This window comes from Vombatus ursinus, unplaced genomic scaffold, assembly GCF_900497805.2.
Source record: "Vombatus ursinus unplaced genomic scaffold, bare-nosed wombat genome assembly UNPS02014778.1, whole genome shotgun sequence".
NCBI classification, from domain to species: Eukaryota; Metazoa; Chordata; class Mammalia; order Diprotodontia; family Vombatidae; genus Vombatus; species Vombatus ursinus.
Window position 1 is genome coordinate 20,002,395 of NW_020954556.1, and position 72,089 is coordinate 20,074,483.

At 39.0% G+C, this 72,089-nt stretch overlaps 1 protein-coding gene across 5 annotated transcripts; it reads right to left on the reverse strand.

The window, feature by feature from the left end:
* Positions 1-8,503: 8,503 nt before the first annotated feature.
* On the reverse strand, positions 8,504-57,452 carry NFU1 (NFU1 iron-sulfur cluster scaffold). 5 transcript variants are annotated; one of them, XM_027865613.1, is made up of 9 exons: positions 51,185-51,360; positions 49,032-49,135; positions 47,944-48,039; positions 45,108-45,243; positions 33,566-33,632; positions 27,010-27,124; positions 23,919-23,979; positions 13,325-13,499; positions 8,504-8,659 (listed from the first exon to the last, which is right to left on the reverse strand). In XM_027865613.1, the coding sequence occupies exons 4-9, from the start codon at positions 45,233-45,235 to the stop codon at positions 8,615-8,617; spliced, it is 591 nt and encodes a 196-aa protein (XP_027721414.1). In that variant the 5' UTR covers positions 45,236-45,243; positions 47,944-48,039; positions 49,032-49,135; positions 51,185-51,360; the 3' UTR covers positions 8,504-8,614. The 5 variants fall into 5 exon arrangements, with proteins under 5 accessions (XP_027721414.1, XP_027721412.1, XP_027721413.1 ...); XM_027865611.1 differs by lacking the exons at positions 47,944-48,039; positions 51,185-51,360 and adding an exon at positions 57,348-57,452; XM_027865612.1 differs by lacking the exon at positions 47,944-48,039 and having other exon boundaries at positions 51,185-51,345.
* Between the last annotated feature and the right edge of the window lie 14,637 nt (positions 57,453-72,089).

The following is a 72,089-nucleotide window of genomic DNA, read 5'->3' on the forward strand; positions in this document are numbered from 1 at the left end:
CTCAGATTGCCATGCATTTGTCAGTGAGTCATCAAGCATTTATTAAACACCAGGCACCATGTCAACTCTGGGGATACAAAGAAGTGCCTGCTCTCAAGAAGTTTATACTTTAATGGGAGAGACAACATGCAAACAGCTATGCGTATATAAGATACAGAGAATGTAAATGGGAGCTAAGCCCAGGGGAAAGGCAGAAGGGAGCAGAGGGAGGATCTTAGGAAAGGCCTCTCAAAGAAGGTGGGATTTGAATGGAATCTTGAAGCAAGCCAGAGAAGCTTGAATGGAGGAGAGAAGAGAGAACATTCCAGGCATGGAGGACAGCCACTGAAAATATGTAGTCAGGAGAAGAAGAGTCATGTAGGAGGGACTATATGAAGGACAGGAATGCAGAGGACATGAAATAAAGCATAAGAACACTGGAAAGGTAAGGAGGGGTCAGGTTGTGAAGGGCTTTAAAAGCCAAACAGAATTTTGTATTTGCCCCTGGAGGTAATAAGGAAACATAGGAGTTCACTGAATTGGGGTCAGATCGGCTCTTTAGGAAGGCCACTTTGGCAGCTAAGTGGAGCCTGAACTGGAGTGGGCAGAGCTTTGAGGAAGGAGGACCAACCAGAAGGCTATTGCAACAGTCCAAGCACTAGGTGATGAGGGCCAGCATCAGGGTGGCAGCTGTATGAATAGAGAAGGGGACTTAAACCAGAGATGCTGGTGAAGGTATTGAGGGGGTATGGGCCCTGGAATGCCCCTCCCTCACCCCCAACTTTCCTTGAACTTTCCCATGTGGCCAAGTCTCTGGTGTTCACCTGAGGCTATCATCCGTTCAACTGGCCTTTCATTGTGGTCTACACCCTAACCTCCAATTCTGTTACCTCTAACCTAGCACAGTCCTTCTTTCATAGTCTGTATGGCCCTAGGTCACTTCTCACCCTTAATTCCTTCTAGACCCTGGTACCTCCCAGTCACCCCAACCTACTGTCCACTCCCATCCAGAGCTTCCCATAGTCTTTCTTTATATAAGTGTCCATCTTGCCCCATTAAATTGCTCAGATTCCTTAAGAGTCTGGCAGATAGCATGTATTCTTAAAATCTCACCCACTCCAAATGGTGTTCTAATAAACCTTGTCTTTGGCTGAAAGAAGGCTTGTGTCGAATTCATTTGAGACAAGACCTGTGTCACTATTTTGGGGTCCCAGTACCCCTAAACCTTAACAGTATTATAATAGGTTTTAGATATGTGGGGTGAGTAGTGAGGAATTTCGGATGACCCCAACCCAGGGTGCCCAGGAGGATAGTGGTACTTGCAACAGTAACCTGGAAGTTTGGAAGAGGGGAGGATTTGGGAAACTTCCAATCTATTTTATTTATTTATTTATTTTTTTGCTTTTTTGGTGAGGCAATCAGGGTTAAGTGACTTACCTAGAGTCACACAGCTAGGAAACTCCCAATTTCTAATAGAAGTATATTACTTACCTCTCAGCCACACCCCCACACCCCTAAAACCCTATAGTCTTTTAATGTCAGACTTTTCTAGATTTTTTTTTTTTGAGTATTGGCTGTAGACAAAGGGGCAGAAGGGGAGGGAGCAAATAAACCCTAACAGAGATGATTTTCTTTCTTTGTCAAAAAATTACAGAAGCCAAACAGAGTGTAGTGTACCTGGATATAGACATAGAAATGCAGGAAGCACTGCAACAAATGCCTTTTCTGAGGATGATGAGGCTCTGGGAAGTTACTTCTTTTTATATAAAGCAGCTGTGGAGAGGTTACAAGGTGCACCTGTGGAGGCAGTCCCACGCAGCCGGGAGGCACTGTAGACAGAAGTGTAAAGATGGAGGAGGTGTGTTGCAGGGGTGGGTGGGGTGGCAAACACAGCCCTAGGTACACAAATTTTCTGGGGAGTGTCTACTCTCTTACTAATTATGTGGGAACTATAGGAGATAGAAGCTGAGGATAAGGGAGTAGGGAGGGATGGGATGGGATGATTCTTTGTTATTTCCCTTCAATTAAATGTCTTTTGCTCTGATTTCAAGGCCATCTGGCTCAGTATAGCCAAGAGTCTTTGAGTGGGGGCTCAAAGATGTGGATTTGAATAGATGCTAACTCCAAACTGTATATTAGACTTAGGAGGTAGTCAGGAGTCAGAATCCTTTGGGGATCTTTAGGAGGACCTTCTTATAATAGCATGTACTTCTCTAAAGGGTATATTTTTAGATAAATACTGAAAGAAAAATCTAACAAAAACACGTTTTGCCCTAAAAGAAAATCTGAATGCTGTATAATCCCCTATTCACTTCTCTGTTTAACTTCAGTAGTTTTATCTTATTGGTCTGGTGGTGACTGATTCCATGAATATACTAGGAACTGGTAAAGGATGTTAACCATGGGGAAAGTGTGCACTCAGCAAAACTGTTTCTAACAGGAAATACCATATTGCTATTTACCTGCACTATCTAGGCATGATCTGAAAATATTTAAGATAGTGAGAAGTGTTTTTTATTTTTCCTGGTTTATTTTTTCTTCCTTAAGGCTGTCATTTTAACACAAGCAGCTGTATTTAAACCAATCTTGAAATGTTCATCACCAGGAACTAAAAACACAGTAGGACCTTCCCTCCGCCCAATCTAGATCAACGATTTCATCTATGTAGGAAACTCCCTAGTGAGAAAACTCCCTCTACCGAAGCAGCTATAACACTGTTCTGCTGCTTACAATCTCACAGAGGTGCCTGGGGCACTGGAAGGTTAATTGAATTGGTGAGTGTCACAAAGCCTGTAGTTATAGAGGACAGACTTGAACTCAGGCTTTTAATGACTGGTTCACTTTCCATTATATTATACTACCTCTCAATAATAATAATAACTTCACATTTATTTATTTTTTATTTTTGCGAGGCAATCGGGGTTAAGTGACTTGCCCAGGGTCACACAGCTAGAGGGCCACCTAGCTGCCCCAGCTCTTCATATTTATAATGGGCTTTATTGTTGTTTTGTTTTTGTTTTTTTTTTCCCAAGGCAATGGGGTTAAGTGACTTCTAGGGTCACACAGCTAGTAAATATCAAGTGTCTGAGGTTGGATTTGAACTCAGGTCCTCCCGACTCCAGGGCCTGTGCTTTGGATAAATCAGTAGCACATCTTCTCCAGTTGATTTCAAAGAGTAATCAATATATTAAATATGATACAGGTTGTAGTGTAGATACTAGGCTGTGGTGATTGAGACTTTGCCCCAAGACAATGAAATTGAAAGCATGCTTAAGTACTTATATACCCTTTCGTCTGCTTTGGGGCAGCTAGATGGCTCTATGGATAGGCCACTGGGCCTGGAGTCAGAAAGATGTAATTTCAAGTCCAATTTCAGACACTTCCTAGTCATGTGACCCTGGGCAAATCATTTAACCTCTGTTTGCCTCAGTTTTCCCAACTGTAAAATAAAAGCATTTCCTCCCATAGTTGTTGTAAGGATCAAATATTTATAAAAGGCTTAGCACAGTGCCTGGCACTATATAAATGCTTATTTCCTTCCTTCCTCCTCTTCATCAGTTAGAAACAAATGAACTTAGCACTTAGCTGTCTAGTAAGAATTGATTAAAAGAGAAAGGCCACCAGAAGCTTTCTACCTTCAGTCCCTCCCAACCAACAACCTCATAGTGTCCCTTAGTCTCTACTCACCTGGTACTTCTAGGGCAGTGTCCCCAGGATCTCTTTTTCCATGGTGTCTTACATCCCAGGGTCTCCCCTACAACTTCAAATGAATCTGCTGTAAAAAGTTGATATAAGAATACATTTCTTGCTGCTTGCCTGAGGAGCCAACATTATTGGTTTTGGTTCTGGTGGTGTAGATGGATCATTTTATCAACCAATTAATCAAATAAATAAAACATTTATTAAACACCTATTATGTGCCAGGCACAGTATTGAAGTGCTAGGGAGACAAAAACAAAATGCAAAATGGTCCCTGCCCTCAGGGAACATACATTCTAAGAAGGGATGTCAACTCTAAAAATAAATGACCAAAGAGTCACAGAGGTTATGCAACCACTGTTAACTCTGAAAATACTAAAGAGCTCACACAGGTCATCACAACCATAGTTAACTCTCAGAAATAAAATACCAAAGAGCTAACGGTAGTCATAAGCAAGAAGCTTTCTTTATTCCAATGCAGGAGGGAAACTACACATGTACTGGAGCCTTCTCCAGGAGGAGACCCATTTTAGTGAGGCCAAACCTTGAGATATACATATATATATATATATATAGATATAGATATAGATATAGATATAGATATAGAGATATATATAGTAGTGGCTATGCAGTGAGTTGTAGCCATGACAACGAGGGATAGCACAACAGTGAGACAAGTCTGATCCATAGCAGGGCTATATGACAGGAACGTGGTTCCAATAGGTGTTTGCCCAAGCTCAGGGACCATGTGGGGCTGGTGCAAAACAATTCTGGACTTTGCTGTGGCTGAGTTCCCCCAAAGGGTGAATGCAAAGGATTGTTGTTCTGCCAAACTCAGGGCACAGCTTGCTTGCTAAACAGGGTGTCTCCTAATAGTAAAAAGAGATGGGTGGTCTTGACATGGGGGATGGGGGATCCTGACAGGGAGACAACATGTATATATACACACATACATACATACAGATATATGCAAATGTAAGGGTGGAATTGATTCATAGTTAATCAAGTCATCTCACCTTGTGATAAGTGATAAGATGTTCACTTAATCTATCATATGTTTTAGACCAAATGCCAAAAAGCCCTTTGAACTGTAGCGAAGTTGTAAAAGGAGAGTGTTTGAATAGCTGAAGAAATATGGACTTCCAAGGAGTTGTCTCTAAATTATTCAGCTGGAGAACTAGACTGATTCTAAAGGTCAGAGCAAGCCTGACTTTCTAGTACTTCCTTAAGGAGTAACTGTTTAGGGAGAAAAGAAAGGCCTCAGTTTTGGCCTTGACCAAGTCTCCTACCCCCTCACTCTTTGCCTGGAGGAGTAACTTAAGAGCTGCAAAGGATCCAGAAGACATTGGGCTCCTATCCTCTCACTATTATTCTCACAGTATTCCCAGATAAGCTGATGGTAATATATGGATCAGAAGTCAAGGATGGTCTGGACCCAAGGCTCTACAAGGACTTACTGAAGAAACTACAGCTGCCTAATGAGAGCTCTGTGAGCACCCCATGAAAGGCAGAAAGGGACTTTCACAGCCAGCTGTGAACTATTCCCTTTGCCACGTGTACTCTCCAAAGCCTGAGACCACCTTCCCCTGGACTCTGTATTTGTGGGAGAGTGTATCATATTTGTTTAGAGAAATATTTCATACCGCTTTTGTTGTACCACCTTGGTAAATACCCCCCTTTTAAAAGCTGCTTAAGGCTGGTTGACTAAATTGGTTCTGAATCCATAATCTCAAGAGGAAGTACATTAGCTGGGGCTCAGACTGATGGCATTGGACAATCACCCCAGACTTTTGGGAGTCATCCGAATTAGGATGATAATTGAACCAATGGGAACTGATGATGCCACCAAGTGACAGGAGGTAGAGACAGAAAAGGACCCAAAACAAGGTCTTAGAGTACAGCCACAGTTAAGGGTATGAGACAAATGAGGAGCTAGCAAGGGAGATCAAGCAGCAGTAAGATAAAGACAAAGATAAAGGAAACCAAGGAGAAGGCAGTAAAACAAGAGAAGAGAGGCTGTCTAGGGGGAGATGAGGGCCAAGGGTTGTTAAATGCTATAGAGGTCTAGAAGGATGAGCATTCAGAAAAAACCATTTAATTTGATGATCTAGGTCAACAACCTGAGCGACATTCATCAATTTTTGAGATTCATTCAAATTCTGAAAAACAGCATGGGGAACAGAAAGCTGACCTTGTAGGCAGGCAGGAGGATCCTGTTCAAGCCCAGGATCATGCCATGTATTGGCCGTATGATTGGGCAAAGCTTTCATCCTAATGGCTTAAACTCTCAATGCCTCGGGAAATTTTCTAAGTTGCCATTGGTAGATGGGAGTTTCCTTCCTGGCAGCTTCTCAATCAGTGAAATCATGGGTCTTTCTAGACAGTTACTTACCTGAAATGATGGAGGAATTAATGGTACAGTTAACTTAGTATGGATCTCCCAAACTTCCTTCCTTTAAGGGGCAGCTAGGTGGGTAGAGCAGCAGCCTTTAAGTCAGGAGGACCTGAGTTCAAATCCGGCCTCAGACCAAACACTTGACACGTACTAGCTGTGTGACCTTGGGCAAGTCACTTAACCCTGATTGCCTCACCAAAAAAACAAAACAAAACCCAACTTCTTTCCTTCAACAGTTCCTTGATGTTTACTGGGAGAGAGGTGTTTAGGCAAGGTTTTTTTGTGTATTGTTTTGAAAGATTTGCAGAAGATAGTTTTTAAGTAATTCAAAGAGAGATTTTACATTTTTCACTTCCTTCAAAGATTCAGGCTTGGACTTGGGCACAAATTGGTTCATGTTAGGGGAAAAAGTAGCAGGTATAGAATCTCAGACTTAAAGGGGCCTTTAGAGTCTAACCTATACTTGAAAACAAATTCCTTCCACTGGTTCGTGTGTTGCAAAGTCTCTGGTCTTCTCACTATCTGAGAGTCAATCACCCTTCAGTTTGTCTATGCCTAACCTAAAGCGTAATGAACACAGTTCTCTAGATGGGGTTGGACCAGGACAGGACACAGTGGGACTGTTACCTCCCTCCCTCTTTCTGGACATGATGCTTCTAAACACCCTAAGCTTCTTTGGCTGCTTATTCATTTTGAGCTTGCAGTCAGGGGTAGAGAACCTGTGGCCTGGTCTTGAGGCTGAGGCCCTAGGTCTTATACATGAAAAACATTGTCCAGCCACCCTTTCACCATCCTCTTCTAGTGATGCTGATTCTTTTTAATTTTTGAGAAGGAAGTTCTCAAAACTTGCAGTACAGTAAGTACAGAAGTACAGTAGAATGAGTGCTAGATTTAGAATCGGGGGACCTGGGTTCAAATTCCAGCTCTGCTATCTTGGTTAACCTCGCTAGCACATCAACATCCTCCAACTTCACATTTTTCGTTATGAAATTCAGCCCAACATTCTGTTATAGCTTGACTCTCATCCAATATGTATGTGAGCTAGCATTATGCTAGCTTGACGTTGATGTGCTGCAAGTCATGTCATCAACTCCCTGATGTCATGGTCCTCTTTGAAAACGAAGGACAAACACAAACTGTGAGTAGTCCAAGCTGCCTGAATGGGGACCCAGTTGGCCAGTTCCAGTTGGGTAACTCAGTTCTTTCCTTCCTCTCCTCTCTCTCCTCTTACCTAAGGGGGTTCTGTCCAAAGGAAGGTAAATTTTGATGGTCAAAAGCTGCCTACCTAACTTGGGATTTACTGGTTAGATTTTTCTCAAAGACCAAGCCAGAAACCAATTCACTCTGGAGCTCACATATTGGACAAAAATAGATCCCTGCCCAAGCACCATTAGATGGTTATTTTGTGGGCCCTCTTGGCTCAGGGTGAATGCAAATAGTAACTGTTTCTCTTTTGGCCAGCAACCCTGAGGGTCTCCCCTCCCAGTGTGATTTTTTTTTTAATTAAAGGAGTCATCCCTTGACTTACTTCTTAAAAAGGCCTAAGAGTGTTACCTCAATCAAAGTGAAAATCTGAAAAGACCTTAACTTAAAAGGGCCAGGGTCTCCCACTGCATCCTGAGCTATCTCCAGTCCTCCTGATGAATATCTGGCCACTGGACCCAGATGGCTCTGGAGGAGAAAGTGAGGCTGGTGACCTTGTACAGCCCACCCTCACTCAAAACAAAGTTAATTGCAAGTCTTGTCATCATCTCCCTCATGTCATGGTCTCTTTAAAAACGAATGACAAACACAACCAGATGTGATAAACATAAAATAGCATCCAAATCACTGATAAAAAGGTTTAACAGAAGACAGCTGAGACTAGATCCTTGGAGTACTCTACTAGACCCCTCCTTCCAAGTTCGAAGGTCACTACAAGTGAGCGAGGTGAGAATGGGAGTGTCCTATGCCATAAACTCTCAACAAAAGGTAGGTTGGAGGGAGACAAGTAACCAGAGTGGCAGTTAGAAATAGGAGGTATGAATTTAGACAAACTCTTCCCTCTGTGGCCTGAAGAAAGCAGTTGGCTTCTTTAATTTAATTCCTCTTTCATTTTCAAGAACCTTTATCTGATTATAAATACTTCTCTCAGCACTGTTTCAAAATAGAATACAACCCTAGGAATATGTGTAAAGAGAGGTTTTTTGGGCAAAGAGTTTGCTCTTATTTTATTCACAAGATGTGAAAATAATTTTCTCTTAGTTCATTTTTTGTACTTAGAGATAAACAAAATAGATGAGGAAAAATAATTTTAAGCCTCTCCATACTTTCCACCAAAGAAGAATTGTACTGAAATAAAAAAAAAGAAAATATCTATTTGGAAACAAGTCACATTTATAGATTATTGACCAGACTGAAATAAATTACTTAGCAAATAATACAAAGAAAAATAATTGCCACATTTAATTATAGTTCTTTGAAGAAAATGATATCTTTTATTAATCCTCAATAAATTTCTTCAGAAGTCCATGCTATTCACCTCAGGGAAATTACAGGGTTTCAGGGTGAGTTTGCATCTTTTTCTTCTAGTTCATCATCTACAACCTAAAGACAAAATAAAATGAATTAAAGATTTCAGATAAAAAGTTTCAAATTGGTATTATGCTGTTTTGAATATTATATATTCATTCAGGAGAAACTACTTTCCGGGTTATGGCTTTCCAAATAACCTTTTCTGAGAGAATATAATCTCCAGCAATGCATAAATGCAAGAAAATTCCAGTAAAATATTTAAGTAGCTTTTGATATATATCTGATTTCAGGTTCAAAATTAACATGTTATATACTGTTATCTATGAAGTTAAATCAAATATTTATATTTAAATACCAAATCAGAAGTTCAGTCAACCTACCTGGTTCAGAAAAGGTCTCTCTGGTATCAGTCACATAGGCATAAGATGACATGATTCCATTGGCCAGAAAAATGTTATGGGGCTTTTATTCCTACTGACCCCAGGCAGGCCCCTTTACTTCTTACTGTCTCAGCTCTCTCAACTATAAAGTAGGGATAAACCTGAAAGTGCCCCTATGTTATTGGTGGTGGTGGTGGAGGAGGTGATGGTGGTAATGGTGGTGATGGTGGTAGTAGTAGCTGTAATATTTACCATTTTTTTTAATTAAATTTTTTTTTTTTTGCGAAGCAATTGGGGTTAAGTGACTTGCCCAGAGTCACACAGCTAGTAAACTAGTATTATGTGTCTGAGGCAGGATTTGAACTCAGGTCCTCTTGATTCCAAGGCCAGAGCTCTGTGCCACCTAGCTGCCCCATTTACCATTTATTTTAAAAAGCATTTTAAACACATGATTGCAAGCCAAAACACTATGGAAATTTTGCTGTGGTGGCTGTATTGGATATTTTCTTAACTGTTTTTTTTTTGTCATAAGAGAAGGTTAATCTGGGGATGGAGGAGGAGGTTGTAAATATGGGGTAAAGACAAAAGGTATCACTAAGATATATTTATTGTAAAAACCCAAATCTCATTGCTCCCTCCTGAAGAGGGGACAGTGAAAGGGCCTAGACCTGTAATTTCACTGGTCCAAGCAATTCCCAGGGAAGGAAACTCCTTCTAACCAGTTCATGGAGAGACCTTATTCGCAACTTAAAAAATCTTACATTGTTATCTAAAGACACAGAGAGGTGAAGTTGAAGGGGTATGGGCTCTGGACCCTTCCCCCTATGAACTTTCCCATGAATTCCAGGAACCCAGCCCTGGAACTCAGCTCCCTAGTGTCTGAGGCACGGCCGAATAATTCTTTCAACTGTCCTTTCACTGTGGCTCTGATCTTCAGTTCTCTGTTACCTCTAACCTAGTTCAGCCTTCATTGATTGCACCTGGTCCCACCCTAGACCACCACTCCTTGATTTCATCTAGACCCACTTCTTGACCACTGTATATAAATGTCCATCTTGCCCCCATTAAATCTCTCAGATTCTTAAAATCTGGCCTATAGCAAAGACTCATTAGGAATCTTGCACACCCCAACTGATGTTTTAATAAACCTTGTCTCTGAGAAAGAAGGCTTGAGTCAAATTCTTTCAAAGCAGACTCGAATCTTTTACCCTTGAATTTCAGGGTTCCCATCACCCCTAGATTGCAACAAAATGACTTCCCCAAGGGTCACAAAGCCAGTATATCAGAGGCTGACCTGGAACCCAGATCTTCCCAGATGCTAGGTCAGCTCCCTATCTACTTTGCTACTTCTCTGTCCTATCATGAATTTAAGAAACCAAAACCAAAAATCCAAACAAATCCTGAATTCCCAAACCATAAGTACCAGCAATATACATAATTGTTGCTTTTTCTTCCAAAGAAAAAATTTCATTTTAAACATAAGAAAATGGCAAAAACTGTTTCCAAGAAAGTTAAGGAAAATAATTAGGAATTCTGACTGGGGGGAAAAGCAGCCCAGAGACAGTTACAAAGAACTTTGTTCCCAACAACCCTGAGACTTGGGTAGCTTTTTACTGACTCCATCTCATAGCTAAGTAAATTGTTGCCCCAAAAAGGTGACTTATCCAGAGCTAGCAAGTGGCAGAGCTGAGACCCAAGTCCAGGTCTAACTATTCCAAATCCAGGGCTCTTTCCATTACACCATACTGCCTTCCCTAAGAGGGAAAGGTCTTAGACGTGGCACAAGTTGATGAATAGTTCAGTAAACTATTTTCTTTGGAAAGGAAAAGAGGTCACATAAACAAGGAACTTCCTCCTTTTCACTAAGTCTATTGCAATTAAAGTGCCAATTCAAGTTTCTAACTTGAAATACTATGTAACAACCCCACCCAGGTCAGTGAATACAAATATTTCCTTGTTAATTCATCAAGTGGCTATTTATACTCTATATAAAATGATGACCAGACATTTGTGTGTGGTTTGTCCTTTGTTCTTGAAGAGGACTATGACCTCAGGGAGGTGATGACATGACTTGCAATTGACTTTGATTTGAGTGAGAGAGGGCTGTGCAAAGTCACCAGCCTCACTTTCTCCTCCAGAGCCACCTGCATGCAGTGGCCAGATATTGCTCAGGGAGACTAAAGATGGCCCAGGATGCAGTGGGAGACCTTGACCCTTTAAGCTAAGGTCTTTTCAGATTCTCACTTTGAGTAAGGCAAGGCCCATTCAGTGAATAGGCCTCTTTAAGAACTGAGTCAAGGGATGGCCCCTTTAACAACAATAATAATAATAATAATAACAACAACAACAACAATAACAATAATAATGATAATAAAAATCAAACTGGGAGGGGAAGACCCTCAGGGTTGCTAGCCAAAAGAAAAACAGTTACTATTTACATTTATTCAGAAACTGGAGGGCCCTAAAAATAACCATTAAGTGGAACAGGGACCTATTGTCTAATCCATGAGATCCAGACTGAATTGGGTTTCAGGCTTGGTCTTTGACAAAGAAATCTAGCCAGTAAACTCAAAGTTAAACAGGTAACTTTTGGCCATCAAAATTTACCTTCCTTTGGGCAGAAACACCCTCAGGAAAGGGGAGGGGAGGGGAGGAGAGGACAAGCTTGAGTTGTCCAACTGGAACTGGCCAGCTGGGTCCCCATTCAGGCAGCTCAGATGACTCACAGGTTGTGTTTGTCTTTCCTTCTTGAAGAGAACCAGGACATCAGGGAGATGATGTCATGAATTGCAAGTGACTTTGATTTGAGTAAGGGAGGGCTGTGCAAAATCATCAGCCTCACTTTCTCCTCCAGAGCCATCTGTATCCAGTGGATTGATTTTTCCAATGACATTTATAACTAGAAAAATCAAACCATTTGTAACTGATCAACTTTCTCGTTTTCCCCCTAAACCTTCCTTTTGGACATGCTCAAGAATTTTGGACCATGTACATTGATCCAGGCTGGAATTCCTCAAGCTACCTTTTTTTTTTTTTGCTTTTTGGTGAGGCAATTGGGGTTAAATGACTTGCCCAGGGTCATACAGCCAGTAAGTGTCAAGTATCTGAGGCTAGATTTGAACGCAGATCCTCCTGACTCCAAGGCTGGAGCTCTATCCACTGGGCCACCTAATTGCCCCCTCAGGCTACTTTTAAAACTCAGGAGACCATCTATTCCAGAAAAATAATTTATCCAAGATCCCGAGTAAATGGCTAGGTATTTTATTCCTAATAATTGCCAAAGAAGCAACTCAATTTTCCTCTCTAGTCTAGTGTGTTATGACCACAGGATTGATGGATGACCTTCCTTCTTTCAGCTTTAAAAAGAACAGGCTGTCTTTTAAATCATGTGCTTTAAAATGTTGAACTAAAAATAGACCACAGAATTAATAACTGGGAAGATTAAAGATATTCAAATGAACCATCATCAAGTTATTTTTTTTCCTAAAATATACATTACAATACAATAGGGGTTTGCTACTAATCTAAAATTTAGCTCATTAGCCTTTTTCTTTTTACAGATAACACTTCTCACTCTTTACATAGCCACCACCCAAGCTGAAGTTATCATCACCTTTCCCCTGAACTACTATAACAGCCTCCTACTTGGTTTCTCTAATTAAGTCTCCCCATTCCAATTTATCTTCCACACAGTTCCCAAAGAGATTTTCCTTAAGTCTGTTTCTGTCACTCCACTATTCCATACACTCCAGTGTTATTACCTTGTTATTACTTTCCTATTACCTTCAGGAAGAAATATAAACTCCTATTTATTATTTAAAGCTCCTACATAATTCTCCCCTGACCTACCTATCTTTCCAGTCTCATTTTACCCTTTCCCACAATTTAAGGATTAGCCACAATGGCCTTTAAATTGTTCTTCATAAATGACATTTAACCTCCCATCTCAGTGTCTTTTCATTTGATGTCCTCCATGCTCTCCTTCCTTTTCTCTGCCTTTTAGAATACCTTATTTCCTACAAGACTCAGTGGAAGTATTACCTTTTATGTAAAGCTTTCTTGATCCCCCAGCTGCTAGAGCTCCCTCTATATTTACCTGTATTTATTTTGCATGTATTCTATGAAAATACACACATGCATACACACATAAATATACATAGGTGTTTATATATGCATACCATATATGTGTGTTCATGTTGTCTCCTCAAATGACATGTAAACCCTCTGAGGATAGGGACTTTGATCTCTGTCTTTATGTCCTGCACCTATGCAAGCTGCCTGCTATGAGGCAAGCTCTTAACAAATGCTTCCTAATGAAATGGTAATACATCCAAGTGGCAAGATCGTCCCGGCCTACCTGCTCCACACCTTCCACTTCTGGAATATAGAACTGTAGCATGTTTTGGATTCCATTTTTCAGAGTGATGATAGAGCTAGGGCAGCTGGTACAGGAACCCTGCAGTTTCAGCTGCACAATGCCATCTTCAAACCCTTTGTAGATCACATCACCCCCATCCTCCTGCACAGTTGGCCTTTGGTCAGAGAATATTGAAAAGAAACATATTCAGAGAGAAAATGAAAAGATTCACTAAGATTTAGGTATATACTAGCTTTAAACCAGTAAAATAAAGAAAGCTAAAGCAACTCTTCAGCTGGAGGAGAATAAGTGATCAATTTTTTTTTCAAGTAAATGACATTAGTTTTTTGCCAGAAGTTACTTTATACCTCTAATTTTTACTTAACCAAATTTCCTTTTCAGCTTAAAAATGGTTCTAAAATACTTTGGACCTCACCATCTCATGAAATTGTACCAACTCAACCTTCAGAACCTTGGAATTCAACTCCCAGCACCATAGCTTCCTATTATATTACCTCATTCACTCCCTCATTCATACTTAACCCTAATTTTCATCCTCATTGTGACTTCTAGTCCTGTAACTCCTACCTCCTTATCCTCCCAAGCTTTCTTCCTGAATTTGATTTTACTTGTTTCCATACTTAGTTCTGTGGAACACAGATTACATTTATTTTAATTTGTTCCCAGAAGGCAAAAATAGGAGCAGAGGGTAGAAGTTAAAGAGCAACAGATTTTAGTTCTAAATTTTTTTTTGAGTTTTTTTTCAATTTTTATTCATTTATTTTAATTAATTAATTTATTTATTTTTAGTTTTCAACATTTACTTCCACAATATTTTGAGTTCCACATTTTCTCCTCATCTCTCCTCTCCCCCCACCCCAAGACCAGTGCATTCTGATCACTCCTTCCCCCAATCTGCCCTCCCTTCTATCACTCCCTGCCCCCTTCTCTTATCCCCTTCCACTTCTATTTTCCTATAGGGCAAGATAGATTTCTATACCCCACTGCCTGTATATCTTATTTTCCAGTTGCATGTAAAAACAATTTTTAACATTCATTTTTAAAAGTTTGAGTTCCAAATTCTCTCCCTTCCTCCCTCCCCACCCACCCTCATTGAGAAGGCAAGCAACTCGATATAGGTTATACATATGTGTAGTCATGCAAAACACTTCCCTAATAATCATGTTGTGAAAGACTAATTATATTACCCTCCATCCTATCCCACCCTCTGTTTATTCTATTCTCTTCTTTGACCCTGTCCTTACTCAAAAGTGTTTGCTTCTGATTATCCCCTCCCTCAATCTGCCCTCTCTTCTATCATCCCCACCTCTCTTATCCCCTTCCCCCTATCTTCCTGTAGGGTAAGATAGATTTCCATACCCAATTGAGTGTGTATGTTATTCTGTCTTTAAGCCAAATTCAATGAGAGTAAGATTCACTCATTCCCTCTCACCTCCTCCATCTTCCCCTCCACTGTAAAAACTTTTTCTTGCCTCTTTCATGTAAGATAATTTACCCCATTCTACCTCTCCCTTTCTCCTTCTCCCAGTACAATCCGCTCTCATCCCTTAGTTTTATTTTTTAGATATCATCCCTTCATACCTGTGCCCTCTGTCTATATTATTATTCCCTCCAACTACCCTAATATTGACAAAGGTCTCATGAGTTACACATATCATCTTTCCATGTAGGAATATAAACAGTTCAACTTTAATAAGTCCCTTATGATTTCTCTTTCCTGTTTATCTTTTCCTGCTTTTGAGTCTTGTATTTGAAAGTTAATTTTTCTATTCAGCTCTGGTCTTTTCATCAAGAATGCTTGAAAGTCCTCTATTTCATTGGCCCCTGAAGGATTATGCTCAGTTTTGCTGGGCAGGTGAGTCTTGGTTTTAATCCTAGCTCCTTTGACCTCTAGAATATCATATTCCAAGACCTCTGATCCCTTAATGTAGAAGCTGTTAAATCTTGTGTTATCCTGATTGTGTTTCCACAATACTTGAATTGTTTGTTTTTGGCTGCTTGCAATATTTTCTCCTTGACCTAGGAACTCTGGAATTTGGCTACAATAATCCTAGGAGTTTTCCTTTTGGGATCTTTCAGGAGGTGATGGGTGGATTCTTTCCATTTCTATTATACCTTCTGGTTCTAACATATCAGGGCAGCTTTCCTTGATAATTTCTTGAAAGATGATGTCTAGACTCAGCTTTCATACAGTCCAATAATTTTAAAATTATCTCTTCTGGATCTATTTTCCAAGTCAGTTGTTTTTCCAATATTTCACATTGTCTTCTATTCTTTTCATTCTTCTGGTTTTGTTTGATAATTTCTTGATTTCTCACAGAGTTATTAACTTCCATTTGCTTCATTCTAATTTTTAAGGACTTATTTTCTTCAGTGAGCTTTTGGACCTCCTTTTCCATTTGGCCAATTCTGCTTTTTAAGGCATTCTTCTCCTCACTGGCTTTTTGGACCTCTTTTGCCATTTGGTCTAGACTATTTTTTAAGATGTTATTTTCTTCAGTATTTTTTTGGGTCTCCTTTAGCAAGCTGTTGACTTGTTTTTCATGGTTTTCTTGCATCACTCTCATTTCTCTTCCCAATTTTTCCTGTACTTCTCTAACTTGGTTTTCAAAATCCTTTTTGAGCTTTTCCACGGCCTGAGACCAATTCATATTTTTCTTGGAGGCTTTGGATGTGGATGTTTTGACTTTGTTGTCTTCTTCTAGTTGTATGTTCTGATCTTCTTTGTCACCAAAGTAAGATTCTATAGTCTGAGTTTTTTCCACTGTTTGCTCATGTTCCCAGCCAATTACTTGACTTTTAAACTCTTTATTAAGGTAGGGCTTTGCTTCCAGTGTGGAGGGTGTACTGTCCCAAACTTCAGGGGTTTTGTGCAGCTGTTTTCAGAGATATTTCTAGGGACCTGTAAATTTTCAGTTCTTCCAAGGTAGTATGATCAAAGGAGAGGTGTTCATTCCTTTCCTGGCCTGTGCTCTGGTCTACGAGTGACCACAAGTACTCTTTTCTGCTTTGGAACTGTGAGGAGGATTCCCTCTCCACTGCTGCCACAAGCTCCACCACACCAGTGCTCCTCCTTGCCCCAGGACCACCACCCAGGACTGAGACTCAGATCTAAGCACGGGCAAAGCAAGAGAATCTTGCCTCAATGCCAGCAAAGAGATCCGTGCAATCCCCCTCTGATCAGCCACTCAATCCCCCCCGCTGTTTGTGGGCTGAGAGCTCCATAAGCAGCTGCCACCATCTCCCTGAGGCTGCACCAGGGCTGGGGCCCCACTCACCCAGGTCCAACAGACCTTTCTTACTGACTTTCTAAGTTGTCTTTGGTGTTTGTGGGTTGAGAAGTCTGGAAACCACCACAGCTTCCAGTGATTCAGTCCCCTGGGGCTTGCTCTGGATTTGCTGGGGCCAAATCTGTGCTGGCACATTTTGCACTGGACTGAGCTCCTCTGTTAGACTGGTGCAATAAACCTTTCCTATTGACCTTCCAGGTTGTCTTGGGCTGGAAATTTGTTTTACTCTGTCATTTTGTGGGTTCTGCTGCTCTAGAATTTGTTTAGAGTCATTTTATTTGAAGGGGTTTGGAGTAGTCCTAAATTTTCTATCTCGTCTTGCAAGTGACATAGTGCTCTGGATATAATTAGAGTTGCCCAAAGTGTTATGGGCTGTCCCAGTACTGTAGTGAGTTCTCCATCCTTAATTGTCTTTAAAAAGTGGCTAGATGACCATTTGCTGGGGAGCGTTTTATCAGGAATTCCTCTTTCAAGAACAGATTAAACTAGATGATCTAAACAAGTCCTTTACAACTGAAATTCTAAGATTGATCCCATGGTCGGTCATATTAATGATTTCTAAGCTACAACTTTTAAAATCTTTCATCTTTCATCTTCTAAATCTTTCATTGGTGCTGATCTGCTAATCCTTAACCCTGGCTAACCCACCACCATTCCATTTCTTTGCTCCTGACTTGAGCTTCCGAGAAAGAAAACAATATTGAGTTGATTTTACTCCCTATAAAAATTTATGATGTGTAACTTCAGCTGGGCCCTCATTGTTGCTAGTCATTCTATTTTACTTTTATTGGCTCCCTATTTCATTACCTATAGTAACTATTCTGAACCTTTTCCTCTCTCAAGACCATGACCACAACTCTATCTCTCATACTTACAGATTAATAATAACACTAATAATAACTGACAATTGCATAGTGCTTTAAGACCATAGATTTAAAGCTGGAAGGGACCTTAGAGGTCATCTCTAGTCCAACCTTTTCTTTATACAGATGAAGAAACTGAAACCCATAGAGACTGACTGACTTGCTAGGGATAATGTAGCTAATTAGTATCTCAAGTTGGATTTGAACCTGGGACTTTCTGATTCTACATCCAGTACTCTATCAGGCTGCCTCACAACTAATCTTCAATGAGAAGTTTGAGAGCACATGACTATGAGCCCTAATTCCTCTCTTTTACTCCTAAGTATCACCACTCATTTTCTCCTTTTTCAGAGGAAGAGGTCTCTTTAGTCACTCTTTGCTAAGGCTAATTCTACTCCCTGTGTTTTTGATCTCTTTCCCAAATGCTTCCTCTAGTAAGTCTTGTTCTGTCAATCATTTTCTTTTCATATATCTTCAACCTGATCCTCTGTGCTGGCTCCTTCCCTTTTACCTATAAACAAGGCTACCTATACTAAATTAAAAAAAAAAAAAGCCTTAACTTGTTTTTTCTATACCATCCTCTATTTCTCTTCTCCTCATAGTCAAATTTCTTGAAAATAAGATTGTACATACTAGCCACTCACTGCCCAGCTCCTAACCATTTGGGTTCTTTTTCAAAAAAATTAATTAATTAATTAATTCCTGCTTTTGATTAATTAATTTTTAGTTTTCAACATTCACTTCCACAAGATTTTGAGTTCCAAATTTTCTCCCTATCTTGTCCCTCCCCCACCCCAAAATGGCATGCATTCTGAATACCCCTAATCTGCCCTCCCTTCTATCTCTCCTCCCCCTTCTCTTATCCCCTTCCCCTTCAATTTTCCTATAGGGCAGGATAGATTTCTACACCTCATTTCCTGTATATCTTATTTCCCAGTTGCATGTGAAAACAAATTTTTTTTTTATCTTTTGTTTTTAAAATTTTGGGTTCCAAATTTTCTCCCTTCCTCCCTCCCCACCCACCCACCATCATTGAGAAGGCAAGCAACTCAATATAGGTTACACATGTAGAGTCATGCAAAAGCTTTCCATAGTGGTCATGTGAAAAACTAAGTATATTTCCCTTCATCCTATCCTGCCCCCCATTTATTCTATTCTTTCTTTTGACCCTGTACCATTTGGGTTCTTTCGCCACCACTCTGTTGAACCTGAAATTCTTCAAAATGTACCAATTGTCTCTTAAATCACTAAATCTAATGGACCTTATTCATTCTCACTGACCTCTCTACAGAAAACTGACATTTGAATTACCCCTCTCTTCTGGGCACTCTTTCCTCCCTTGGCTTCAGATACATCACATTTTCCTGGTTCTACACCAACTTTGCTAACTGTTCCTCTATCTCCTTCACAGGTTTCTTATGTTCCTACCAAACCTGTTAAGGTACAGTAGTTGGATATTCCAGAAGATGGCGTCACTGGCCATAATCTTTTCTCTCCCTACGCTATATTCTTTGGCAATTTAATTTATTCCTATGGTGTCAACTGTTCTCTCTATACAGAAGACTCTCAAATATGTATGGCTATCCTTCAGCTTTCTTCTTAGCTCTGGATCTGCATCTTCAAATGCCTTCAAACCATCTCCATCTGGACTTCTAAGCAGCACCTCAAACTCAACAAGTTCCAAACCAAGCTCATTATCTTTCCTAAAAAACATGATTTTTTTTTTGGACTCCCTATATAGATCTATGATGTCTCCTCCTCATTTTCCCTCTATTTTAAGAGAAATGAGTAGACTACAACACCCTTGCTGGAATGACTGGGAATTTATTTATAGACATAGCAATTTAACAATTGTTTCAGGATCTATTGGATGCTAAGTAGTGAGGATGATAAAAAAAAAAAAAGCTAAAAATGGCTCCTGCCTTTCAGGAATCTTCTAGCCAGGGCAATAAATCACATACACAATGACTATAGTGCAAAATAAATTAATAATTACCATAACAGAGGTACAAAAAAATGTCATGAGAATTTTTGTTGGAGAGATGACTTCCATGTTGAGGGATTCATGTTAAAGATTTAATGGAGAAGAATGACATTTGAGCATGTCTTTGAAAGATAGAAGAATTTTAATAGTTAGGGGCAGGCTTCATAGACTTTTGTCTCCCTGGGATAGAGACTAAGAATGAAAAAGGGAATATGCAAGGATAGGCTTAGAAAACAGTAAATATGTCTAGTTTGGATGAAGCACAGACTGTGTGAAGGGGAGAGGTGGGAGATAGTTGGAAAGGGTGATGGAAGGTCAATTACAGAAGGTCTTGAATGCAAAGCTTTAAAGAATGTAATCAGTACGCAGTGAAGAACCATGTTAAGTTTTGGAAAAGTAGAATGACATGATCACAGTTGGGCATCAGGACAGATTAGAGGGGGAAAGACTAGGTAGGGAGACAGAGTTAGCATATTGCTGTGGAAAAAGCAATAAATTCAGAATCAGAAGGCCTAGAGAACTGAATTGTCATTACCATTTAGTATTGTGCCCTTAGGTAGAGCACTTAACTCTCTGAGGTTCAGTTTACTTGTTTATAAAACACAGATATGGGGTAGCTAGGTGGTACTATGGATAGAAGGTACAGTGGATAGAGCATACTGGTCTGGAGTCAGGAAAACTCATCTTCCAGTTCAAATCTGGCTTCAGACACGAGCTGTGTGACCCTGGGCAAGCCACTTAACTCTGTTTGCCTCAGTTTCTTAGCTGTATCATAAGGCGGAGAAGGAAATGGCAAACCACTCCAGTATCTTTGCCAAGAAAACTCCAAATGGTGCCACAATGAGGTGGACAGAACTGAACAACAAAAATAGAGATCCTAATGACAGATAGCCTGCTACTCAAGGACAAGTGTAGAATGAACACAAGGTGATGAATTTTTGGTCTATAGTAATTAAAAAAACTAAGAAAAATACAGCCCAAATTCTGGGCATCCCCACTTTCCACTTCAGCAATGATGGTTGCAGGGTCAGGAAAGAGGGCTGTGGGTAATAAGTAAAATAGTTTTTAGAATTGTCTATACACATTAATTCAACTGTCAGTTCTCTAAATGTGAGATCTTTGTCCAGTGAACAATGAATAGATAAAGAAAGATGGCTCACAGGTTCTCTGATCAGAGGCAAATGAATGAATTAGTTTTATCTTGAATCCAAAATAAACAATAAATATCATTTTATGGGATATTTGGTCATCCTATACTGTAGTAGTTTCCTCATGAGGAACATAGGAAAAAATAAAAACAAAAAATCACCACAAAGATAACTGTACTTTATACACCAATATCTGATGAAAAGCTACAGAAACTCTACAAAGAATTTAACACTCTTCAAAACAAATAAATGTGGACACTGACTCCAAGTTGATTGTTCTTTCCCCAACACAATCTTCTCAATTATATGAAGCCAAGCAAAGAATGTACAAATACTTTCAGATTCACTTTCCTCAAAAAACTCAACCAAAAAATAAATCTCTTAAACATGCAAACACACAGTTTAAAACATAGTTTAAAACTTTTCATATACTGTGTATATTAAAAAGTTTTATACAAATCACAGAGTTTGAAGAGTGCTTTGAGACTATCGACAAATAATATAGAAGTAAAATGGAGCCTTCACTAATTCTCAATGGCTAGGAGGGACAACTTATTTCTGGAATACTCTCTCCCCCCAACTCTATCTTTTAAAATCCTGTCCAACTTTCAAGGCTAAATTCAAACACCACTTTTTCCTTAAAGCTTTCACTGACTCCTAATTGGAAATAATTTTCCCTTTCTCTAGTCACCCACACTGAAAAAGTGTTATATTTGGCTGTTTACTTTCTGTCACCTCCTACACTCAATCAGTTATCAAGACAGGTTGATTCTGCCTTTGCAACACTGCTCATATTCACCTCTCTTTCCCATTTCTACTGTCATCACCCTAGTTGAGGCCCTCCTAACCACTGACCTGAATAACAGATGGTATCCCAATAGGCCTTCTTTGCAACTCTACTCTCTCACCTCTTCCCAGCTAGCCTTCCCAAAGTGACAGACATATTCCTCATTAAAAAAAACTTGATCAAGTCACTCTTCTGCTCAAAACTCTTTAATCCTGTACTGACTGCCAAAAAAATCCAAGGTCCTTGGCTAATACTGAAAACACCACAATATAGCATCACCCTCCCTACCTTGGAATAATGGGAAAAGTGTTGAGCTTTTTAAGAGTCTGGCCGACCTGCGTTTCAGTGGGCCAATCACTTAATCTTTCTGAGTCTTAGTTTCCTCACTTGTAAAATGGAGATGATGCTGACAGTGACTGTCTCACAGGGTGTTAGCATTACCATTCCAGCATCATCTCATGTCATTTACTACATACTGTACTACCAGCCATTCCCCATACATGCCTCCATACCTTTGCTCACATTGTTCCCTATGCTCAGAAGGAAGTCCTAGTTTTCCTTTCATGATCCTCCTCTCTGGGCTCACTCCCCCAAACTTGTTCTTTTACTCACAGAATAAGGTCCTTGAGATGGGCAACTGCTTCCTTAGGTTCCAGAAGTGACTCTTGTAGGTACACTCCTAACACTGTAGTTGCTGAGCCCCCGCTGGTATACTTCCCATTAACAGTCTTCTAGTAGACCCAATTAATTTAATAAAAGTATTTATTTAAATGATACAGGAGAAGAATAATAACAAAACATTATTCCTATACACCCAGGGCTCACATTTCCACCAATATACACAGTGTCCATGAGAAGAGTGGGCTACATTGAAAATCTCATGAGGGCAGAGACCAATTATTTGCATATTTTTCCCAGTGTACCGGACAGCACTTTACCCAGAAAAGATACTTAAATGGTTGTTGAATAAGTGAATGAATGAATCTTCCATGGGATATGTGAAACAATGCCTACTTGAGTTTAGATGAAGTTTTGATGCAAATGTAGAATTCAGGCTTACTTCAAAGATCTGTGGGTAAAAGAATTCCCTCAACAGACTCAGATCACAGCTACACTACAACTTCACAGAACATCGTTAAGAGTGCCTCTGGTCTTCAAATACAAGACTCAAGTGAAACATGAAAGAGGTAAACAGGAAAGAGAAAACATAAGAGACTTATTAAGGTTGAACTGTTTACATTGCTGCAGGGAAAGATGATATTTTTAGCTCTTGAGTCCTTTGTCAGTATTAGGGCAGTGGGAGGGAAAAAAATTGTATGTATGTATAGATAGATAGATAGATAGATAGATAGAGGGCACATGGTGAGTTGAAGATGAAGAGGTGATATTTGGAAAATAAAATTAAGGGGTGAGAGAGGATTATACTGGGAGAAGGAGAAATGGGGCAAATTATTTCACGTGAAACAGACAAGAAAAGGCTTTTACATTTGAGGGGAAATGGGGGAAGGTGAGAGGGAATGAGTGAATCTTATTCTCATAGGATTTGGCTTAGGGAGGGAATAACATACACAATGAGGTATGGAAATCTATCTTACCCTACAGGAAAATAAGGGGGAGCAGGGGGATGACAAAGGGAAGGGCAGATTGGGGAAGGGGATGATCAAAAGCAAACACTTCTAATGAGGGACAGGGTCAAAAGAGAATAGAATAAATGAGAAGTAGGATAGGATGAAGGGAAATATACTTAGTTTTTCACAACAGGACTAATATGGAAGTGTTCTGCATGACTACACATCTATAACCTGTACTGAGATGCTTGCCTTTTCACCGAAGGTGGGTGGGGAGAGAAAATTTGTAACTCAAAGTTTTAAAAACACATGTTAAAAAAAAAAAAAGAGTGCCTCTGGTCAAAAGAACTCAAAGGTTTGTAGCCCCACCCACTTTCCCTTTCCTCAGCCGTTTGCAGGTCCCTAAGCTGGTGTCCAGACAAAAGATACAGTCTGTCCCTGGGAAGCCTTTCAAGTTGAATCTCCCAGAGCTTATACTCCAAGACGATGGGCTTCAAGAACTCAAAGCTACCCTCTGAAGCCTGAAGGGTGACCAAATAAGGACTGTAGGAGAGGCACTTATGGCTGTGTTTCTTTAGATATCTAGTATGTTCCCCACTTCCTGTCTCTTTGCTAAGTCTCCGTAAATCTCTAATAGTTTTCCCCAGCTTAACTCTAAAGGTTCTTCTTTCAAAACAGTATTGGACAAAGGACATAGAACCATGGCATTAAATTTTTATGTCCCTATGTAATACAGTTTGACATATATTCCTCAGAATTACATTTTTGACTGTTTTATCTTGTGAATTAGTTTTGAGTAAGAACAGAGAAGTAGAATTTAAGTGCTTATACACTTATGAATTAAATATTTTATACAAATTAATTTGCACAAACTATTAAATCTTTCAAATTATTAAATCTTTCAAACTATTAAAATCATTCCCATGGTGATACCTTATCCTTGTATCCAACAATTCTTTAATCATTGCTACAACTTCATCATCCTCTTCAGTTGCTAGAAACAAGCACAAATCAAAGTATTAATAGCAGCAATATAACAGAGTATTTTTAAAGATTTAGGAGTAAAAAAAAGGAAGATTTTCATTTTATAGCTAAGTCACATTGAGAGGCAAATCAGATAACTTAGTATAGTGGTATCTTAATATTATTTGTTGGCTCTACAACTTTTTGGAAATGGAAAATTCCACTTAATGATGCTCCAGAGGGGGAACCAGGAAGTGAGATTAATTTGACATAGTGTGGTGAATGGCCAATGTGATATAGTGGTACTGTTTATGTCCAAGGACAGGCGTACATTTTGAAATCTTAGCCAGAAAGAATGTAAAAGTTTATGAACCAGGGGCAGCTAGGTGGCACTGGTCTTGGATTCAAGATGACGTGAGTTCAAATCCGGTCTTGGTCTCAGACCAGACACTTAACTAGCTATGTGACCTGAGGCAAGTCACTTAACCCCAATGGCCTAGCAAAAAAAAAAAAAGTTTATGAGCTAAAAGGATGGGAAAAAATAGGATGCTCCTTAGTCTTTGGTGGAGAATTTTAAATAAAAATTCATATCTGATGACTCATTAAAGTTGGGCATATTATTTACAAAATTTCCCAGAATCAATGTCTGCAAAACTATTAAGGTCTTTAAAACTGTTAAAGCTGTTAATATTGGCCATTTCCATTAGTAACACTTTTGTTCATTTTTTTCTGCTTTGGTGTCACCATGGTGTGTGTGTGTGCTATCTGAGGAGGAAGAATGGAAGAAGTGACTGGACCCTAGGGGTCTAGACCCCATTGGAGGTCTATGAGGCACTGCCTGTGGAAGAAAAATATCACATACAACACTGCATCGACTCAGGCCTCTGGGTCCCCACTGCAAAGGCAGCCCCTCTTAGAGGGCAGGCGAAAGGAGAGGATGAAGCCCCAGCTTCCAATCTTGTGGTGTGGCCAGGAAGGGCAAATTGGAAGAAGAGAAAGGGAATGTCTGATCTGGCCCCTGCTAGAAACTTTATGCCAGACTCTCTTCTAAGGCAACAAAACCAACAAATATATGAATATATAAAATCTGTGAGCTTCTGAGTCTCCTGCTTGCTCTCCACACTGAATCCCCCTGTGCTGGCATTCCTCCCAACACCCATCCCTTCCAGCTCTGATCCAAATAGCTCTGTGTGTCACTACAACTGCCCCCCACCCCCCAATCAGTCAGTCATCTTGCCCTGTGCCCAACAGGAGTGGGAGCTGGTACTGGGTCTTGGGGAATGGAATGTGGTTGGGAGTTAGAGCTGACTAGGGTTGTAGGCATGGTTCTGGGCACTGTTATTAACTCATTTGCGGGCTTCTGTGTCTTTTTGAAGTGAGGGTAACTGGCAAACATCTTCAAATAAAAGATCTTAAGGGGAAAAAAAAGACTATGTCTATCCACATCAGTATCTGTTTGAGGCTTCACATTTTTAGAAGTCAAGTACTGGCTGCTTTATTAACTATATGAAGGTGTGTGTGTGGGAGGGGGGAGGCAGGGAGGCGGGATGGGGGAGTGAAAGGATCAGATCTGTGACGTCAAAGGTATAGGAAACTCCTACTGAGGAAACCGATTTGATTGATTCAGATCTCTGTCTACTCTGAAAAGGAAAGTTTTGTCAAGCTGTCTGGAACACTGAGAAGTTAAGTGATGTGCCCAGTCACAGAGCCAGTATGCGTCAGAGACAGGACTTGAAGTCAGGTCGTCCTGACTCCAAGACTGAAAATTATGGAAAAAGAGGGTGAATGGGAGAAAGGCTTATTCCCTTCCTCCCTTCAGCTTCCTAGAAACCCTAGCTCTGCACCACGTGTTGCTTAAACATCACCTCTTTCCAAAGGGTTTTCCTGATTCCCTCAATATTTAGGGCACTTCAGCACTAACATCTTCACTATTCTGAATTTAACACTCAATCCAACATTTATTAGGAACCTCTGGTGGGTATAGCACACATTTTCAACTTCTGTGAACTCAAAGGAAATGACCTTTAGTTATATCCAATGAATTTAAAATACATTTCTTATGCCTTTTGGTTTTAATTTCTGGATTTATCTGATCCTTTGAAGACTATCTCATGACAAAGCAGTTGCCCGGTTTTGCCACTAGATGACACTAATACACAAATTTAGGAAAACTTAAGTTAGAATACCATCAACTTGTTTAGTCATTTCAGCCCTGTCTCTTCATGACTTCATTTAGGGTTTTCTTGGCAAAAATACTGCAGTGATTTGCTATTTCCTTCTCCAGTTCATTTTATAGATAAGGAAAGTGTGGCAAACAAGGTTAAGTGACTTGCCCTCGGTCACAAAGCTACTGTTTGAGGCCAGGTTTGAACTCAGGTCACCCTGACTCCATCAGTACTCTAGCCACTGTGCCACCTAGCTGCCTTTACCAACTTACATACTTGAATAAATATGGTATGTCAACATTACAGCCACAGAAAAACTCGAGGATAAAAGTGGTGAGCCTTAAATTTAAACTAGTAGGTTTGTTCAGGAAATGCAGCTTTTCCCCAAAACAGCCAAAGATAGACCTTTAAAAACAAAACATGCCAGTTGATAAAGTTTATCTGGGAGATGCATTTAAAAAAAAAAAGTCAATGTTTTTGTATTCAGAATCATTTGTTGGTTTCTCATCATGGATAGCATGAAATCCTTATTAAAAATTTCTTAGAATACTCAGAATTTTTTTCCATTATACATTAATTTACATAGGTAAGCTCTAATTGATAGTTATAAAACCTCTAAGTTTGATGGTCATAATTCACAGTACACAAGATTCTTCACTTTATAAAACTCCTTTAAATAGTGAGCTTTCCTATTCCTTTTAAGGTATATACATTCTCCAGATTGCTGGAGGGTATTAGATACACATGAAGTCGTTTACAGAGACAAAAATATTACCTAAGTCTCCAATAACTTCTCATTCATTTATTTCTGACTTCAGAAGAAACATACTTTAGAAAGATAGTAAGTGTGGAAATACTAGAAAGATAAGGACTATTTTCCCAATATTTCCATTTACCTGCATCTGTAGACAGTGTTTCTTCATTAACTAGGGGCAAACCAGAAGCAAAGAAATCCATTATTGTTGCATAAATATCTGGTTTCAGTAAGTTCCAATCTAAGTCTTCGCTTTCCTATAAATGTACAAAGAAAAATGTTAACCATATTTCTGCCCAATTAGATTCACATGTAATTGTTATTATTATTATTATTATTTTTTTTTGGTGAAGCAATCAGGGTTAAGTGACTTGCCCAGGATCACACGGACTAGTAAGCATCAAGTGTCTGAGACCGGATTATAAACTCAGGTTCTCCTGACTCAAGGTCAGAACTCTATCCACTGCGTCATGTAGCTGCTTCCCACGTTAACCATTTTTAAAAAACCTTTACAACAACATCATTTTAAAAGATTTTAATCAGATTTCATTTGACAGCATTCATTCCTGCAGGCTGATTTTTGGTTCTGGGCTCAGTTCTGTAGAGTTCTCTTCTGGTCTGTAGTACAGCCTCAAGCCAACACCATCCAGTTCAAAATAGTATGAAGTTGACTGGAAAGGTAAAACTGAGGAAGACTGGAAACTGCCTCAGTTGCCCGAGTCCTCCAGATTAGTAATGATTGAGTCTTTAAATACTCCAGAGTGGTGAAAGATTGTAGAGGTGGCTGCTGAGTTGTTTTTTGTTTTAAGAAGGAGAGTGGTACACTGAGAAATGACTATGATGGAGAAACAAAAGGCGTCCATAACTCCTGTCATCCCAAAGCACAAGTCCTTCAGTTTGGAGCCAAAGCACTTCTATTCCCATAGAGTTAGAGTGGGGACCCAACTCTAGGGAAGGTGCCCCAGTTCAGTAGATTTAGGGGATTCTCCTGATAAGTCCCATGATAATACAAGATAATATCCCTGAGAGAGCCCATGCTCACTCCCTTTTTCCAAATACTTGATGAGTGCCTATTGTAAGCAGTGAGATGCTATGGGGGAATACAGAATAATATTCCTAAAGCATAGGACTGACTACATCATTTCCTTCCTCAAAAAGTTTCAGTGGTTCCCAAGGAAAAAAATATAAACTCTGTTTGGCATTTAAATCCTTTCACATGTTATTTCCCTTCACAAAATCTACTTTCCAGCCAAAATGATCTACTTGTTCTTCTCTTTATACATCATTCCACTTTCTACTCCTTTCTATCCCTTACCTTATAGAATCCCCAGCTCCCTGAAAAGCTCAGTTCAAATGTCACTTCCTATATGAGACTCCTCCTGATCCCCCCAAATACTAATGTTGCCTACCAAATCACTTTGTACTTACCTTGCATGCATCTTGGTATTAACTTACTGTTGTATGTGTCATTTCCCCTGCGACACATAAGCTTCTTGACAGCAGAAACTATTTCATTTCTGCTTCTGTACCCCCATGGCCTGCCCTAGCATATTGACTGGCACATAATAAGGGGTTAATAAATGCTTTATGACTATCTGAAGACAAAGTCCTGCCTTCGGGGAGCTCACAATCTACACAGGTTCCTCATTACCCAAGTATTCATTATCTGAGTAATGATGTTTGTTTTGGTCCTGACATGTGATTCCACTAATATAGGAAAATACTATTATTGAAATCTCTCTCCCACTGCAGTTCGGCAACTGATCTGTAATATAATCTTAGAAAGTTGTCTGGGGCACCAAGAATGTAAGTCACTTACCAGTTTGTGTAAAAGGTAGGACTTGAACTCAGGCCTTTCTAATACAAAGGTTGGCTAGCACCCAAACTGACTCTTTTATCCTCTAAGCCCTTCGTGATCCCTTCACAACCGCCAGGGCCCTCCCTCCCTAATTACCTTATACTTATTTTGTATTTGTTGTGTTTATATTTATTCTGTATATACTTACAGAAGGAATGTACACTACTTGAGAGTAAGGATTGTTTAATTTTTCTGTCTTTGTTTCCCCAGCTCTTAGCATAGTGCCTAGCCCATAGTAGGCTCTTAATGCTTTCTGGTTGTTATTTGATTAATTATGCCACACTGCTTTCCTACAAGGTCGCAGGTTGGATAAGGAAGCAAGACCTCATAAGCTGACCCCTTTTAAAATTAATCTCTACTCGCACATTAGCATCTATCACCACCTATCCATCCAATCAACGAACATCTTGATTTTGTAAGTCAGTCTCTAGCTGTCTTTGTGGGTCAGCCTTCAGAGTGCTGGTAGGCGCTTCAAAAGTGAAGAATATCAAAGAATTATGAGAGGCCATTGAGAAAACTAGTGAAACCCCTGAACATTTTTGCAAATTGACCCTTTTTATGATCCTGCAATGAAAGAAATCATATTCATATAATTTTGTCATAAAAATTATGTCCACTCCAAGTCGTTTTATAAATTGATTGTTCTAAAAATTACTGCATAGTTAAAATTATTACCTAAGTTTTGTTAAAGATGTATTTTAATAATTTTTAGTTTCATTTTTCAAGATAAAGTCCCAATCAAGTCTTCTTCCCTCACTATTTACTAAGAAACACGGGTCCCCATTTTAAGTGAATTTTCTTTAAGCAGATTTTTCCTGTTTCAGTTATGGTTAGATAACAAAGATTTCTTGCAGGTATAGAGATAAGACATGTAATAAATAATAAAGATATTGAAGGTCTGATAAAAACTACTATACATATATTATTTAATCTCACAACAATCCTGTAAGGTAAATCCTACAGATATTATTATGATTCTCAGGTTGTACAGAGGAGAAAAATAAAGACTCAGGGAAGGGTGTGTGACTTGCCCATAGTCACTATGTCTATGTAAGTGTCGGAGTCAGAAGTAGAACCCAGATTCCAAATCAGTGCTCTTTTCCCTTTCCTACAGGAGTGTCAAAGATGATGGCTGCTATTGGACGTTAGAGAAGTGATTATATTCAACTGAAGTAACTAGGAAATAGCTTCAGGAAAAGAGGAAGGTTTGAGCTGCTAAGAGTCTGATAGGTAGAAATTTTCGAGGAAGGTATTCCAGGTCAGAAAGAACATAAATAAAAATATAGAAATTTAAAAATGTGGGAAGATGATGAATAGACTGGGTTGATGGGTTGATACAGGTGTGTGTGGTTAGAGGTAACTTTGGCAAGGTATGTAGGAGCTGAATTATTGAACCCCTCACATTCATTGTTTCTTGTAGTATAATAATATTCCACTATATTCATATGTAATAATTTTTCAGATTGCTCAACCAAAGAGAACCCATTTTGTTTCTATTTCTTTGCCTCCACCAAAAATGCTGCTATGAATATTTTGGTATCAATAAAAGCAATCCAGTAATTAATTTTTAGAAAAAAAAATGCTGGGGACATTACAGAGAAAAGCAGCAGTGGGGTGGAAGAAAGCACTAAAATTATTAGAACCCTTTAGTCTGAAAAGATGAAGGCTGAAAAGGATTGGTGACAGTGTTTACAATTATGGGGGCATGGAGTTTGCAAATACTAATTCTTTTGCCAAATATCAGAAACCAGAACTTGGGGATACTATTTGAAGTTTGAAAGAGGCAACTTTATAAAAAATAGAAAAATACTACTGAATAACACAAGTATTTTCAATTTTATAAATAGTTTATATAGGGGATATCCATAATTGGTCAGGTCAATGTTAAGAGTAGTTGTATTCTTCTAAATGTCCTTTTAAGTTCTACTATAATAAAATAATGGAGTAAATGAACCACAGATTTGGTAGTTCCCACAGTTGCTTGTGAAAATTAAAAATGGAGGTTCTTTTTTAAAAATTAAATTAAAATTTTTTTGATTACATTTTAAATTTCAAGTTGTCTCTCTCCCTTCCCACCCCGCACTAGAGAAAGCCACCACTTGACACAGATATATACACACACATATATGTATATACACATGTATATATGTGTGTATATGTAAATATATGTGTATATGTGCATGTAAAACTACACCATGCAATACTTCTATTTATCAGTTTTCTCTGGAGATAGATATCATCATCTTTCATAGGTCCTTTGTAGTTGACTTGAATATTTGTAATACTAAGACTGGTTTAGTCATTCATAGTTATTCTTCGAATAATATTGCTGTTACTGCATACAATGTTCTCTTGGTTCTGCTCATTTTACTCTTCATTGTTTCATGCAAGTCTTTCCATATTTTTCTAAAATCAACCTGCTCATCATTTCTTATAGCACAGTAATATTCCATCACTATCACATACCACAACTTATTTTGCCATTCCCCAACTGATGAGCATCTCTTTAATTTCCAGTTCTTTGACACCACAAAGAGAGCTGCTACAAATATTTTAGAATATATAGGTTCTTTTCCTTTTTCCCTGATCACCTTGGGAAACAGATCTAATAGTGGTATTGCTGGGTCAAAGGGTATACAGTTTTATAACTCTTTGGGCATAGCTCCAGATTGCTCTCCAAAATGGCTAGATTGTTCACATCAAGTGTATTAGTGTCCCAATTTTTCTACATCCCTTCCAACATTTGTCTTTCCCTTTCTTTCATTTTAGTCAATCTGATAGGTGTGAGATGATATCTCAAAGTTGTTTCAATTTGCATTTCTTTAATCAATAATGATTCAGAGCATTTTTTCACATGACTATATATAGCTTTGATTTCTTCATCCAACAGCTGCCTGCTCATATCCTTTGACCATTTATAAATTGGAGAATGACTCATATTCTTTTAAATTTGACAAAGTTCTTTATATATTTGAGTTGAGACCTTTATCAAAGAAACTATCCATAAAATTTTTTTCCCAATCTTCTGCTTTCCTTATAATCTTGGCTGCATTGTTTTTTTTTGTATAAAACCTTTTTAATTTAATGTAATCCAAAATTATCCATTTTATATCTCACAATGTTCTCTATCTCTTCTTTATTCATAAATTCTTTTCCTATCCATAAGTCTGATAGGTAATGGTTTCCATGTTGTTCTAATTTACTTATGATATCTCCCTTTACATACAGGTCATGTATCCATTTTGGCCTTACCTTGGTAAATGGTGTAAGATATTGGTCTATACCTAGGTTCTGCCAGACTACTGCCCAGTTTTCCCAACAATTTTTGCCAGAGAGTGAGTTCTTGTCCCAAAATCTTAGATCTTTATATTTGTCAAACACAAGTTACTGTGATCATATGTCTATATGTATTATCATATGTATTATATGTCCACTCCACTCTACTGATCTACCTTTCTCTTTCTTAGCCAGCACCAGATAGTTTTGATAATTGTCACCTTCTAATACAGTTTAAGATGTGGTACTACTAAATCTTTTTACCTTTACATCTTTTTCATTAATTGCTTTGATATTCTTGATCTTTTGTTCTTCCAAATGAGTTGTTATTATTGTGCTACCTCAATAAAATAATTTTTGATAATTTAATGGGATGGCATTGAATAAGTAGGTCAGTTTAGGTAAAACTGTTATTTTTATTATATTGGCTTGGCCTACCCATGAATAATTAATATTTCTTCAATTATTTAAATCTGACTTTATTTGCACAAAAAGTGTTATAATTATGTGCATGTAGTTCCCAGGTTTGTCTTGGCAGGTACACTCCCAGATATTTTATGTTGTCTATGATTATTTTAAATGAGGTATCTCTTACTACCTCTTCTTCCAGGATTTTGTGGATGACATATAGAAATGCTGATGATTTATGTAAGTTTATTTTATATCCTGCTACTTTGATAAAATTATTGTTTTAAATAGTGTTTTAGTTGAATCTCTAGGATTTTCCAAGTATATCATCATATGTCTACAAGAGACAGTTTTATTACCTCAGTGGCCATTCTGATTCCTTCAATTTCTTTTTCTTCTCTTATTGCTATTGCTAGCATTTCTAATAAAATATTAAACAATACTGGTGATAATGGGCTTCCTTGTTTCATTCTGAAGCTGACCAGCTTTTCCCCATTACAAATAATGCTTGCTGATAGTTTCAGGTAAACACTTTTTATCATCTTAAGGAAAAATCCATTTATACCTATGCTTTCAAGTGTCTTTAATAGGAATGTGTGTTGCATTTTATTTAGGACTGTGGCATCTACATTCATTAGTGAAATTGGTCTATAATTTTCTTTCTCTGTTTTTGCTCTTCTTGGTTTAGGTATTAGCACCATATTTGTTTCATAAGAGGAGTTTGGTGGAATTCCTTCTTTGCCTATTATTCTAATTAATTTATTTAATATTAGAATTGCTTGATCTTTAAAATATTTGGCAGAATTCACTTGTAAATCTATCTGGTCCTGAATACTTTTTTCTTAGGAAGTTCACTTATGACCTATTCAATTTCTTTTTCTAAAATATGTTTATTTAGTTATTCTATTTCCTCTTCTGTTAATCTAGACAGTTTACATCTTTGTAAGTATTCTTCTATTTCACTTGAATTGTTAAATTTATTGGCATATAAAAAGGAACATACTAATGAAAAAGTTTAAATCTCTTATTGAAGATGTTTAATTATAGACTAGGCAGCAATATTACTAGGACAGGGTGGAGAATTAGATGGGCAGATAATTGCACTTGGAAATGTCTGAAAACACTTCTAGGCCTATTTTCTGATTTTTACCCTTACCTTTGTGACTGTGATGAAATCTGGTCCAAAGAAGACACTTTTCACTCCTTCAATCCTGAATAACTGTCTAAAATTAAAGGGGGAAAAAAAGAATTTTTCTCATTAGTAAGACTCAAAAAGGCGCACTGGCTAGAGCTAGCTTGGGAGTTAGAAGGACTTGGGTCCAAGCCCCACCTCACACATGTCCTGGCTCTGTGATGTCTCTCAGGGCTCCCAGGCACCTGCAATTTGCAGAGCTGCTGTCTATCTGTAGTGATACGATAGAGCCCGTCACTGGATGCTCTCTACTGGATGAAATGTTAGATCCAGTCAAACAAAAATAAAGACTAAAGAATCTTGTGAATTATGAATTAAATTAGAAGTATGACTTCCAGGGCAGCTAGGTGGCAGTGAACAGAGCTCCAGCCTTGGAGTCAGGAGGACCTGAGTTCAAATCCAGCCTCAGACACTTGACATTTACTAGCTGTGTGACCCTGGGCAAGTAACTTAACCCTGATTGCTCACCAAAAAAGCCAAAAAAAAAAAAGTATGACTTCCCTTCCTCGCATCAAAAGACAAGATGGGGGCAGCTAGGTGGTGCAGCAGATAGAGCACTGTCCCTGAAGTTCAGAGAACCTAAATTCAAATCCAGCCTCAGACACTTACTGGGTGACCCTGGGCAAGTCACTTAACCCCATTGCTTCTCCCTCCCCTCCCCTGTAAAAACAAACAAACAAACAAACAAAAAAGATAAGATGATAGCTGATAGTTTTAAAGTGCTTTCATTTGTCTAAAGTCATATCATTTGAAAGCAACAGTCAGAACTAAAATTCCAACCCCTCCCTACAGTGTACACCTACTCAAAATTTTCCTATTTGGGTGAAGACATCACCATTCTTCCACTCTTTCAAGTCTGTAACCTTGGAATCATCTCTGATTCTTCCCTTACTCTCATTTCATTTCAGATCTTATCAATTATTCTGTCTTCACAACATCTCTCACATCTATCTCCACCTCAGCACTCAGAGGCCACCACTTTAGCTCACACCATCATCATCTTTTGTTTTTTCTTTTTGAATTTAGCTAACACCAAATAAAAGGAACATTTCTATATACAAAGCAGAACAAAAAAAGACTATATATGAAGCCACAAATCTGTATTATGAACAGCTTACTTTTCTCTTTAGACATATAAATTCAACACGTTATCTTTATAACTGTCTAACTTGTCTGTGTTTACTGACTTTTGTTCTATTCTCTTTCGTGCATTTTAAGTGCTTTAATTACCCTCTTTTGTTACCCTCCCATTTTAGACCCCCTCTGATCTGTCAACTCTTCTTTCTAATGTTGGAAGAAAAATAAAACCCTTGTATCAGATATGCATAGTCCAGCAAAACATATTCCTATATTGTACATGCTCAAAAATGTACATCTCAATCAGTACCTTGAAATCATTATGTTTCTATCAGGAGGTAGGTAGTGGGTTTTGTTATCCAGTCCTTGGGAATCACTGTTGCTCACAGCATTAATCAGTGTTCTGAAGTCTTTTAAAATTATTTTTATTTACACCACTGTTGTTAATGTATAAACTGTTCTCCAGGTTCTGCTCACTATACTCTGAATCACTTCATACAAGTTTTTCCAGCTTTGTCTGACATTGTCCCTTTCATAATTTCTTATGATACAATAATATATTTAATTTGTATACCACAATTTGTCCAGAAATAGCCTAATTGATATGTACTCCTTAGTTTCCAGTTATTTGCACTACAAAAAAAGCTATTATAAATATTTTTGTATATATGGGTCCTTTTCTTCTTTATTTTTGCTCTTTGGGTGTACAGGCCTAGTGTTGGTATCACTGACTCAAGGAACATGGAATGGTGAAGAACGTGGAAAGATTTTCCTTTAAAGAATAGCTGAAACAATTAGATATTTATTCCAGAGAAGTTAGAAGTTAAAAAGTTAGGAGAGATATGATTTCTATCTTCAAATATTTGAAGGACTATTACACAAAAAAGGGATTAGGTTTATTCTGAGTAATTCCACAAGGCAGAACTATGATGAATAAGTAAAACTTACAGGGATGAAATACAGGGAAAACCTTTCTAAAATTTAGAGTTAACTAAAAAAAAAAAAAAAAAAAAAAAAAGAGGTGCTTTGTGAGGCAGTGAATTTCCCACCACAGAAGTGCTGAAGCAAAGACAACCTGTCAGGGGTGCTTCTGAGGAGCTTCTTACGTGGGGTAGGAGGTTGTGTATGTGATTTCTGAGTTTCCTTAAAAATCTAAAGGGAAGATTTTCTATGACTCATGCCCACTTAAAATAGAGAGCTGTATGATTAACTGCATGACTGTCGCTGGGAAGAGAGTTAAAATAATTAAAACAAATCAGCCCCAGAAGGTTTATACTCAAAGAATCTCAGAATCTTAGAAAAGGAAGGAGTCTTACAGGCCCCAGAGTTACTTTGTACATGCTTTGTACTTACTTATATTCCTGTACGCTGTTTTTCCCCAGAAAAATGAAAACTCTTGAAGGGTAAGGACTATTTGTTTATCTTTGTGATCCTAGTAGATAGTACAATATTTGACACATAGTACCCTGCCTAATAAATTCTTGGTTTTTTTTTTTTTTTGGCTAGGCAATGAGGTTAAGTGACTTGCCCAGCATCACACAGCTAGTAAGTGTCAAGTGTCTGAGGCCACATTTGAACTCAGGTCCTCCTGACTCCACGGCCAGTGCTCTATCCACTGTGCCACCTAGCTGCCCCCTAATAAATTCTTCAATGAAGCTGAATGGCTTTAAGGAATCACTGATTTTTTTTTTTTTTAGTTAGGCAATGGGGTTAAGTGACTTGCCCAGGGTCAAGGAATCACTGATTGAGACACGGCTAGTGGACTGTACATCTGCGTCACGTCTTAGACTTAGTCTTTAAAAGAGAGCAAGCAGAAATTTGAGAATGAAAAAGGTGAGAGCTGAGAGACACAAAGAAGAGACAGAGATGCACACTCTAGTATGCTGGAGAAAAGGCTCTCACAAAAGACAAAAAATGATGCTTATGGTTCCTGTGATAGTGCCCTATTATGTAAACTTAAGGACAGAGACTACTAAGAAAGTGCTAACGGTAAAGTGCTATTTTCTTTCTGCGACCAGAGGTCATCTCCCCTAATCGCTAGCCCTTGATTCCACCCTGGCGCATCATTCACTCCTCTTTATCCTCCTGCTCCCCTCCCCCTTTCACGTACACTCCCACAGTATAGTACAGTCCCACCAAAAACAAGAAAACAAAAAAACCCATTGTTTCACCTGTAGATGGGATGTCGCCAAGCTCTGTCCATGATACCCTGGACTGCCTCTTTTCCGTTACCTGTACCAGATGAACACCTTCGCTGCTGTGTCCTTGTGTACATTTATAAAGAAGTCTCTTACTGCATTTATGTTGTGTGAGGTACTGGAGAAGTAAGTAACTTCAATTCTGGGGTTTTTTTTCCCTAAAAAACGTTTCAAACTCTTCTTTATTATTGAACAATTATCTTTTGAACTGTATGGTTAAGCTCATATTTCTAGGACAGTTCACCCTGGGCTGCATATTGAGCTCCAATGCTCTTTGGAACACATTATTACATTCCCTCCTCTTTTTTCTAGTGGATGTGGAATATCCTTGCGTTATTCAAAAGTCCTTTCTTCTGTCTTTAATGGTTTTTCTTTTGGTGGCTTGTAGAACTTGTTTCTGAATTGAAATGTTAAATTTACCAATATGTGTCTTGAAATGTGCTCCCTTGGTTTTTTTCTGGATGTAATCTGTGAATTCTTTCAACTGAAATTTCATTTCCTATGTTCAGAAGTTTTGGGCTCTTCTATTATTTCCTTCATTAAGGTGTTAAGATTTTTTTTTTGTCCTGTCCTCTTATTTAAGAGATCTGTGATCCTTAGGTTATCTATACATCCTGTCTTTGATATCCATGTTTTGCTTGCATAGCAGGCATATTTTTTTTAACTTTTTTTTTTTTGGCTTCTCTTCTTCTAGGTTGACCTTCACTTCTGTGCATTTGCATTCCCTATCTATTGTTCTCTTTTGTTTCTTTAGTGAGGCTTGTCATTGCAGATTCAAGTTTTTTTATTCTGCTCATTCATTTTGCTGTGCAAGACAAAAATTCTGCTTTCATAATACTTATTCTTCTTTGAAACCACTCAAGAACAGCATGATGTTGTTCCATGTTCTTCTCAATTCTCGGTCCTCTTTCTCAGCAAGTGTTAGAACATGTTCTGTCATTGTATTTATTCATAGATGCCTGAACCCATTTGCTAGATCTAAAGGCCATTATTTCTTTCTGTGATTATTGTTTTTCCTGTTATCTGTTTATATTCAAGATCTTTGAGATTTCCTCCTCCTAAAATCTTTTTGGTACCCTCAGTCTCTCCTCTCCTACCCCATTCCCCTCATTTTCCTTTCCTTTCCTCACTTCCTAATGCCCTCCCCTCTGATTGTGGTTTCCTTGGGGGCTGGATCTCAAAGTGTCTCAGCCTCCTCCCACACTGGGCAATTCATGGTTCACCAGCCTAGGTCTCTGCCCCAGCTGTCTTTTAGGTGATCAGAACTGGCCCCACTTGGTTACTATGCTGTTTCGCTCAGGCTTGGTGGAGTGCTATACAGCTCCCTACCTGCACAGTGTCCTGTGCTGGTGACTTGTCCCACTCTCTCAATTCCTTAGTTCTCTGGCATGGCACCAGAACTTCAAAGCCCACTTTCCCTGGCACCAGCAAATTCTGCTTTCCCAATCATCGGCAGTTCAGAGCTTACTTTCTATGGTACTAGCAGTTCAGAGCTTTGCTGCCCTGGTGCTTCTGGATTACAGGTCCTGGCAGGCTTTTGATCCTAAAGGGACATAACCAAACTGGCTACTGAGGCCCAAGGAAACTTCCACAGCCTAGAGCCCTGGTCTCTATGGTACTGAAAAGAGAGAGGCAGGAACAGGACACAGGCTTGGGTTTTGATATAAGCCTGTGTCACAGCCTTGGGTCTTTCAGTGAAGTCTTGCTGCCAGAAGCATGGGATATGGAGATGGTCAGTAAGTGTCTTGGGTTTTATTTTTGTTTTAATCATCTTTTTTCAAACCTCTTTTTAAAAAAACTGTCTCTTTTTTTTAAACCATCTTCCAGATGTCTTAGACCATGGAAACAGCTGAAGGTGTTTTATCTTTGGTGTCAAATTTTGGAGAGGTTTGAGAGGTCCAGGGGATTGGAGAAAATGTCTCATCTACCATCTTGTTGCTCATGTCACCTAGAAGACCACTAATGGCAAAGTGATGAAAAGATGAATAGTGCCCAAAACGTTAGGAGTGAGTCACATGGAACCTCAGGGAAATCATTTCGGAATAGATTGCAAAAGGAGGACTTGACGGTAGCAGGAGATAATTTCTTGATTAGAAATGATGCTAATGCTAATTTTTCTAGTCAGAATGTTCTCTCTAGTCAGAAGCCAGAAATAAGTCACCCTGCACAGGTCAAAGGAAGGAAGACACTTTATAAACATAATTAAAAAACAAAACAAAACCCACACACATGAGGCAGAAGCCAAAGAAGTGTGAATACCTAGATGCAGTGAACACAGAGAAAACTGAGGCAATACAGCTACAGAAGAGAATCTTATTTTTGCTATGGAAAACTATTGGACAAATACATGAAGACTGTTTTTACTTTGAAATGACCCATGTTCAAGCTAGTAGAGGTCCTGTTTTCTTGTAATAGAGAGAAGACAATGTTGTATAATACTGTATGATCTATTGCTCTGAATAAAATCTGATATCTGTAATAGTTTCATAATAGTATATAACAGTATGATATCAAGTAAACAGAACTTCATTAAAAAAATGGTCCCAAAAGAAAAGGCTCCTTTCTATAGATAAAAGAAGAGTTCTATTGACTCCTGGGTGGGGTGTGAAGCCTTTGTGTTTTGCATTTTCTGTCAGTCTGCCCAAATTTGATGTATTGTTAGGCCAACTATTTAGATGTGCCCTTTTGTTTTTTCTGCAAAGACGTAGATATAAACAAAATTTAGGTTTCTCAAAGGAAATCTTAGGTGGGTGCACAAAATAAAAAGTTATTTGTTAGAACCACTCTATGATAGAACACTTTCCAGGTAAACCCAGAGCTGCAGTTCTAGAACATAATTATACCATGTCTTACAGTCTCAAATGTGCCACACCTTATGATTTAGCAATCTCTTACTAGAAGCTCAAAAAACTTATGCTTCAGATATGTTACATGAAATAAATCTTATTTTATAGCTTTTTATCATTAATATTTCTGCTAATATTGCTCTAAAGTGGCAGGAGGGGACAAGGATGAGATATGTTGTCCCTCTCACCACACAGGGCCCAATAATAGCCAGGGTTCCTGCTTTGTGACGGTCTTAATGATTAAGGCAATACGGTACAATGGAAAGAATAATGGTTATTGTATGGAAAGGCATTAACAGCTACAAGGACCAGGAAAGATCTGTAGATGGTGGAACTTGAGCTGAATTTTGGAGGCTATAGTGAGGATGAAGAGATGTATGAGAATGAGGTACTGGTAAAATGAAAAGAGATTATGATTAGGTAAAGTAGAAAACTGTATAAAGTTGAACTAGTTAACATATATCAAGACTGGGAAGGAAAGTGAAGCCAGAGAAGCAATGATGGCTTACGATAGTACTGAATGGTAGAAGGACTGGAGGTAGGAGAGACTGAAAGTGGTAAGACCAGAAAGGACTCTGTTACAATAGCACAGGTGAGTAACAAGGGCCAAACCAGGTTGATGGCAATAGGAAATGTCAGTGATATATTTAAGAGATGTTTCATAGACAGAATTGACAGGGTCTCATACCTGACTGAATGAGAGGTGAGAGAAAAGACCTAGTCAAAGATAATCTAAAAGTGACCAATATGACAGACTGAGTGAATAGTATTGACAAGGACAAAAATAATGAAATCAGAAGAGGAAAAGATAAGGAACTAGGTTTTGGACATGTTAATAAGTTAGAAGCATTAGTGGTATACCCAAATAAAAACTGCCTGAAGTCAGTTGGAGTTGCGAGGTTGGAGCTCAGGAGACAAGTCAACAGCAGATATATAGAATTAAGAATTATCTCCACAGAGGTAGTAGTTGAAGCAGTGGGAGTGAATAAGCCTGACAAGAAAGGGTGTGTAGAGAGAGAAGAGGATTAAAGACAGACTTTTCTGGAATGCTTATATTAATTTGTTAGGAGAAACTGAATCACAGGATTCAGGGAAGTTACAATTAGAAAACTAGAAGAACAACTAGGAGAATGTAATACATCTGAAACTAAAAAAAGAACATTCATTATAAGGAGGTAGTCAACAGTGTCAAAAGCTACTGAGAAGCTGATGCTAAGGACTGGAAAAAGGCTTCTGGGTCTAGAGACTGCTGATCTTTGGGAGCAATTTCAGTAGAGAAGTGTGGGAAGAAGTCTGAGAGAAAGGGTTTAAGGAAAGAGTAGACAATGAGAAAGTAGAGGTATAGGTTTTTACAAATTTTAAAAGAAATTTAATAATGGGAAAAGAAAGATGGGGCAGTAATTGGCTCAGAAAGACATAAGTATATTTGTAGGTAGAGGGAAAGGAGCCAGTAGTGAGGGGGGGAGACTGAAAATTATTGAGACAGTGGGAATGACTTTTGTGCAAGGTCCTGGAAGAACCCAGAAGAAGCCTTTGACCCCCACCCCATATCTTCTTTAATACATGGCACCTATCCTCAGTTCTTCCAACCACTGCTCATCAAAAGGGGTTTCCATTCTCTACCACCCCAGAAATCTTGCTGTAGATAAACTCCATTTTGTCAGTGTTCTTACTAACATGAGGAACCTAGAATGTAACATTACCAGATCATGGTTTTATCAGACTACATTGAGAATACTATTTCCCATAATCTAAACATCATTTCTTTATTGACACAATCTAAGAATTACTATCTTTTTTAGAAGTCTGGCTACACTTTGGGTTTGTATTTAAGCTCACTGTCGATTAAATTCCCAAGGTTTTTCTCACATGAACCAAGTCTCAAGGATCCTGAACATGTGCAACAAACTTTTTTAGGTCTAAATGAAGACTTTACATTTACCCTCATTAAATATAATCTTGTTCGTTTCAGTTCATTTTTTTGGCTAGTCAAGACCTTTTTGAATTCTGATTGTCATCAGCTCAATCCAGCATACTCGTTATCCCTTCCAGTTTTGCACTATCTGCAAATTTTCTATGTTTATTTTTATCCAAGTCATTTAAAAAAAGGGTACAAATAAGTGGCATCAGGACAGAGCCCTGTGACATGCCATTGCTTCCTTATTCCAGGTGAACAGTGATTTTTTGATGTTCAGTCGTGTCTGACTCTTCATGACCCCATTTGGCAAAGATACTAGAGTACTTTCTATTTCCTTCTCAGCTCATTTTACAGAGAGGAATTGAGGCAAATAGGATTAAGTGACTTGTCCAGGGTCAAATAGCTAGTAAATATCTGAGGCTGGATTTGAACTCAGCAAGATGAGTCTTTTTGACTCTAAGCCCAGTTCTCTACGCCACTTTGCTGCCCCTTAACAGTAATTGGTTAACCAATATTCCCATATGATCCCAACTCAAACTTAACTGCTATTATTCAGTTCACATTCCTTTATCTTGTTCACAAAGCTATATTGCAAGAACCCCTGCAAGTATCTTGCTAAAATCAGGTTACACTGTATCTGTGGCATCCCCTTATGATCTAACACTCTAGCAACCTGGAAATGAGATTAGTTTGGCATGATGACTTATTCTCAGTCTTGACCTTACTATTAAGTGAAGAATTCTTAAGGGCAAAGAAGCTGATAATTGAATTCTTTGAACTCAGGAAATGACACTGCTTTTAAAAGACTAAACTTAGAAAGGTTTTTTGCCACCTGGAGATTTGGCAGACATCATGTTAACTAAAATGTGAATTTGGATTAATTAGAAATTTTTAAAAATTACACCTGTACCTACACCTGTTCTGGGTGCCTAGAATCATGCGTACAGTGGACAGAGATAGAAAGATTAAGAGGATGGGTGTTACCTAATTATGTTCAGCACTTAGCAGCAGTTATAGATTCCTAAAAGTCTATTTTGATGGTGTCTGAATCAAAAATCTCTTAGCATACTTTCTCTGAAAACCAAGCAAGAAGAGATTTAATTCAACATTCCCCCTTTCACAGTTTCATGATGTGACATATTTCACACTTACACAATGGCTCTTCTGTCCAACTAGCATCTAAATTACTTTCCCTCACCAGCTTCTGAAAGCTAGGCTATTTCTGATGTCAGTAATAGAACTGGTATCATATACGCTTTTTATTTCTGGGTTGGTTCTAGTTGGAATGGGTTCACAACTTGGTCTTGAAATGTCTAGAAATTCTGCTGTCTTTAAATATAGGGAGAATAGTTTCAATTGCTTTTAAACAACAAAAACATGAGAAAGATTTTTACCACACTTAACACAGTAATGTACCAATTTACATTTTTTTTCTTAAAAAACATATTAGAAATTTGCAGCAGTTCTCCTTGCAACAGCTAAGAATGGGGAATACAGGGAATGCTCATCAACTGGGGAATAGCTGAACAAGTTGTGGTATATGATTGTTATAGAATATTATTGTGCCATAAGAAATGATGAGCAGAATGATTTCAGAAAAACTTGGAAAGACTTACATGAACTGATACAGAGCGAAGTGAGCAGAACCAGGGGAACACTGTATACACACTAGGAGCTATACTGTATGATGAAAACCTACGAATGACTTAGCTATTCTCAGCAATACAATGATCCAAGAAAATTCCAAAGGTCTCGTGATAAAAAATGCTATCTGCCTACAGAGAAAGAACTGATGGTGTCTGAATACAGACCAAAGCATACGATTTTTCATTTTCTTTCTCCTTTCCTTTCTTTTTTGTTTTGAGTTTTTCCCACAAAATGACTAATATGGAAATGCTTTGCACGATTATATACATATAACCTGATCAGAATGCTTGCCATCTTAGGGAGGGAGAGGGATAGAATTTGGAGCTCAAAACTTAACAACGAATGTTAAAAATTATTTTTACATGTAATTGAAGAAAAAATAAAATATTAAAAACTATTAGAAGCTTTATTCTTATTCAAGTTGTAGAGCTTCTTAAACTTTAATGAACATTTCTTAAACATCTATTAAGTGCTAAGCAGTGTGGTAAGCAATAGGTGAGAAACAAAGATTTTCCAAAGACAAGAGTTCCTATTCCTTTTTTTTTTTCTTTTTCTTTTTGGTGAGGCAATCAGGGTTAAGTGACTTGTCCAGGGTAAGCTAGTAAGTATCAAGAATTTGAGGCGGATTTGAACTCAGGTGTTCCTGACTCCAGGCCCAGCATTCTAATCACTGGGTCACCTAGCTGCCACGAGGTTAGACCTCAAGGAAGGACTCTAAGCAATCTAATCATCAGCCTCTCTCTACAGACCTCTTAATGGTTAGCATACTCCACTACCCCTAACCCTCCCCATCCCAAGGCTTTTGATCCTCACACATACCATCTCTTCACTTCCTTCCTTTTTGCTCATGCTGGGAATGCTCTTGCCTCACCTTCTGCTTCTTGGCTTCCCTAGCTTTCTTTCAAGACTCAGCTCAGATCCCACCTTCTGCAGGAGGTCTTTTCTGAAAGTCTTTCCTTTTCCCGGACTCCCCCCAACACCTCACCCAACTGCTAATGCCTTTCCTTGGAGATTACCTTCCATTTGCACTGTATATATTTTGTTGCAGTTATTTGTATGGTGTTTCTCCCATCAGAACAAAAGTTCCCAGAGGGCAGGGACTGTTTTTTTTTTCTGCCTTTCTTTGTATCTCCAGTGAATCCTTTGTATCCTAAGTACATTGCCTAGAAGCACGTAGCAAGCATTTAGTAAATGCTTGACTGAATGACCAACCAAGAGCCCTGACCCCAGATACCAGAGAGAGAGAGAGAGCGTGCGTGCGTGCGTGCGTGCGTGTGTGCGTGTGTGCGTGTGTGTGTGTGTGTGTGTGTGTATCTTCCCATCCCCACCGCCCACACCTCCCTATTATGGAGAACATTTTTACTCTCTTTGTATAGGACTCCATATCACAGACTGTGTTTTCCTTTACTTCTGATTTTTTTCCTTTAAACTCAGTCCAGTCCTCATTGTTGATGTAGAAATACATTCTATTAAAAAATACTAAAGTCCATGAAGATGGAAGATGATAAATGATGATAAATGAGAAAGAATGTGCTAAAGTCATAGAGGAATTTAGGAAGTTGGATGGAGGCTAGTAGATAACAGCAATAAAAAGGGAGTAGTATAGTTACTTAAAATAGTTACTTTTGGAAGAAATGTCTTATAATATTAACCCTTGTTATTTTTCTTTTATCTTCACCCCCAAAGTATAAAAGTTTTTAAAGAGGAAACACATCTACTTTATAATAAGAAAACCTAGATCACATGAAAGATGCTATCTTAACAATGGTTCATCAGCCACTCATATTACTTGGGGAAATATATGAAACATTTTAAAATACCTAGCCAGAGGGGAGCGGAATGCTGTAGCTGGTGTAGGAAAATCCATGGTCCGTGATACCAACACTGGTTTTCCTGGAATAAACTTCAAACTGTTCGGGTTGGGGGTATCCTGTGTTTGAATAAACATGCATCGCACTGAAAGATTGAAGAAAGAAAAGTATGTTATTCTGGAAAAAAAAGTCACTAGAAAGCTCAATGTTTTTCAAATTTTCCTTTAAGAACTCTAATATTCTCAAAGGTAGACTATAGTTATCCAACAGACTCTGAATAACCCTGTTATTAAAGAATCCTTGGTCATTTTGTAGAGTGGCTTTAACACAATATTCTGGCATCCTGTCTCACTCCACTCAAATATCCTCTCTATAAATCTGATTCTGAAGCAAAATGCTTCACTCTGTTCTGTCTAAACCAGCGTACTTCCTTTAAAGAAGATATATTAACATTAGCAGTTTAATACTAAGAAGATTTATAAGTGAGAATGCAAATTGCTTTCTGGACTCTTGGTTTCAGAGAATCAGGATGATTTCTATCTTTTACTGTTTCTTCCAGTTCCCAGATTAGGTTGAAAATGGATTTACTTCTGGTCATAAAGAAAAACCTGCAATCTTCCTTTCCTATCTTGCAATTATGACAACTAATAGGATGAAATGATGAATCAAGAATTTATAGTATTAAATTGTTGCTCCAGGTACCCATCATGACAACAATTCTTTTGAAAAAAAATAAAATCAAAACTATCCTAGCACAAGCAAAACTACTCAAATATATGAACAAGTGTTATATCTTAGGGAGATGGTGAGATAACAAGGTAACGACACACTTTATTTTAAGCTTAAAACGAAGACTATTTGGCAAGAGATATGGTTGCCATGGAAACGCTCTATATTCACCATTCTGAAAATACTCTCAATTTGTCAGCTTGTGGTATCTTGACCCTTTCTCCTTATTTGAGAGGAGAAGAGGAAGGAATGGATGTGAGGGAATGAGGGGAGTGGGAAAGTGGGGAGGAGGTATCTGTTATTATTTACTATTTGTTTTAATTCTGTATTGAAGGGGTATTTGAGGAAATCAGTCCCACTGGGAAGGGAACTGGAAGATGGCTCATCTACATGAATACAAGATAGAGGATAAAGACAACAGCTGAAACAGAGAAAGGTCTTACTTTTCTTCATCAATCATATTAAGTGGGTTCAATGCAAAATAATACTACCTAATCTCAACTGGGCCCTTCTTTTACAGGGCAATTCTTTTACCCAGCTCTTATGGATTCTCTATCAATCACACTCTTTACAGAAGCTCTTCCAAACCATTTTTCTCTCCTCAAATACCCAAATGCCACCTCTTCCCACCTCATTTTTAGCAAATTATTTTATATACTACTTTACTGAGAAGACTGAGACCATTAGAGGTAAATTGCCTGCTTCTATCCTACATTTTTTTATATTACTACATCCTCTTTCCTCCTTCCCTCTTGTCTCAAGGAAATAGGTAGCTTTGCTTTTTGTTAAAGTTAACCCCTTTTCTTGTATCTTCAGTCTCATATTCTTCTATCCTCTCCAATACCTTACTCCTCCAATAATTCCTGGATCTCCTTCCCAAAATCCACTTCAACTTTTCCCTCTCCACAGCCTACCAAATAAAATAGGAATTCCTTAAGCTAGCTTGCAAAGTCCACAAAAATATGCCTCCAGTCAGCCTTATTTCACAGTAGTCTATGCTTCAGATGAACTATAATTGTGCAATGATTGTGTCCTGACTCCTGCCAATTGCAATCCTTTGTGCATCCCTCTGACCTGCCTCTGTGCCTGAAACAGACTTCCTTATGTGTCTATTAGCATTAACCCCTTCTTTCAAGGCTCAGCTTAGGTGTGAACTTTTTTTTGACACTCCCTTCCTCCCCCCTCCCCCCAAACTTGAAGTGGTTCTTTTCTTCTCAAATCTCTCATTATACTTTTTGACTTCTAAGCACTTAATATTTTCAATTCTCATACTAACAGACCCTCTGAAGTTTTTCACATTGTTGACCACCTCTCTCACTACATACCCTCACCTCTATCAACTTCAGAGATACTAAATGTTCCTTGTTCTCCTCCTACCTCACTAATCATTCCTTTCTCATCATTTTTGAAGGTTACTCACATTATCCCTGACCCCCTAATGTAGGTGTTTCTAAAAAGTCTATTCTTGGTCCTCTTTTCTTTATTTACTCTCTCACTGACAACCTTATTTACTCCTATGACTTTAATACCACTTCTATGAAGATAACTCCCAAATACTTATCTTTAATCCTGACCTCCCTCTGAGCTCCAGATCTCAGTCTCAAACTTTTTCCTGTCCAGACACACCTGGATGTCCTATCAGCACCTCAAAATACCTAAAACCTAGCTCATCACTTTGGATATGTTGTGTAATAGACAGAGCACTGAACTAGGAGTCAAGAAAACTTGTGTTCAAATTCTACCTTGGACACTTGATATGTGTATGTGCCTGGGCAAGTCACTTAAGTTTGTTGGTTTCCAGGGGTAGCTAGGTGGTGCAGTGAATAGAGTACTGGTCCTGGGGTCAGGAGTAACTCAGTTCAAATCCTGCCTTAGACACTTGACACTATCCTAATTGCCTCACAAAAAAATCCCAAAACAAAAACAAAGTTAGTCCACTTCCTTATCTGTAAAATGAAAGGATTGTATTAGATAACTTCTTAGATATCTCCTTGTTCTAAATTCATGATTCCATGACACTCTCCCCAACCCCAATTCTTATTCTGACTTTAGCATCTGTCCAGTGGCATCCCCATTCACCCTTCAGAGGTTAGTGTTTTATCTGATTTTCCCTTACCCTTCTCCAAACTAGCTTAATGGATGATGAAAACAAACAGCAAACAGTACAACTTGTTCACCAATGGTAAGAGTCAAGAAGCTACTGGAACCAGACCTACAAAATTAAGATGTCTAACTGAATTTTTGTCAAATAGAGGTATTATTCTATATTCATGTTTAAGATATTCTGTGACTACAAGAAATAGGATAGTCTAGAAAATAAAATACTCATTTTCCTGTCCAAATCTTCTTTCCCTAATGAGACAGTTGGTGGCACAACAGATAGAGCACTGGGCCTGCAGACAGGAAGAACTGAATTCAAATGTAGCCTCAGACACTTACAAATTGTGTGACCCTGGGCAAGTTATGTAACATTTTTTGCCTCAGTTTCCTCAACTGTAACAATGGGGATAATAATGACACCTACCTTGCAAGGTTGTTGTGAGGAACAAACAAGATAACATCTGTAAAAAGCACTTAGCACAATGCCTAGCTTAATAAATGCCTATTCCCTAATTTTTACACACACACACACACACACACACACACACACAAAAAAAAAACTCATAGTTCTGTTGCCTTCTAACAAGTTGTCATCTGGAATATACAACTAATGAAGTATTAAAGGTAGCAGAAAGTACCAAGAGAAAACATATATAAAGAAAAATGTCAGCTATTAGAGCATACAACAAATTATCTTATTATAGGCTAATTGCCCAATGAAGAAAATGCTAAAAAAAAAATCTGTGAAATGGGGGAGGAGGGGTTGTCTCTCAAGTCTCTTTACAACTCTAAACTATAATCCCACAAAGTAATGCACTTTTTATGTATCTCTAAATTAAAAAAAAAATACAACTTATTCTCTCTTTTTTTTTCTTTTTTTTTTTTTGGTGAGGCAATTGGGGTTAAGTGACTTGCCCAGAGTTACACAGTTAGTGAGTGCTATGTGTCTGAGGCTGGATTTGAACTCAGGTGGTCCTGACTCCAGGGCCCGTGCTCTATCCACCGTGCTACCTAGCTGCCACACAACTTATTCTCCTATGTTGAAGAAGTCGGTCTTAGTACAGTTTAATCAAGTTTTATGAAACTCAAAAAGGAAAATTTTACCTGTGTTATATAATGCTGTGAATGGAGGCAAAAGTTGTCTTTGTACAAACTGATGCACAGGCTGCTTCCTAGTATTGTTCGTATTTAGCTTTATGTTACAAAATCTAAAATTAAAGAAAGAAATTACATCTGAGTTTCAACTTAAGGTTAAAAAAAGACATAAAAGTGAAAAGTAATTAGCAATGTAAAGTATTAAAATCACAATAATTATGGGACTTGCTTTTCATTTCATATTATAATATTTCTGCACAAAGTCCTACTCCAATGCCTCACTGAAGTGTGAAGGTAACCAGGGTTTTCAAAGGTTATGTCAGTAGGACATACGGTGTGGCAAATTCTATAACCTTGTAAAAGGCTTCGTAAATAGTCCAGACAATAGACAAAGGCTATTTTTGGAGGACCAACATAGCTAAGTATAGCAAGGCATATCACCAGTAGGCTGGTCACCTAATGAAGAAATTTTTGGCCATGGTAACCTACAAAATAAAGAAAAATAAAAAGCAGTTTCAATTCTACTTCTAGGGGTGACAGCAGGAAAAAGGGTAGAGGATAAGAATCACACAATGTTCAGACTGTCAACAAATTTTAACTTATTAGTACTCTAATTGTGAGATTCTTGTGCAATGATCTGAACTGGATGTGTTGCTGAGGTGCTGAATTATATGTATTGACATTCTTGCTATAAACAAAAGCAGAACATTAAAGCTAAATGGAAGGATGACTCAGAGTTATTCCTTGGAGAGGCAAAGAACGGGGTGAGTAGAACTAGGTATACTCAAAGGCAATGAAAAACATTATTTCCTGAGACAGTTGGTCAACATGTATTGCAGTACTAATAGATAACTATTTTAAAAAAGACTACCATGAAATTAATTGAAGCTTTTGTATCAACATCAGTTGCTAAAGATGAAAATGTAAAGAAATTCTATAATGAATTTCTTAATGCCTTCCAAATTAAATCAGCATATGTTAATACTTGGTGATGATGACTTCAATGCAACAATGGGAAGAAGTAAGAAATGTGAATGCATTATTCAGGAAGACAGAATGAGAAAGCCAAAGAACCCTTATGCCTTTATATAATGAATACTTTCTTTGAAAAATGTTTTCACAAATAATGGCCATGTTAAGTGTCTAAATAATACTATAAAATTATATATATATATAAATATATAAATGCTATAAAATTATAAATACTATAAAACTACAAAAAAAACTATAAAAAAATAAAATCTAAAAAATACTATAAAAACCAAACATATTAAATCTTGAGTGGAAAAGAATTGTTATTGATGTACTCATATGGGAGTTATCCTTGAAGTAGCTAACACCATTGACTCATCAGAGCTAATAACAGAATTAGGTTTTTGGGTTTGTTTTTTTTTTAAAGAAAGAATGAGAAAAAAAGATATAACTGAAATAACTTAATCTTGATATTTAAATAAGCAACTAGACAATAAAAAATGGGAAATGGCCAACCAAAATGACATTGACACCAATTATAGTCTTATCCAGAAGTTTAACCAATGTAAACCAAATGCTATAAGAAGACCAATAAAGCCCAGAATGCACCTTAATCATCAACCATAAGACTTACCAGCTAAGACTTACCTGCCAAAAATAGACAAGCAACTATGAAAGGTAACAACAGATTAGAATATAAATTTGTTTGTAAAATCACACAAAGAAGTAAAATGGACGATTATGAATAGTATAGGTTCAGAAAGCAGAGAGGAGGGTAAAACCAGATTAAAAGAAGTTTGGCAAGATACCCAACTAAGCAAAGTCATTCCACAGACATTTAAAAATGGAAATGGAAAGACAACAAGCAGGAAAAAAAAATGTAAAAACACTTGCAACAGTCTTAAATTTTTTTCCATTAAGGACAATGGAATCACCACTCTTGGACCTTAACAGCACAGCCCAGACCGTACTGGCAGAAAAAAAGTGAAAAGATACTAAAGAGAACAAAGATAGGGAAAGCAACTGGTTTAGACTAAGTTCATATAGGAGATCTCTACTGTAGGAGAGATAATCACAATGAGGAAAGACAATATACAAGATAACTAAAAGACAATATACAAGTCATGCGAAAAAATCTTAGGCCCAAGAAAATTATCAATGATTACTAACCTATATGCTTCCTTTCTCACCTGTACAAAATGACTTTGAGTCAGCAACACATGAATTGAAGGACTTCTTGATGAGAGTATCAGAAAGAAGCTAGGAGACTTTTGCAAGTGATATTCAACAATGTACCACATCTTTACCATTTCATAATTAACTGAAAGATATAGAGTACTTAAGATCCCTCTGAGCTTACCATTTGTTGATTTTGAAAAAGCATTGCATTTAGTAGAACAAAATGTTGCCTTATAGGCTCTTTTACAACAAAGTGTCTACTATCACTACATCAAAAGCATTCAAGATTTCTTGAAATATATAACAAAAACAATCCTGTTCAATGACCCTCTGATCTAAATATCAGGTAAGGCATAAACAGGGAGATGTATGCTTGCCAGAGGAGTTCCCCACTGTGATGGAGGAGATCCAACATAAAGTCCCAAGTTGAAGAGGGCCTCCTTGTGGATTGTGAGGTCCTTCAGATGCTTGTATGTTGATACTGTGTTAATTGCATCAAGTCCCCAATACTGCAGAGCTTCCTGGAAAAGATTCAGGTTCTTCTCAGAATTAAAATTCTTGCTTCTCCCTACAGTAGCCAATTATCTATCCTAGATACCCACCCCCAACATTTCTCTCCTCCTACCCCTACACCCCAAATATAGCATAAATTCTAAGAATCAGAGAAATACTTTGTAGTGGTAAGAGCTATCAGAAACATTTACAAGTCAAGTCTATCCTTCCACAGGTTTTGTATTGCATTAAATACAGTAACATTGTATTTTACATTCAAAGCAGTTTGGTCTGACCATCCAGACACATAGTATATGAAGAACGTTGCATTCAGATTAAAGCATGCATTTGGATGGATAACCTCTAAGTGTATTTATCTTGGGCACAGTTCAGATGGACAAGCTGGGTCTAGAGCTTAACAAGAGGAAAGTAAGCTGGATCACCTTCAAGAAACTGCAAAGCTACTTTAATGACCTCAAGCTCTGAAAGCAAAGACCCATCTTTTTAACACTATCTTTCTGCTAGTGTTTCTGTATAACAGAGACACATGAAGTAGAAGTCTTCAAAAAGTTAAAAATAGCTTTCACGCAGAAAGCGATGGAGAGGCTCAGGGTGTGAAGTCTGCAACACAGAACCCATAAGGAACTCTGAAGAACAGGCATAAAGGTCTGACCAAGAAACAGTATGACAGAAAGAGAAGATGAATTGGTCATATGGAATAGGGATGACAAGTGGACAGTCAAAAGTGCTCTACTGTTAACCCTTGTGTCAGGAAATAATAAGCAAAGCTCCCTGGGTAGACCCTTGCGTTGAACTTATGGGGGGAGAAGAGCAAGAGTTGTGAAGGGCGGGAAGGCATGGATGGGTTGTGATCTGAAGTGCTGCAAGGAACTACCAAATCTCTGAAATCACAGATCCATTTGAATATTAAATAGTAATTCCAGCGACTAGGTATGCTGAACATTTATACAACTCACAAACAGGTATAACTCTAAATGAGATGCACATTCCATGATCAGTAGACTAGAAGTAATAATTAATAACTGGGAGCCCACAGGGCTCTGATTACAAAAGTAGCAGTACACAACAAGATTTTTCTAAGGATAACATTCCCAACTATAAGAGAAAAAAGGCAACAAATACATACTGTATACGTATGTCTACACTATGTAGCGTCCTCTTAGAATTAAAATTCACGCTTCCCCCTCCAGTAGCTATTTCTCTTTTCCTTTTCCACCATGCCATTACGCCTTTATCCCAAGTGCCTCCGCCCCGCTTCCCAATATAGCAGACTCTTAAAAATTAGAGAGTACGCAATGGCAAGGGCTATCAGATACAAATTCTGCTTTTCATAGATCGTGTATTAACCACAATAAGTTACTCAAAAGTTATTTCACAAATTCACTAATGTGAACTGATCAAAAATATCCCCTGCCTCATTATATAGGGGATGCCATGAAAAGGAAAATCATGAAAATGTTTATATTTTCATGTTATGTTATATTATATTTTATATTATTATATTATATATATTTTATACTATATTTCATTTTATATTATAAGAAAGTCAAGCTCAAAGTTTCTCTCCCTCAGTCACTTCACCACCCAAAGCAGTGAGGCAGATAGCTGCTATGGCTGAAAATTTCATCAACCTGTACCCATTTGGTAATGAAACTCTTCAAAACTTACTTAGGCGGGTCCTTAGAAAACACACACATAACGCACCACCAGATCTGTTTTCAAAACCTTTTGGGCTTGGCAAGGCTTTTTCCAGCTTGTGTTCTGACTGGCATAGACTCTGGGAACCCAGAGCCACTCAACTAGTTGGCTTTAAATGCCTTTTACAACCTGGCCCCAATCTACTGACCTTTCCAACCTTGTTAAAGGTTACACTCCCCTTCCTTCACTCGGTGATCAGACATTCCAGCCTTCTTTTTGTTCCACACACCCAACGCTGTCTCCTATACCTGGAAAGCACTCCCTTCTTCCTTCCACCCACAGGAATTCCTATGTCCTTCAAAACTTCATCTCAAGCACCACAGAGGGCTGGACCTGGAGTCAGGAAGATCTGAGTTCAAATCCAATCTCAGACACTTACTAGCTGTATGACCCTGGGCAAGTCACTTAACCTCTGTTTGCCTCAGTTTCCTCTTCTGTCAAAAAAAGATAATAATAGCATCTATCCTCCTGGGATTATTGGGAGGATCAAATGAAATAACTGTAAAGTGCTAAGTGCTTATTAAGTGCTACGTAAATGTGAGCTATTCTTAGTATTTGGAATAGTGATACTTGTGATGAACTTATACTTCTTGAACAGTTTTGGCATTGAGGTCCTGAATACCCAAAGATTTGCAGCAACAATGGGATGTCAAAGAAATACCTGATCAGTTGTCTTTGTTCTTCCCTACCAGTAATAATTAAACTGGTCAGCTGTTAAAGGAATCTTCAGTGCTACCTGTGTAAACATTTGTGGGTGTCATTAGCAGACTTAGGAATAGGGGAGGAACTGAGAAACAGGACAGAACAAGAGTGGGTGTGGCATCAATATTGTCATAGAAATAATGCTAAGCAAGGAGTAAGGAAATTTGGTCGCTAGCCCAACATCAAGCATTAAATACTTGTGTGATGTGAGACAAATTATTCAACCTTGTCAAAGCATATTGCATATATTTCAATAATTTAAGAATCCATGATTTTGTTAATGTCGATTCTCATTCACCTGAAGAATAACACAAATATTCAAAGATTAGACTGTGAGCTCCTTGAGAACAGAGACTGTCTTTTAACTTTCTTTGTATTCCTCAGTGCTTAGTACAGTGCCTGGCACATAGTATGTGCTTAATAAATGATTACTAATTTCACAGACAGATTTCAAAAGTTTCAACGGTTGAAAAATTTATGACCCTGCACTCAACCTATTGATGAGCCTTTCCAAACTTAGCTAAGCCCAATGCTTTGGACAACAGAAAGAGTCAAATCAATAAAACCACAGCTACTGGAAAAGGAAATGACAACCCACTGCCCTTTGGTTCCACTCACAACTCCTCTGACACCTCAGACTTTCCTTGGCCACCACTTCCCTATATGTGTTGTTTCCCCTTCATTAGAATATAAGTTCCTTGAGGGCAAAGATCATCTCACTTTTGCACACATATAGAGGTTGCTATATATATGCTTATCCCCTCCCCCATCCCTTCCTTTCCTTATCCCCAGTACCTGGCACAGAGTAGCCATTTGATAAATGCTTTTTCATTCATTTGTACCAGCCCCTGGGCCTGTTCTCAAAGCCTTTACAACCTGACAGAACCTGACAGAGCTTATACTCTGATGAGCCCAGGGTCATCCCCATATCATGATGAAGCATCAGAACTAGGCTTTAGAAGAGGTACTGTAGAGTCTTTTAAAAAGTTTAATCAATTTCTGAGCTTCCGTTTCCTCATCTGTAAGATGATTAAGTGACTAGACTTTGACTGGATGTTTTTTTTCTAAGTCTGAGATCACATTATTCTATGATAAATTAACAGGTGGTATAAATGGTGGGAAAGAATGGCAAGACACATAAATTACCACTTAATTAAACACCATCCTATATAATTTTCTAATTAAAAAACATTTATTCATATCTATGTCTTTTCTCCCTGACTCAAGCTTTTCCTAGGTAGGGATTTGCCTTTACTTGAGCCATAAGGTAATATTGTAGCAAAATAATTGGCCTTGGTGTCAGAAGACCTTGGTCTGTGACTCAGCTCTGTCATTTACTGGATGATCTTAAGCAAGTCATTTATCATTTACTCTTTCTGAGCCTAGGTCTTCTCATCTGTAAAATGAGAGGTAGTAATACTGGTACTAGCTACTTCACAGAATTTTTATAAAGCTAAAATGAAGTCATGCATATAATGAAGAAAATAAACTATAAAGCATTATGTTATTACATAAATGAACTATTATTACATTTTTTTCCTCATAATGATGTTTGGTAAATCCAAGCTGACTTGAGGTTCACTAATATTTCAGTTCAATCTCACAAAGATTTATTATCTAACTGCCAGGGTATCGTGCTAGATGATGCGGATACAATCTAATTTCAGGGAAGGAAAGGGGGTAATAAGGGGAGGAGATCAATTAACAAGTGTTTTACTAAGTGATTACTATGTGCTAGACACTGTGTTGAACATTGGGAAATACATGTGTTGAACATTGGGAAATACAAAGACAGACCTGAATCAGTTCTGATCACAATAATAATAGCTAACATTTCCACAGTGCTTACTATGTGCCAAGCACTTTACACATATAATCTCCTTTGATTATTATCTTCATTTAACAGATGAGGAAACTGAGCCAAACAGAGGTTCAGGGATTTGAGAAGGGGGGGAGGGAAGAGTCACACAGCTAGTGTTTCAGGCCACATTTGCACTCAGGTCCTCCTGACTCTTGGATCAGCACTTTATCCACTATGCCACCTTGCTGCCTGAGGAGGTCACATTCTATTGGGGGTGACATGCACATATATCGGAATATAAAAACAGATGCATGGTGATAGGGATACAAGTAACTTATAAGAGGGAGAGTGAGAAATATTAAGAATAGGTTTAAACAGAAGTGCTGGAGGGAGAGACTATTTTTACCTGTGGAAAGTTGAAACTAAATTTCCTTTCAACTCTGAAATTATGTTCTAAGGAATTCTATCACTATTGTTCCTTCTGCTCCTGAAATCTCTGTTTTAAAGTCCCTTCCAGACAGGATCTTGGGTTGGCAGGTCTAACATTATAGAATCTCTATTTTAAGGTCCTTACCATCTCTTTTATTTTGTGTTATCTATATGTAAGGTCCCTTCTGGCTCTGTTATTCTACGTTCACAGTCCCTTCTATTGCCAACATTGTATTTTTTTTCTTAGGCAATTGGGGTTAAGTGACTTGCCCAGGGTCACACAGCTACTAAGTGACAAGTGTTTGGTCTGAGGCCGAATTTGAACTCAGGTCCTCCTGACTTCAGGGCCAGCGTGTCACCTAGCTGCCCCTCCAACATTGTATCTTTTAAGAACTCTTGCAGCTCAGTCATTCTGTGTTGCAGGGTTCCTTCCAATTTAATATTCTACTTGTTCTAAAGACCCTTCTACGTCTAAAAGTTTGCATCCTAAGCAGACCCGCTTCCAGCCTGGATATAATTTATCCAGCTGCTCTTATGCCCTACTAGGTTCTCTCTGGCTCTAGCATCTCTCATGTTCTAAGGACCCCTGCTGCTGACAGTCCCCAGGGTCGGCAAGCCCCGCCCCCATCCCCCAAACGCTGCAGCAGCAAAAGGGCGGTACTGAAAGTCAGGGTGTCCGGGTTTCCATGGAGAAGAGCGGAAGAAAACATCGCGGAGGCGGCCCCAGGACACGCGACGCTCCGCGGGCTGGAGCGAGGAGTGGCCGACGCGGCCCCGCCCCCCGAGGAAGTCGCTTCCGCCTAGGAAGAGAGAGGGTGGGGAAGAGAGAGGGTGGGGAAGAGAGAGGGGGTGGGGAGGAGAGAGGGGGCGCCGCCCCCAGGAGGGCAGGGCAAACTCGAAGCTACGTCACTAGGAGACACGGCCGACCGCGGTCCTCAGTCTGGGCGTGGTGGAGACAAGGAAGCCCCCAGAGCAGTTTCAACCTCACGTCCTCCCGTTCCCCGCCCGCGGGCTCCGAAAGCTTCACCTACCGCCCGCGCAGCCCAGCAAAAGCGGCTGCCGTTCCCGAAGCCAGCCGGCTGGCGGCCATCTTTGTTACTTGGCGCGCAGGTGTGAAGCGAGGACCTTCCCCCTCAACCTTCCTCCAGAGGGGTAGGCCTTCTCAAACGCCTGTTCAGAAAGGCAGGAAATGAAGACCGAACCTCCTTAAAGAAACAGGGCGGGGGAGCAGTGTGTGGAACCGACCGCCCTCTGCTGGTCAACTCAGAAATTGCAGGGCTCTTGGGGAAAAGTTGTGGCCCTGGCCAGCTGGGAACCACGTGGTTTTGTTGCTTGTTGTTTACTATGAATGAAAATGCAGAAGCATAGCAAGACCGAGACAAATTTGTGTTTATCTCGGGTGTATCCTGAGTTAAATAGAACATAATATGGGAAAAGGCCATAGAGACAGCAAACTTGGGAGATCTGAATTCAAAACCTGCCTTAGACACTTAACAACCTATTTCCCCATTCCGAAGCTTCCCCCCTCCCCTGTCTTCATATATAAGATGAAGATAATTGGCCTCCCACCACTACCTCCCAGGGTTGTAGTGACGAAAGCGTTCTGGCAGGGGTGGGTTGGAGTTAGATGAAAGCAATTAGCTCTATTGTTAAATGTTTAGCATGAGAAAATTGGATTGATTTATTGTGTAGTTGATTCTTGTAATGGAGAAAATGTTAATAATGCAGATGAAATTTAAAATTGTGAGATGCACATCTTTTTCCTCCAAAGGATCAGTTGTTAAACATTTATCAGTACAGGCCTTTCTGTATTTTGGAATGCTGTGTAAATGAGAGCTATGATTATGATTGTTAGAGATAGGTTCTTCCTTTTTGTTTATTAATTTATTGTGACTTATCAACAATCACTTCCATTTGCTTTTGAGTTTAAAAATTTTTCCCTCTTCCTCTCCACCACCCTCCCCAAGACAGTGTACAATCCGATATAGGCTATACATGTACATTCCTATTAAACATATTTTCACATTAGTGATGTTGTAAGTAAGAATTAGAACCAATAGGAGGAACCACCAGAAAGAGGAAACAAAACTCAACAGAAGAGCAAAAAAATAGCAAATAGGATGCTTCAATCTGCATTCAAACTCTGTAGTTCTTTCTTTGGATGTGGATAGAATTTTCCATCATGAGGCCTTTGGAGATGTCTTAGATCCTTGTATTGCTGGGAAGGGTTAAGTTTCTCAAGATTAGCCATCGCACAACATGGCTGTTATTGTGTACAACGTTCTCCTGGTTCTGCTTACTTCACTCAGCATCAGTCCATACAAGTCTTTCCAGGTTTTTCTGAAGTCAGCCTGTTCATCATTTCTTATAGCACAATAGTATTCCATTACATTCATATACCACAACTTGTTCAGCCATTCCCCAATTGATGGGCATCCCCTCAATTTCCAATTCTTTGCCACCACAAAGAGAGCCGCTATGGATATTTTTGTATGTATGGGTCCCTTCCCCAGTTTTATGATCTCTTTTCTCCCTCCTATTCTTATTTTATTTATTTATTTTTGGCTAGGCAATGGGGTTAAGTGACTTGCCCAGGGTCACACAGCTAGTAAGTGTTATGTGTCTGAGGTCAGATTTGAACTCAGGTCCTCCTGAATCCAGGGCTGGTGCTCTATCCACTGTGCCACCTGGTTGCCCCTCTCCCTCCTATTCTTCCTATTACTATAGAAGGCCACACCATCCTCAGGCTCACAACCTGGGAGTCATCCTGGTTTCCTCATCCCCCATATCCAAGGTGTTACCAAGGTCTGTCGATTTCACCTTTGCAACATCTCTTGAATATGTCCCCTTCTCTCCTCTGATACTGCTACCACTCTGATGCAGGCTCTCATCACCTTAAGCCTGGATTACGGTAATAGTCTGCAGGTGGGTTTGCCTGCCTTGTCTCTCCCTACTCCAGTCTGTCCTCCATTCAGGCACTAAAGTGATTTTCCTAAAGCACAGGTCCAGTCATGTCACCCTCCCTCTCCTCCCCATTCAGTAAACTCCAGTGGCTTCCTATTGCCTGCAGGATTGAATACAAAATGCTCTTTTTGGCATTCAAAGTCCTTTGAAGTCCCAGTGATAGACGACATTCTGTACCACATATCCAAGAGAATGGCAGAATATCAGAACTAGGAGAAGCTTTCACCATCACTCAGGCCAAACCCTTTATTTGTCTCATAAGACCCATAGAACCTAGCTACCCCTACCTTTCCAGTCTTCTTACATCTTACTCTCCTACATATTCTCTTTGATCCAATGATACTGGCCTGCTGGCTTTTCCACAAACAAGGCACTCCATCTGTCAGCTCTGGGTATTTTCTCTGGTTATCCCCCATGCCTGGAATGCTCTCCCTCTGCTCAGACTACTGACCTTACTGGCTTCCTTTCAGTCTCAACTAAAATCCCACCTTCTACAGGAAGCCTTCTCCAAACCCTCTTAATTCCTCTGCCTTTCCACTGTTATTTCCTATTTATCATGTACATAGCTTACATAACATATATATGTATATATGTATGTGTATATGTACGTATGTATGTTTGCAAATTGTTTCTCCCATTAAATTGTAAGTTTCTTGAAGGCAGGGACTGTCTTTTGTCTCTTTCTATATCCCAGTGCTTAGCACAGTGTCTGGCCCATAGTAGGCACTTAATAAACATTTATTGATTAGTCGATCTTGTTTTTCATCTCTTTTTTTACTTTCCCCCTTCTCTTCTATCCTATTTTATTGATCCTTGAAAGTCCTACTCAAACATTATTTTTTTGGAAAGTGTTTTGCAGTGGTAGTGACGATGGTATAAGTCTGGGTCCCTGGCCTCAAGGAGTTTACAGTTTCATTGAAGAGGCAAGGTGTACTTGCATGAAACAATAATAGTAATCATTATCATCTTACCTTTAATATAGTATTTAATGGTGACAAATCCCTTTACTTAAATTATTTAATTTGATTTGAATCGATGATCTGACTCCTCATACAAAACCAATTTTCAGAGATTACCAAAAAAATTCATAGACGAATACTCTGTGAAAGCAAAGTTTTTTTTTTCTTTTTTCACATCAGGAAGTTCAAATCCTGACACAGACACTTGGCAACTGTGTGACTTTGGACAAGTCACTTAACTTCTCAGTTTCCTCATGTCAGAGTGATAACTACCTCAGAGTTGTGAGAATTGAATGAGATTGTGTGTGTGTGTGTGTGTATACACACATGTATATATATATATATAAATATATGCATATATGTTTGCATATATGTATATATAAAAAACTGCAAATCCTAGAGCATTTTATATATGTTCTTATGTTCTGTGGGCCTTATGAGACAAATAAGGGGGTTGGACTGATGATCGTGAAACCTTCTCCTAGCTCTGATATTCTGCCATTCTCTCTGATGTGTGGTGAAGGATGCTATCACAGGGACTTCGAGGCCATATAGGCCAATCCTTATTTGAAGCATAAATACTTTCTACAGCATCTCTGATGAGTATTCATCCAGCTTCACCTAAGGACTTCTGGTGGGACTGATCTCTTTCTGAAGAAGCCTATTCTGTTTTTGGACAGCTCTAATTTTTAGGGAAATTTTCCTCGTATTAATTGGGTTGCAATCTGCCTCTTTGTAAGTTCCCCAATTTATATCAGTTTTTATTCTGTTGCCAAGCAGAACAAGTCTAACCTTTATTCCACAGGACAGCACTTCAAATATTCCGTGATAGTTATCATCTCCACCACTGCCCTTTTCTCCCCCGACTTCTCCCCGTACCTCTCCCCCCGCTCAAAAAAAAGTAGGACTTTCACCTTGTTGTTCTGCTGTCCCTTCAGCTTAAGCTGTCATTAGCTTTTCTTAACTTCCACCTTACATTGTTGACTTAAGATTAAGCTTGTAGTTTGCTAAGCACTTGCTGTACTGGATCCAACTTGGGTTCTTTTCACTTGAACTCCTCCTTAACCACATCTTCCCTATCCAGTCCATTTGCAGTTGACTTTTTGAAACCATGCTCAGGTCTTTACATTTTTGTATTGATGCTTCATAAATACTTGTTGATTAATTAAATTTCATGTCATTAGCGATGGCCCACCAGCTGCAGTTAGTTTGCTTAATGAATGCTTTTTATAGCTTGAGTGGAATCTCTCAGATATTAAAAAATCCAAGAGGAAAGCTTTACATACATTGGGCAAGCAGCTATGGAAATAGATGAACAAAAATCACAGGCTGAGGTATGCGGAGGGTTGTGAGTTATAGCTGTAGAGAAGTATCCACGCCAAGGAAATGACCAATATACTAAAAGGATTTATTTACATATACACAGCTATCTGTGTATATGTATCACAGCTATCAGAATTTGGCCTTAGGATGACAGGTAACAACCATGGGTAATCACTCTTAATTAAAACCCATTCTTCACCCTTCTCCCAATCTTCAAGACACCTATGGAAAGGTATTGGTTTTGAAATCAGGAGTCAGTCTGGCAGTTAACAATAAGCATTTATTTATTAAGCACCTACTGTGTGGTGGAAATGGTTTTAAGCACTGGGGATATAAAGGAAGGCAAAAGGCAGTCCCTGCTCTCAAGTAGCTCACAGTCTAATTGGAGAGACAAAATGAAAACAATTTTGTACAAAATATATGCAGGTTAAGTTGGAGATAATCAGCAGAGGGAAGGCACTTGTATTAAGGGGGATCTGGAATGGTTTCTTGTAGAAGGTAGAATTTAAGCTGGGGTTTGAAGGAAGTCAGGGAAACAAGGAGGCAGAGATGAGAAAGGAGAGAATTCTAGGCATGGGGGAATAGACAGTGAAAATGACCAGAATCAAGAGATGGAATGCCTTTTGTAAGGAACAGCAAGGAGGACAGCATAACTGCATTGCAGAGCACCTAGGGTGGGGGGAGGATAAGGCATAAGAAGACTGGAAAGATTGGCAGGAGAATTTTAGATTTGATCATGGAAGTGACAGGGAGCCAGTGATGGAATGGGAGAGGGATGGTAACTTGGTCAAATTTGGGCTTTAGGAAGATCACTTTGACAGCTGAGTGGAGGAAGGACTGGAGTGGGGAGAGACTTGAGGCAGGGAGAACAGCCAGAAGGCTATTGCAATAGTCCAACTGTGATTTGAATCCCTAGCTCTGACATTTGCTGATTTTGTGACCCTGGGTATGTCTCTCTGAGCCTTAGCTTCCTCCTCGGTAAAATGGGGGCAACATACTTTTACTTCCAATCCTGCAGGGTTGTAGTAGGGATTTGTTTAAAAAATAAATCTCAAATTGCTCTAGAAATGAGATTTATCCTAGGATCTTCTCATTCATTTGGTAGAGTCCTAATAAGACAGTGGTTCTAGGTATCAATATTATGGCTAACTAGTTATGCCTTTCCTCTTTTTTTTTTTTTTGGTAGAGATATAAATTTTGTTTTTCTTGGTAGAGGAAGATATCAGTTCATTTGACTTGGTTCAAACAATCCCCTACCTAGAATTTGATTAACACACTGCTAGACATGCAATATTACTACTGTGGAGCTTAGAGGGATATTTCAAGATAGGGTTTTGGCATGGATACAGCTGTGTCTTCAACACTGCTGAAAAAGCACCTGAGACTATGGGTTAAAAGAGCTGAGGTCACTCCCATGTAGGAAAGAAGCTAAATGACAGATTTAATTTAATTGAGAATGAGTAGATAGCAGCTAAGAACACCTTGGCAGAGGGTAACAGAAGTTTTCAGCACACTGAAGGAGATATTAATTGGTAGCCTTTGAGGCAGGGAGGAGTTCTACTCTTAGCAGTGTAATTTGACATGGTCTCCCATAATCCCTATGCCTGGGTCCTCTCCCGTGCATGCTATGCTCCCTGGCCATATATGTTCCATATGGGTGGAGTGTCTCCCATTGAGTGGTATGGAAAATATGAGAGATTATACCCGTATTATGTGAATTATGGGGTATTCCCCATGGTTTTTTTTTTTTAATCTTGCTTGGCTTTTTTAATTAAATGTCTTTTACTCAGAACTAATGTGTTGTGTAGTTGTTCTGAGAAAGAAAGAAAGAAAAAAAGAAAGAAAGAAAGAAAGAAAGGGAAGGAAGGAAGGAAAGAGGAAGGAAGGAAGGAGGGAGAGAGAATGGGAGGGAGGAAAAGAGAGAGAGAGAGAGAAAGAAAAGGAGAGAGAGAAAAGAAACCTTGACCCAAGTTTTACATAGAAACTGACCTAAATTGTACCTTGAACCTGGAATAGCTATCAGGGTACTTTTTAAAAATTTTTTATTTTTTTTGTTGTTGTTAGGCAATAGGGTTAAGTGACTTGCCCATGGTCACACAGCTAGTAAGTGTTATGTGTCTGAGGCCGGATTTGAACTTAGGTCCTTCTGACTCCAAGGCTGGAGCTCTATCCACTGCGCCACCTAGCTTCCCCCTCAGGGCACTGTTTGAAGGAAGACTGAGTTATTGTTAAAACATAATCCACTATGGAAACGTTTTCTTTCTGAAGTTTCCTCTTCTGTGTCCTCTTTATCAGGGTTATGTGCACCTACGTTTAAACTCTAAGGGAAACAAAATTTTGCAGTCTTTGCAAGGAGAGTCCCTGTAAGCACATAACAAATATAGTGGTTTATCATTCCTTCTGATGGGGTGCTTTGGTGCTTGTGTTTGGGGGCTTGTGCTTGTACTTGGACCCCAATTTCTCCCTAGCCTCAGAAACACTGTCTCTGACAACCACTCCCCAGCCCAAGGACACTGTGCCTAGCAGTTATTCATGTGTGGGCCCCAGCACGATCCTTATCTCTCTCCCTGGTGCAGTTACACAAAGCTGGGTGAGAGAATGCTGGGCTGCTCAGGCCCCAGCCCTCAGATCATGTCTCTGGAAGCCTCCCAATTCCTTAGTAAGTTCCTGTCTTGTGAGAAAGCTTTCCCTTGTTGCAGAGCATTCTCTCATCAAGACAGAGGGAGAGGGGTGCCTTGCCCAGCCCAAGGAGTTTTGTCCTTGGCTGGCCCAAGGACTCTTCCTCCTGCCAGACTCCAAAGATCCATACCTCTGTCATCTCCCTCCGTGTCCGGTATACTCCCTGTACTTTCTCATCCAAGGCTCCCAAAGACACCTGGAACTTTAGATTACCTCATCAGTGTCCCTGGCATTCCTTTCTCGTGCCCCTTTTCCATATAAACCCTAGCTCTATCCTCAGTCTCTCGCAGGTTCCTTAAGAATCCTTGCCCGCTGAAAAACGTAACAATAAATCTTTGCCACCTTGACTTAAAGAATGCTTGAGTCTGTGAATTCATTCCAGACGACCCCATCCTGTACTCCAGTCTTTGAGGGGTCTCAACCTCTCAGACCGCAACACTTCTATATGCGTTAGTAGTCAGCCCTCCTTGGCCTGGTATCTTCCTGTGTTTCCAGCCTTATCTCATATTATTTTTCTTCATGCATTGTATGCTTTGGCCAAACTGTAGTACAATCTGCCCCAAAACATTCCAATTGGTCTCCCATTTGTCTCTTTGGTTCACCTTGGAATGATCCCTTTCTCTCTGTCTGATGAATTTATACCCATCCTTTAAAACCTAACTAGCCAATGTACTTTCCATTATGCTATGCTACTCAGCTCAAATACCACCTCCTTCACAAAGGTTTGCCTGACTCCTGAGTGGCAAGAACCTTCCCTGGCAAATCATATATAACATTGTGCTTTGTTTCTTTTTATGTACTTTTATCTTATCCCCTTCTATCTTTCCAGCTTCTTTGGACCAATATTACTTCTCCACACTCTGCAATCCAGCTAGACTGGTCTTCTTTATGTACCTCACACACGGCACCCCAAATCTTGTCTCTGTACCTTTGTACTCCTGGTAATCTTCTTTGCTTGGAATACACTTCCTCCTTACCTTGGCTTCACAGAGTCTCTCTCTTAATGTGCAGCTCCAGTAAAATCTTCTGCATGAAGCTTTTCTTCATCCCTTCCAACTGCTAATACCCTTCAAAGTACCTTATGTTTTAGGATTTTTATACATTTGCATATATTTATAGTCTCTCCCATTGGAATGTAAATTCCATGTGATTAGGGAAAGTTTATTGATTTTCACATGTCCGAAATGCTTAGCACAATGCCTGGCACATAATATGCACTTAATAAATGTGTGTAGATTGATAGTATTAGGTCCATGAGGACAGGACCTATGCCTTATCCAAAAAACAGAAAACAAACAAACAAAAAAACAGCCCAAAAAACAAAACCCAAAACCTAAAACCTAACTCAAATGCTAACTTTTCAAGAAGTCTTCCCAGTTGCCTTCTGGTTGGTAACATTGTTCCTGAATGTTGAACCTCTTTTGACCTCATGTGGCACTGTATTGTAACATGCTAAGAAACTTATTGTGTGACACCATGTTGTCTTTATTCCTTTAGTAGAATTTTATATGGCATCTGTATTGGTATCAGCTCCCTGATAGAGTGTAAGCCCCATGAGGGCAGGACTGTTTAAAATTTTTTTTCTACTCTCTCTATCCTAGCACAGTTCTTCACTACAATAGAGGCTTAAAAAACATTTGTAATAGTGTATCTTACCAAGAACATATCTAACTAAGAATTCATCCTTTTGAGAGTTATAGGTGTCAAATTCTTGAGCACTTCCCATCAGAGGGCATGAAGTGTTTGAGAAAGCTGCAATGTGAATATCTCAGTGTTTCAGATGGAAACCTCAAATGTGGAACACTCTTGCCTCACATTTCACCAAGAAAACAAGTGTGCAGTTTGTCAAGAGCTCCCTCTTCTCCCTTCTTCATCTCACTTTATTCAGATAACTTTTGTCACTATTTCCTCCTTCCCCCTTATCTCACATGGAGAGATGTCCTTTCTTGTTGCTAGAATGACTTCTCTAGATACATCCCTATTCCATTCTATATTCTCCATCATTTACCCCTTTGTCATCCCCACTCTCTCACTAAACTTCAGTCTCTCCCAAGCTACCTGCCTATAAACATTTCTATGTCTTAAGCTTCACTTATTTCAGTCATGCCCATTAGCTATCATCCTACATCTTTCTTCCCTTCATGGCTATGAAAAAGCTGTCTATGATCAATTGATATCTGTACTTCCTTTCTCCTCACTTTCTTCTAAACCTTCTGCAGGCTGGCTTCTGACCTTATTGCTCAACTGAAACTGTTCTCTCCAAAGTTACCAATGCTTTCTTAATTGCCAAATCCACTGGCCTTTTTTCAATCCTTATCCTTCTTGACCTCTCTGAAAGTTTTGACATTATTGATCACCCTGTTCTTTTAGATATTTTCTTTCTAGGTTTTCATGAAACTGCTGTCTCCTGGTTCTCCTCCTACATATCTAACTGTTCTCTCTTTTGTAAACTCTTCCCCCAAGCTGTGCTCATTAATTGTGGATGTCTCCCCAAAAGGTTTTTGCTGGAGCCAGCTTGAACCTGAGAGCTGATTGTTAAATTTTTAGCGTGACCATGTATACCCCTGAAATTGGCAACTGCAAATCAGGGCTTAATTTACTGTTTTGTTAATTGTTTAGTCTTAAGAACATGATGGAGAAAAATGTTAATAATGGAGATTGAAATAAGTGTGTACTGCATACTTTTTTTTTGAGAGCTCATTGTTAAACAATTACCAGCATACTGCTGCCCCTAAAGCTCTTTCCTGGGTCCTTTTCTCTTCTGTTTCTCACTTCCCATGGGTTCAATTAGCATCTCTATGTAAATGACTATCAGATCTAGTTATCAAACTCCAAATTTTTTCCTGACCTCTACAGAGTCTTACATCACCATCTATTGAACATCTCGAATTGTATGCCCCATAGACATCTCAAATTCAACATGTTCAAAACAGAAGTCATTATCATTTCCATACACAATCTCCCTTCTTCCCAACTTCCCAATTATTGTTAAGGGCATCACCATCATCCTAGTCACCCAGGCTCATAACCTTCATTGACTCTTTAGTCATACTTACTCTATGTATTGCCAAGTCTTATTATTTCTATCTCAACACCTTCTCTTGTATGTTTTCTTCTCTTCACTCACACAGTTGCCACCCTGGTGGCAGGTCTCTATCACCTCATGCCTACAGTACTGCAGTAGCTGTCTGAATGGGTCTCCCTGCCTCATCTCATCTGATTCTAGTTCATCCTCCACTCAGCTGTCAAAGTGAGCTTCATGCAGATCTATGTTACACCACTAACCAATGAATTCTAGAAGCTTCCTGTTAGTGAATCTATATGTAATATACCTGTGCATATATACATATATGCATATGCATACACATATATTTTGTGTGTTCCATACATAGTTGTTTACATGTATGTATAAAGGGAGGAAGGAAGGACTTATTAAATACCAACTATATGATAGATAATGTGCTAAGCACTTCACATAAATTATCTCATTTTATCCCTACAACAACTCTGGGAGGGAGGCATTAATATCATCATTTTACAGTTGAGGAAATTGAGGAAGACTGAAGTTAAATGATTTGCCCAGGGTTACCCAGCAAGTGTCTGAGGCTGGTCCTAAACTCAGGTCTTTCTGACTTCAGGCCTAGTGCTTTAATCCCTACACCATCCACTGCTTCATTGCCTAGGCAGTGATATGTAGTGGACTGTGTTCAATCTGGCATCAGAAAGATCTGGCTTTACATTCTGCCTGACATGAACATGTCCAACTCTCTGATCTTCAAGCAACTCCCAAAACTTGTTGACAAAATTATAGGAGTTAAACTATTTGCTGATGGAGGTAGTTCCTACCTCCAATGAAATAATACATTGTTTGTTTTTGTTAGGCAATGTGGTTAAGTGACTTGCCCAGGGTCACACAGCTAGCGAGTGTTATATGTCTGAGGCTAGATTTGAATTCAGGTCCTCCTGACTCCAGGGCCAGTGCTCTATCCACTGTGCCACCTAGCTACCCCAAAATAATACACTGTTGATGTAAATTTTGGGTCACTCCTTTCTACCTGTTTCTAAACTTTGCCACCTTTAAAATTCTCATGTCTATCTTGGGCAGACATGAGGTGGTTTAGGGAAAATGGCATTGGACTGGGAAGCAGGCAGCCCAGATCATTAGCCCCGACATTTACTTTTTGAACTTTGAAGAAATCACTTTGGCCTTCACTTCTTCATCCATGGAATAAGTATTATAGTTATTTGTGTACAATCCTCTTCCTAGATGATAAACTCACCAGAGTGGGGACTATATCTTCCTTTAAATTTGATATCTCTCCCAGTATCTAGCCATTAGAAAGCACTTAATGTTTGCTGAAAAGGTTGGATTAGACCTCTATGGTTTAATATAAGTGGTGTAATGTAATAATACTGTAAGTTTGCCAACAGTCTCAACCTTATTTTCCACATTCTCAGATGACTACAGTGCTCATTTTTTATTCCCCACTGCCTAGCATATAGTAAGTACTTAATGTTTGTTCTATGAGTTAACCTTGTCTTTGAATAGTTCTTTTTCAAGCCTCTCTTCTGACATACTGGCTATGACCCCAGGCAGGTACAACCTTTCAGAACCCCAGAAAATTCCCTAAGTTGCTGATTTCCATTGGTAGAGGGAGTAACTTCACTGGGAACTCATTCCCTGTACCATTATAGTCATGGGTTCAGACCAAAATATTTGGTACCTTCCTTGTGTGTTTAGATGAAGTGTGTGTAAGCACTTGGGAAACTCGGTTTTATGTAGATGTTAATTATTAAACAGCCATAACCAGAGATACCTGCTGGTCAGCAGCACCACATATGTGATGTCATAGAAGGAACACTGGACTGGGTGTCCAGAGATGAAGATTCCAGTTCCATCTGTGTCACTAAGTAGCTATGTAATACAACCTCTGGGCCTCGGTTTCCTTTATTTGTAAAATGATAGCTAAAGACTGTATGATCACACTCAGAAATATAGAATGGTGGTGGCAGAAGTGATTCACATGTGAGAACCATTTCCAAGTTTCCCCTCCACAGGTTGGTAGATGGAGGTAGGGTGTAGCAGAAAAGTTCAATAATGTCTAAACGTACCCTTTCTGTGCCTTTTGTGGAACATACCCCCTGTTGTATCTCTGTATAATATGAGAAAGGAAAAGACAGGACTTGTTTTACAAGAGTCTGTCTCTCACATTGTGCCTGAGAATGTAGGCAAAGGCTAAAGTGTTGGATACTTAGAAAGTAAGGAACCAAGTATGGCTTATGGTTTCTTCCACTCCCAGGACAAAGCCTGATTTCAAAAATGACTCAAGCAAGGCATGAAGTATTTATTTTAATCAAGTCCATTTTCAAGAGTTTCTCACTCTTAACAATTCTTCATAAAAACTATCAGATACATAGATAGGTCACACTAAGAGTGCAAAGGCATAATGCCAACAAGCCTGCAAATGAAAATTATTGCCCAAATCACTGAGAATGGAAAAGTAGCTTTTCTACCCGCCATCTTCTGGGCTACTCATTCACAGCCCTTGAGATTGTTTTCTGAGGCTTAAGGACCTCAGTACTTCTTATATCCAGGTCTGGCTCCTCATTCAGTCTACTCAAGACAAAAAAAGTTAGATGAAGAAACTGAAAACTTGGTCAGCAGAGGAAGCCAGCCCACCCCTTCATCTTCACCAATGACCCCTAAGGTCTGTCACCTGGTTTCCATCTCCAGAGTGAATGAATGGCCTGAATCTTTCCTTCCTTTGTAACAACTTCCTGCAGTCCTCATGGCTGTGTCTCTTCTGGGGGGCTACAGTGCTGCCCCTCTAGCATCACAAGGCTAGTGCCCAGTCTGAGCTTGCCTCTCACCTGCACAGCAGAGTATTGTCAACCAACTGGACCAAGGCTGGTCAACACCATCTTTATCCAGGCCTTTAATTAACCACAATGATGTCTCACCACTTTCATTGCTAATCCAGGAAAGTGGTCAGAAGCATGGAAAGAGTTTTCTCACATCAAAAACCTACAGTCAACTTTTGGGTTTCTTTGGGAGCGCAAGGAAGTAGGCCATGAGTTAATACCATGGAAAGAGAAACAAACATATGTATGCTCCCATTCACGCTCCTCAAGCGGGAGTCTTTGGTGGTTGCTCAGAGAATATAACTGGCTGGAGTGATTGAAAAAGCTGCATTGCCAAAACACCCTTTTCTTCCATGTCCTGCTTAACCAATATAAATCAAAACCATGTTTCTGCAGTTCATTTTCAAAAAGAATTAAAAAATAACCCTTGCTACCTAAAGAACGGACACTGTTCTCTGTACATAGGGTTCCTTTGTAACAGGGCACCATAGCAGCAGAGACTGGCTGAACTTCAAGAACAAAAGAATGCCTAACTGTAAACTCAAACCGGCATCATGCATTTATGAACATGGAGGTGGGATGAACTCTGGCTAAAGTTCAAGTAGCACTGAATGATGAGGGAGTGCCAGATCAAGCTACCTCAGCTACCTTAACCTAGTGTCACACAGACTTATCAATGAAAACAAGAGTATGGATGGGGGGCAGTAGTAGGGGAGGGATGGAGGGGGAAATGATGGGGGAAGAGCATCAAAATGAGGTGAACAACTTTACCTGTATTGTAAGCAAGGCAGGGGTTCAGTAAACCCACAAACTCTTTCTGTTGGTTAGTAATGGGAGTGTATGTGTGTCTTATGTAGCATTTCCTTGCTTGGGACGATTCTAGTATGGTAAGACTGTCATGGGAGGTAAGGAGGAAGCCCAAGGAGTGGGATAATGAAACCATTTGTAGATATGTGCTTGGCAAGAAAGCCAACAGAACAATCCAACCACTTAGGCAATTCAGGTCTCCCTGGACAGCTGTGTGGAGGAGCATGAGGTTAGCAAAAAGAGCATTGCATTGTGGGAGCCAAGCAAATTGCCCTGCTGGACTCTTAAGTGTGGGGCCAAATAAGTGGAAGAACAGTGTGACTGAATGAGGTCGATACTGCAGTGCCAGGATTTAAAGGAGGGGGTAGGGGTGGGGTACAGGTATATGGTAGCATGTGTAGGAGAAGAGGAAATGCTTTTTCTCCATGCTGAGCAAATTTATTTTGTAACCAGAAAAATAATGCATCCAGAGACCATTTTATATTTTCGCAGTTATAACCCCACCAAATTCCTGAATGTATGCCTAAGACAAAATTAAATAAACTTATCATCTGAGCCAACAGTTACAAGCTAGATCCTATTTCATATATATTTTTTAAACATAGTTCCTTCTATATGATAAAAGATTTAATCAAATAAGATGCTTTCAATTGTGAGCCTGGCACTCAGGGTGGTTTAAAAAGAAAAACTCTAGGAAGTAGATGATTGATAGCAGAGTAATGATTAAGAAATTACAATGTAGTTACAGACTTTAAGAGACAGTTTTCACCTTGCTGGACAGGGCAGCACAGTGAAATCTTGACTTTTGCTGGTGCTAATTTGGACACTACTATCTTGCTAGAGTGAGGTTGGCTGATTGATCATATGTTGGCTGCTTTTTGCAAAAATTCAATGACAATTCATAATTTTCCAAATTTTGCCACCATTTAGACCTAAAATCCATTGCACATATTTGACGCGTTTTAGCTGGACCACCACTAAGTCAAAAAGAAAGTGTACAGCTTTCTTCAGTTTCCTATAATCAGACTTCCTATTTGATATTTATTCACATACATGGGCATACCCATTTTACCGGGCTTTCCACATTATCCTTCCCCCTATTTGGAAATAAATATCCTACAGTATTTAATATCTATTCTCATACCACTTGGGGGAAATATTTTTTATTTTTATTTGGGC

Excerpts from the sequence above, each read along its gene's own strand:
- NFU1 (XM_027865611.1), bottom strand. The coding sequence starts at position 57,406 with ATGGCCGCCAGCCGGCTGGCTTCGGGAACGGCAGCCGCTTTTGCTGGG. Across the intron at positions 45,244-49,031 it reads CACAGCATTATATAACACAG|TGCGATGCATGTTTATTCAA; the intron begins GTAAAATTTTCC and ends TCAATCTTTCAG. Across the intron at positions 27,125-33,565 it reads ATTTCATCACAGTCACAAAG|GAAAGCGAAGACTTAGATTG; the intron begins GTAAGGGTAAAA and ends GTACATTTATAG.